The 72089-nt window shown below is 45.0% G+C and overlaps 1 long non-coding RNA gene across 1 annotated transcript; it reads right to left on the bottom strand.

Moving 5' to 3' along the window:
- Positions 1–4839: 4839 nt before the first annotated feature.
- Positions 4840–57372, bottom strand: LOC132393724 (uncharacterized). Its single transcript, XR_009512055.1, has 3 exons — positions 57302–57372; positions 6366–7077; positions 4840–4973 (listed from the first exon to the last, which is right to left on the bottom strand). It is a non-coding gene; the product is annotated as an uncharacterized LOC132393724 (long non-coding RNA).
- Between the last annotated feature and the right edge of the window lie 14717 nt (positions 57373–72089).

The following is a 72089-nucleotide window of genomic DNA, read 5'->3' on the forward strand; positions in this document are numbered from 1 at the left end:
ATTGCACTTTCTCTCTAGCTGTAACACTTTATTCTACATTCTGTTATTGTTTTTCCTTGTACTATCTGAATGCACTGTTGTAATGAAATGATCTGTATGGATAGCATAGAAACCAAAGTGTTTCTCTGAACCTCTTTTTATGTAACAATAATAAACCTTTCTGGATATTGCTTAGATAGAAGGAACTAGTTTAGTGAGACAATGAAGTATTTCAGAACAGCATTGTGGACCAAAGGGCTTGTTCATGCTCTGTACTTTTCTAAAATTTATATTAAATTTCTGCTTCACATGTGAAAATTGCTTATCGGATGTTTTGTGCCTGTGATGCTACTGTAAGCAAGGTTTTCGTTGGAGCTGTGTATACATAGATCTAGCGAAGACCATAAATTGACTTTGACCACCAAGGCAGTTAGAACGGGATATCCTAACTTGTGCACTCCAAACCCAGTGCCTCTCTTACTTCAGGAGAACAACACAGAAAGCTGGTCCCCAGGTGAGGTCTCTCCATTGTCCCTGAGGAAGGGATCACACCTGGAGTCATTCCAGGACATTCCCAAGTGGACCTTGCTCCAAATTATCCAGCTCTTTACTGGGATGTTCTTCCTGGTTGACAGATAAATAGAAGTTTGTCCCTGACCCTCATGACAGTCGGTGACAATAATAAAGCAATTTAATGAGTAGTTTGTCATTCCAGATTCCCTCCTCTGCTGTCACTTGAGTTTCTAGGATATTGATGAATTTGGGCATGAACAGCCGGAGGAGGGATGAACAGGAGGTGGGAATGATTGATAAGAAGATGAGAAGTGTGTGTGGCTGTCAAATCATAAACACAGGAGATTCTGTAGGTACTCGACATCTTGAGCAACACCAAGTGCTGGAAGAACTCAGCAGGTCAGGCAGCAGCTATGGAGAGGAATAAACTAACAACATTTCAGAGCAAAACCCTTTCCCGGGACTGGAAGGAAAGCAAGAATAATAAGATAGGTGGACTGGGTAGGGGGAGAGGAGTACAAGTTAACAGGTGATAAGTGAGACCCAGTGTGGGGGATGGTGGGTGGATGCCAATGCAATGTTAGCAATCATTTTGAGAGGACAAGAATATAAAAGCAAGGGTGTAATGCTGAGGCTTTACAAGGTATTGATGAGACTGCACTTGGAGTATCATGAATTTTGGACCCCTTATCTAAGAAAGGATGTGCTGGCATGGGAGAGGGTCCAGAGGAGGTTCATAAGAATGAGCCTGTGAATGAAAGGGGTAATGTACATGGAGTGTTTGATTGCTTGGAGCCTGTACTTGGAGTTTATAAGAATGGTGGTGGGGGGGAAGCATTTCATAACTCTATCAAATATTGAAAGGCCTTGATTGAGTAGGTGTGGAAAGTTTGTTTCCTATAGTGGGGAACTCTAGATCAGAGGGCACAACCTCAAAATAGAGGGATGTCACTTTAGAACAAAGATGAGGAGGAATTTCTTTAGCCAGAAGGTGATGAATCTGGAATTCATTGTGACAGACATCTATGGAGGCCAAGTCACTGGGGATATTTAAAGCAGAGGTTGAGAAGTTCTTGATCAGTAAAGACATCAAAGGTAAAGGAGGATTAGTAAGGGAGAAGGCAGGAGAATGAAGTGGAATAAATCAGTCATGATGGAATTCTGGAGCAGATTTGATGGGCCAAATAGCCTAATTCTGTTCCGATCTTATGGTCTTGTATGTCATAAAAATTTGTTCCTTGGGAGCAACGTTACAGTCCAAAACACAGAAATTGGTATATATTTACAAAAATAAAGTAATAAATAGTACATAAGTCGAATAATGAGGTAAGACCCATGGACTGTTCAGAAATCTGATAGCAAGGAGGAAAAAGCTGTTCTTAAAACACTGCACGTGTATCTTCTGCTCCTTCCCAATGGTACTAATGCAAACAGGGCACATCCCAGACACTTTAATGAGGAATAGTGTCTGTGATGCATGCAGGCAGAATGTTCTACAAAGGACCTATGAAGAAATTTGTAGAAGTTTTTTGACTCATCACAAATGCCTCCTGAAGCAGAGCAGCAGGCAGACCTTCTTTGTTAACACATCAATGTGACGTCACCAGGACAGATACTCTGTGATACTGGCATGCTCACCCTTTCCACTGTCAATCCCTCAGTGAGGACTGGACTTGCACTTCCTGAAGTCCACAATCAATTCCTTGGTCTGATTGACATTGGTGTGGCAGAAAATCTACCATACCTCACAGAAAGAAGGGGTATTTCTACATCAACAAATTGGGACAGCTGGTCAAGGTAATATACAGAGTTGCAACTGAGGAAAATTAACATAATAACTTTAAAGGGGATGAATACTTTCTCAGTGCACTGTATAGGATAAAAGAGACAAGAATAGATATTGGACTGCTGGAAGACGATGTTGGAGAGGTAGAGATGAAGGACAAAAATGGCAAATGAACTAAGTATTTTGCATCTGTCTTCATGTGGAAAACACTGGCAGCATGGCAGAAATTTGAGCGTATCGGGGGGGGCGGGGGGCAGAAGTGAGTACAAGTGCTCCTACAAGGGAGAAGATACCTGTGAAGCTGAAAAGTCTGAAAGTGGATAAGTCACCTGGATCAAGTGGACTACACCACAGGTTCTGAAGGAGATGGCTGGGGAGATAAAGGCATTGTCAGTGTTCTTTTAAGAATTACTAGATTCCGGCATGGCTCCAGCGGATTCAAAATTGCGAATGTCACTCCACTCTTCAAGAAGGGAGGGAGACAGAAGAAAGGAAATTTTAGTCCAGCTAGCCTAACCTAGAGGTTGGGATGGTGTTGAATTCGATTGTTAAGGGTAAAGTTACAAGGTACTTGGAGGTACATGATAAAATAGGCCAAAATCAGCATGATTTCCTCAAGGGAAAATCTTGCCAGAGAAACAGAAGAAATAACAAGCAGGATGGACAAAGGAGAATCAGTGGATTTTGTGTACTTGGATTTTCAGAAGGCTTTTGACAAGGTGCCGTACATGAGGCTGATTAAAAAGATGAGCCCTCAATATTACAGGAAAGATAAGAGCATGGATAAAGAACTGGCAGAAAGCAAAGAGTGGGAATAAAGGGAACCTTTTCAGGTTGGCTACCAGTGACTAGTAGTGTTCTGCAGAAGTTGGTGTTGGCACTGCTTCTTTTTATGTTATATTTGGATGACAGAATTGAGGCTTTGTGGCCAAGTTTGCAGATGATACAAGGAAAGATGTAAATAAGACTGAAGGAATACAGAGTATGTTGCCAGGAAGATTGAAGAGGTTAAAACATTATTCCCTGGCATGTAGGAGAATGGGGGGGGGGGGCAGAAGATTTGCTAGTGGAATACAAAATTATGAGAAGAATTTATAGGATAAATGCAAACAGGCTTTTTTCCACTGAGGTGACTAGAACTAGAGGTCATGGGTTAAGGGTGAAAGGTGAAATGTTGAAGGGGAACCTGAGGGGCATCTTCATTCAGAGGGTAGTAAGATTGTGGAATTAGTTGCCAGAAGTGGTGGATGTATGTTCAATTGGAACATTTAAGAGAATCTTGGATAAGTACGTGGTCTGGATTGTGGGACTAGGCAGAATAACAGTCAGCATGGATTAGATGGGTTGAAGGACCCGTTTCTGTGCTATGGTGCTCTATCCTGTAGTTTGCATTCAGCCTCATTCTGGAAGTGGAGGAGACAGAGGACTGACAGGTTAGTGAGAAAACAGGGAGGTGACTTAAAATAACTGAGAATGTAGAATATCTGTAGATGTCAGGCTGATAAATCTGTCTGCTGATCTTGTGCTGAAATCAATCTGATGAAATAACAACAGTGCCACTGGAATGAAAACAATCAAGTGGCTGCTGAGAGAGTATTAAAATATCCCCTTTAATTAAATTGTTTTAAATTAATTTAGTTGTGCTTGTGGATGTCTTAATGTTGGAACTTCTTTTAGTGTTACTTTAATTTGTTAAAACACATCAGCAGTCTTCAGGAGGGTGAACGCATGAAAAGCATCTATATGGGGTACCTGGGCAAGCACAAAAGACCTGTGCTGATCAGTTGGCAGGAATGTTCACCGAGATCTTTAACCTCTCTCTTCAACAGTCTTTGGTATGCACTTGCTTCAAGCAGGCTTCAATTATACTGACACCCAAGAAAAACAAGTTAATCTGCCTCAAAGGCTATTGCTTATAACTGAGCAAACACAAGGAAATCTGCAGATGCTGGAAATTCAAACAACAACACACGCAAAATGCTGGTGGAACACAGCAGGCCAGGCAGCATCTATAGGGTGAAGCGCTGTCGACGTTTTGGGCTGAGCAGTCCTGATGAAGGGTCTCGGCCCAAAACGTCAACATTGCTTCTTCCTATAGATGCTGCCGAGCCTGCTGTGTTCCACCAGCATTTTATGTGTCTTGTTGCTCATTTATGATGTATTTTGGGTGGTTTGGCGATTAACTATATCATCTCTTGCATGAGAAGTGACTTAGAGTAGGTCCACTCCAATTTGCCTACCGGAGCAACAGGTCATCATCAGATGCCACCTCACCGGTTTGTCAATCAACCCTGTAACATTTGGACAACAAAGATGCATGCATCAGAATGCTCTTTCATTTTCAATCTTTTTATTGATTTTCCAATAAAGAATATACAAATCAGAGAAGTTTAGCAAACAGATAACACAAAAGACATATAAACAGCAATAAAAAACAGAAAGAATATATTGTCAAAATCAGATAGGTAAAATGTTACACTGTTATATATACAATATAGTCGAAAAAACTACAAATCCTCATAACAATCATAAAAGAAGATTGAAAATTTTATTGGATAAAACCCCACTAACTAAACTAAAACAAAAAAAAGGAAAAGAATGATTGGCAGTCCATTTGAGGATAAAATTCGAAAAAAGAGAAAAAGGGAAAAAATCGTTCCAGTCATCTCCGAACCTTCATGGATAAGGATTTTCCCTAAAGAGAATAAAGAAAAATAAGTAAATAAATAAAACATTAAATTATGTGAAAATATTGAATAAAGGGTCACCAGACTTGTTCAAAATTAAAAGATGTGTCAAATGTCCGGCTTCTAAATTTCTCCAAGCTTAGACATGACATAATGGAGGAGAGCCAATAAAAGACAGTAGGCAGATCAGATTCTTTCCAGTATAGCAAGATAGCTCTCCTAGCCAGTAAAGTTGAAAAGGCTATCACATGTTGAGCGGAAGCAGAATGCTCTTTATCTACTACAGCACAGCATTCAATACTATCATCTCCTCAAGTAAGCTCCAAGACTTCAACCTCAATACTTCCTTGATCTCCACACTTGCAGATCCCAGTCATTTTGGATTGGCAACAACATCTCCTCCATGATCTCCATGTTCACAGGCAAGTGCTGTGTGGTTCCACCCTGCTCTATTTGCTTTACACTTATGACTGTGCAGCTAATTACAGCTCTGATGCCATATTCAAGTTTGCTGATGACATCACTGTCATTGGCTGAATCAAAAGGTAGTGACAAATCAACATATAGGAGGGAGATTGAAAATCTGTCTGAGCAGTGCCACAACAACCTTTCACTCAATGTCAGCAAGACCAGGGAGATGATTATTGACTTCAGAAGGAGGAAACCAGAGTTCCATGTGCCTGTCCTCAATGGAGGATCAGAGATGGAGAGAATCAGCAACTTTAAGTTCCTTAGTGTTATTTTCTAAGGCCTGTCCTGGGCCCAGCATGCAAGAACAATTATGAAGAGAGTACTGCAGTGCCTCTACTTCCTTAAGAGTTTGCAGAGATTCGGCATGTCATTTAAAACTTTGACAAACCTTAATAGATGTGTAGTGGAGAGCATATTGACTGGCTGCAACACAGCCTGGTAAGTCTCAGTAGTCACTTAAGATTCATGCCTTTATCATGTGTACTTCAAAACATATGGTGAAATGTCCATAAGGCATGGGTGCAGAATTAGGCCCCTCATCCCATCGAGTCTACTCTGCCATTTTGTCGTGGCTTATCCTGGATCCCACCCAACCCCATTCACCTGCCTCCTCACCATAATCTTGCACAATGACTCCTAAGTCCCTTTTCACCTAATGTGTGAATTTCCCCCCCCCCATTTAGATAATAGGTTAATTTCAATAGGTACATTTAGTATCAATGAAATATATACAACATACATCATGAAATTCTTTTTCTTTGCAAACATCCAGAAAAACAGAGGAGTACCTCAATAGTCTGCACTACTGCTCCCTTTAGTAAAATGCATTCATACATTTTGCAGCACTATTCCCTCTGCCACATTTTTACCCATTCTTCCAATTTGTCTATAACCTGCTGCAATCACATTGCTTCCTCAGTATTACCTACCTTCATTGGAGTTCTGATGCCCATACAGATGGCCCTGGAGTGAGGTTGGATCACTCTGAATGCTGAAAGGAGAAGTTCTGATGCTTGTTGAACTGGCCCAGCTGAGAGGTTAGAATGCTCTGGTCTCCAAGCTGATCTGAAGAGCCTGAGAGCAGCTTCAGGCTGGACACTGAAATCTAGGCTTGGAGCAAGTCACTGGGCAGAGTGGTCCAGGCATGTTGCCTTTTTGCAGCAGTGGTGTCTGGGTCCTAGTGAGAGGCGTGGTATGCTGTTCAGACAATTTAAACGCCAGCCCAGATTGGAGGAGAGAGCTGTTTTCACTCATTCTCTTCTCTCCAAGGCTCTGGAGGCTTTTGCTGTTCCTCACTGGGTCAATTTAAACGCTGGCCAGGGTAGATTGAAAGGACAGTGAGTTAGTCAGAATAACAGCCGATTTCAGTCTTTCTCTGCGATGGTCATCTCCATGGTGCTGAAGCTGTGTATACTTCTCCAGCTGCTGTACTCCATACCCCCCAGTACGATGAACTAATAAGCAAGGCTTTGGGCTGCTCCAGGCTTCGGATCTGAGGGCTCAATTTTGATTCAGAATCCTGTTGTTTGCTTCAATTGTTTGCACAGTTCGTTTTTTTTCTCTTGCACTCAAACGTTGGTCTTATTTTTATTTTTTTCCCCCTTTAGTTGGATTATTTTGGGCTTCTGGCTTTGTGGCTACCTGTGAGCAACAAATCACAAGGTTGTATAATTTGTATGTTCTTTGATAATAAATTAATCTTGAATCTCTTTTAGACTGCTTCCAATGTGAATGTGTTTTTTTTTTAAACAAGATGATGAAACCTGTGTGCAGTACTCTTGGCTTTAATTGTATCCTGTACAGTTGCAATCATCTCTCCATTGCCACACTGAAGAAATGTTTTATCAGAAGTGCTTTCTGAATAAGAGTGAAAACCACGGTTCTTTCCCCTCTGACAGACGGATGTGATTAATCCTTTGGCAATATTTCAAAGCAGAGAGGCAGAGTTTTCCCCAGTGACCTGACCAATACTTATCTTTTGATCAACTGCACAAAAGACACATTACCTCATCATTGTCACACTGTAGTGTGTAAGCTTGCTGATCTCAACTGACTGCTTTATGTCTTACCTTACAATTGTGATCAAGGTATTGCTCACTTTTGTCTTTACATACTTGAAAAAACTTTTACTATCCATAGTGTTGTTTCATCTCTTCCCTCCTATTGATTCTCCTCAGCTGAATCCACCCATCCCATACCAACCTCTCATTATTCTCACTCTCCCCTCCATCTGCCCATCACCACTCCTCACCTGGATCTGCCCATCACCTGCCAGCTCTTGCTGCAGCATTTTATAGTAGCCATTTCCCCAGAGGAAGGATCTTGACCCAAAATGTCAACTGTCCAGTTTCAGTCAGGTTTTAGAACAGGGTTTCCCAACCTTTGGTCAATGGCAGGGGACCATAGCATAAAAAAGGTTGGGCATCTATGTTTTAGAACAAGCCATAATTTACCAAAATTGTCAACAGCCTTCAGCTCAGTATTGATGCCAGTTCTAATTTTTCTAGATCTAAAGCTGGCTTTGACAGAATTGACCACAACATTTGCCTAGATATGCTTGAGACCAGGGTTGGCCCCTCTGGTAGTGCCCTTAATAAGTTTCCTTCATACATCTTTTCTGTCAATCATGGACACCAATTTCCTAAAAGAGACAATGTATGTTTTGGTACTGCTCAGGAAATTGTCTTGGTCTCCTTATACCTTCTACTCTTAGGATGCATTACTGGAGAGCATAAACTTGATTTCTAGTTATGAAGATGACACACAATTGTATATCTCAGTTGAGTCTGATGACAGTAACATCCTATCTTCTCTGACTTCTGGTCTGGCAGCAATAATCAAAATGGATGAGCAATAATTTCCTGAAACAAAAATACTTTTGATGGTCCCAAAGTTAAAAGAGATAAACTTACAGGTAAACTCAGGAACATAGCTCCCCTTATAAAATCAGAAGTAACAAGACTGGGTCTTCTCCTTGATTCAGACTTGAATTTTAAATCCCACATATAGTGACCAGAGCAGCATTTCTACACTTAAGAATCAAGTGTGTTTATTATTTATTTATTATTTCTACACTTAGACACTGTCATTTCATGAAGCTGAAAAAAAAAACTAATTCACACCTTTATATCAAATAGACAAAGATTACTGTAGTGTACTTTTTACTGGCCTTCCAAGCAATCCATAGACAAACCTCAACTCATTCAGGATACTGCTGCTAGTTGTTTTCCAAAACCAGGATGAGGGAACACATCACTCCCAGAATGATACCTACTCTTCAGTGGCTTCCTGTATCTTTTAGAATGGATTTAAAAGTTATCTTCCTTGTTTTTAGAGCTCACAATGGTCTGGAAACAGAGTACATCACAAAATCTTTTGTTTTATAAACCTGCTAGAGTTCTCAGGTCTTCTTTGGCCAGTCCCTTAAATTTAAACAATCTTACTTAAAAGATAATTGGTCAGTCAGCTTTTCTGAACTATGCTCCTAGCATGTGGAGTTCAATACCTCAAACTATAAGGGTTGTAGACTCAATTGACACTTTCAAACACCAGCTCAAACCTATTTATTTAACCTTGCTTTTAACTAACATCTTTTATTTGAATGTTTATTTTTTTATTTTATTTCCATGTTTGTACTTTTATCCCATTGTAAAGGACTTTGCACTACATTGTCTGCACATAAAGTGTGCTATAAATAAATATAAATGAGATTAGCTTCAATGGGCATTTTGGTCAGTATGGAGGAGTTGGGCTGAAGGGCTTGTCTCTGTGCTGTATTATTCTATGACTCTTGCTCTCCTTGTTCACAAGATGCACAACCGGAAGCAAGGTTTTATTATATCTTCCAACACTGCTGCTACCATCGGAACTACTCCATGTGTACATTAACATCACAGCCAGGCAACAGTGGCAATAATTGACATTGACCTTTGACACTGAAGCAGCTATTAAGTAACATGGCAGCCAGGAAACCAATTCTAAGATGTAGGAAGGTAGGAAATCTTATAAAACATTATTCAGAACTCTCAAGATATTCAGAGGCATTTTCTACTCAAGAAATACACATCAAATGTAATGACGGGTAAGCCCCAGTCAGTTGGTTTTATTTATTTATTTCTGCGACATGGATATTGTGCCCATTGTGGAGAAAACAGGCAAGACTTCAGATTAAAACATTAGCTGAGAGCAGACAGTGCAGCATTCCCACTCCCTCACTTTGGATCTTCTTCTTAAGTCCATCACCCTGCTGTGCTATAGGCCACTGACAGCAGCTTACCAGAGGCCAATGGTTGATCGGCCCAGTGGCTTCCACTTCCACCATATGACTTCACATGCCTTTGACGTGAAGATCCTTCCTCTCCCAGAGGAAGATCTCTTCCTCTCCAAAGCTCCTCTTTGGAGCTTCTGTTGGCATTCTTGATGCTCAGCATCAAGGCTTGGGACCGTCCATGGCAGAGGTCCTTAGTCTGGACATGGTTGCTTAATTGTCAGAGGTCTGATTAGACCTAGAAGTAGGGTTTATACCAGAAACATCAGTACTTCCTTTCTCTTCACAGATGCTACATGACCTACTGAGATACCACAGCAAGTTGCTTGTTGCTCCAAATTCTAGTACCTGCCCTCTCTTGGGGTGGCATAGTGGTTAGCGTCACACTTTACAGCACCAGCTGTAAGATTATGGTTCATTTCCCATTGCTGTCTGTAATGTGTTGGTATGTATTCACCGTGACTGCACGAGTTTCCTCCAGGTGCTCCAGTTTCCTCCCACATTCCAAATCCGTACAAGTTAGGGCTAGTAAATTATGGTCATGCTATGTTGGTGCCAGCGGCATGGAGATGCTTGCAGGCTGACCCCAGCACATCTCAAGCTGCGCTGGTCACTGATGCAAAATAAGTGAACTGGGGTAGCAATATACACAACGGAGTGACAAGAACAGGTCAGACAGTAGGAGCTGTGTGGCAAATAGCTCATCTCCCGACTCCCCAATTTACAAAGGCTCAAATCAAAAGTACGATGGAGTATCTGTACTTGGCTGGATGAGTGTAGCCTTAAAGATACTCAAGAAGCTCAAACCCATATGGGACATAGCAGGCCATCCATGGCTATTTACTCATTCATCCATCAGTGCACAATTGTAGAAATACCATCTACACAATGCACTGCAGCATCTCACTAAGACTCCTTAGACAGTACCTTATAAATTAATAGCCTCCACCAGCTTGAGTGACAAATGCACAAAAAGAATGGGAACACCACCACCTGGAAGGTTCCCTCAAATCCACATACTACCCTGAACTTGGATGTCCCCAAGTTAAAATCCTGGAACTTTTTCCCCAACAAATTTGTGGGTATATTTACATCTCCAGGACTACAGTGAAAGCAGCTTACCAACACCTTCTCAACTAGGCATAGGCAGTTGAAAATCTGTGCAGCCCACATCCTTTTACAATATCTGACATACAGAAAGACAATAGACAACCAAAACTGAATTATCTTCAAAAGATTTCAAAACTAGTTGTGAATCATCCAAACTGCTATGAGAAATCCAATGAGAAAATCTGAAATTTTAGCTAGGGTATTTTTTTGGGGGGTACAGGTGTACCTCAGTGCATAAATAAAGAAACTAGTTTCAATTTAGCTTTTTTAGTTGAACTTGTGAAAAGAAGCAGATTATTCCAAAGTGGTGTTCAGATGATATGCATTACTCATTCAAGTGTGATGTTAATTGATTTCATCATACTGCATGATTTCCTTTCCATATAACACAATTTTTTATAATCACCTTTATTGCAGAAAACAGCCTGATAATCATTACACGGGAGGTGAAGAAAGAGTGTGTGTGTGTGTGTGATAGAATAAAAATAAGTAGAAATATACCTTTGGCCCACTAATCTATGCTAACAGGCAAGCATCTACCTACACCAACTCAAAGCTCATTTTATTCTCTACATGCTCATCAGATCATTTTACTCACCAGCAATTTACCATGGCGTTTAATCTGTGTATCCCTGAGAAGTGGAAGAAAACGTAAGCTTCTGGAGGAATATAAAACAGTACAGCATGGGAACAGGTCCTTTGACTTATGATGCTCCACGGTCACAGGGAGACCAATGCAAGTTTGTACATCCTTCCCACGAGCATGTGGATTTCCTCTGGGTGTTTCAGTTTCCTCCCACAGTCCAAAGATGTATGGGTTAGTAAGTTAATTGTTTATTGTAAATTGTTCTGTAATTAGGCTACGACTAAATAGGTGGGTTCCTGGACAGTGCTGCTTGGTAGATGGGAGGGGCATATTCCACACTATATTTCTAAATAAATAATAAATGTTTACCAATATGGTACTTTAAGTTAGGGCACATTAAAAACTGTATGATATACTCCAGATGTGGTCCTGTATTGCTAGGTACAAAGGATAATGGCACACATTCACATTCTTAATAGCAAAAAGCAGCTTTACATTTGCAAAATTATTGTTCATACATTTCATGCACTCAGAAATAAACCTTTGCAGTTGTTGTATATTGAATACATAGAACATTAAAATGAATGAATTACCTCTGTCCTTGCCTGAACTACTGGAAATCAGAATGTTGTGTCTGCAATTGCAGTGACCTGAAGAAAGATTGCTCACCACTTTGTACTTGTAGGTCATGCAGACAAATTGCCATTAAATCACTTGTGAAACATTTTGTAGAATACATCCTTTTTGCCAAATGTCAATTAAAACCACTGGACTGTTCATAAATAGGGTGTTGTGTCTTAAAATGTCCTGAAATCCCATTGGTGGACTGTATATTGAAGGGCAATTAGTTTGATTTGCATTGCAGCAGCCAGATGCATTCAATGTCCTTTGCAACAAATACACTAGTTGCATATTTCAGAAAGTTAACCTTTTGTGATAGGTGGGTGTTCATTTATATTGGAAAGTAGCACCCATTTTTTGATGTAATATTCTATAGGGTAGAGCAGAAACTGGATAGTTTTTATAGTCAATTTTGAGTTCTAACAGGCAGTCTGAAGTCCACACAGAATTAGGCCTCCGGATCTATTTCAATAATTTCACCCTGTTTACATGAAGCTTATCCACTGATGTTAATGGGTTCTATTGATGTTTCGGGCTGAGACCCTTCTTCAGGACAGGATTTTGACTTAGAAACATAGAAAACCTACAGCACAATACAGGCCTTTTGGCCCACAAAGTTGTGCCGAACATGTCCCTAGCTTAGAAATTAATAGGCTTACCTATAGCCCTCTATTTTTGTAAGCTTCATGTACCTAACCAAGTCTCTTAAAAGACCCTATCATATCTGCCTCCACCACTGTTGCCAGCAGCCCATTCCACGCACTTACCACTTTCTAAGTAAAAAACTTACACCTGACTTCTCCTCTTCTCCAGCACCTTAAATCTGTGTCCTCCTGTGGCAACTATTTCAGCCCTGGGAAAAAGCCTCTGACTATCCACATGATCAATGCCTCTCATCATCTTATACACCTCTATCAGTTCATGTCTCATCCTCTAACGCTCCAAAGAGAAAAGGCCGAGTGCACTCAACCTATTCCTATTCCTATGTCGACTGTTTATTCTTCTCCATAGATGATGCCTGACCTGCCAAGTTCCACCAGTATTTTGTGTGTATTGCTTTGGATTTCCGGCATCTGCAGACTTACTCCTGTTTATGAAGTAAACATGGTTGAGTTTGACCATGGATGTAGCTATGATGCAGTGCCACCTAAGGCTGACAAGACCAATGCGAGAATGATAGGGTCTGTTGCAAAGGTTGCAGCTACAAGTGATCTCAGCTCTGCTGGAGATGCAGTGTTCCTTTTGTAGGCCTATTTGTCTTCTGCCATTTTCAAGAGTATTTCCTCACCTGACTTAATGTGTTGTTTCAGGGTGATTCTCCACCTGGCATGGTCAGCTGCAAGTTCCTCCTAGCACTCAGTGTTGATATCCAGTACCTCTTGCCCCTCTTGTCAGCATTCTTGTAGCTCTGCTGGGGTTGGCCAATGGTTCTCTTTCTGAAGCTAGCTGATCGTAAAGGATAAAAACACAAAATGCCGGCAGAACTCAGCAGGCCAGACAGCATCTATGAGAGGAGGTAGTGACGACGTTTCGGGCCGAAACCCTTCACCCTCCTGATGAAGGGTTTTGGCCCGAAACGTCATCACTACCTCCCTTTCATCGTAAAGGATTTCTGTTGGGATGCAGCCATTCTGCAGAAGACCATAAGACACAGGAGAAGAATTAGGTCATTTGGCCCATTGAGTCTTCTCCACCAATCAATCATGGCTGATCCTTATTTCCCCTCCTCAGCCCCACTGCCCAGCTTTCTCTCCATAACATTGATGCTGTGTCCAATCAAGAATCTACCAAGCTCTGCTCTAAATACACCTAACAACCTGGCCTCCATAGCTGCCTGTGGTAACAATTTCCACAAATTCACTGCCCTTTGGCTAAAGAAATTTTTCCACATCTCTGTTTTAAAAGAACACCCCTCTATCCTGAGGCTGTGCCCTCTTGTCCTAGACTCTCCCACCATGGGAAACATCCTTTCCACATCTACTCTGTCTAGTCCTTTCAACATTTGAGAAGTTTCAATGAGATCACCCCTCACCCTTCTAAATTCCAGTGAGTACAGACCCAGGGTAATCAAACATCTCTCATATGATAACCCTTTCATTCAAGGAATCATCCATGTGAACCACCTCTGAACCCTCTCCATTGCCAGCACATCTTTTCTTATGTACAATGTCCTGTGTATGTTACTCAAAATGGGTTTTTTGGTTTGTTAAGAGTAGGAATGCTTCTTTGATAAGTGTTTCTCTCGCAGTTGTTTTGCTTTATACTTGTTGATATGGTAATTGTATTCATTTGTTAGCCAATGGGGAATATTATTTTGTCTTGTGAGGCTGGGAACTTGGGGAAGGGGTTTTTCACGGGCTTTTGGGAGAGAGCGGGAGGAAGACGTCGAGGAAGGTGGACTTGCGCTGCACTGCTCGGAAGACCACCGGGCGTGGTCCTAGGTGCGAAGACGTGGAGGTCGGAGGCAAGCGACGAGGGATCGAATGGTTCGATGTTTGAGCTCCAACGATGTGCACTAAACTGACTGAACTTTGATAAGTTGGCGCCTTTTTGTTTTGTTTGTTTCCCTTGCATATATATTGTATTGCCTAATACTTTTTTCATTTTAGTAAACTCTTTAAAGTGTATTTCATAACGGTATTTGTTGCGGGTTTGATACTGTGGGCGGGCGCGAGGCATAAGCTCAATTCTCACAGCACCTGCGTGTACGGGAGGTGGGATTGGTATATGGCTGGATCTCCTTTTCCCCTAGACATATACCAGCCTGTTGGGTAAGTGTTACACTTAGATGAGAAGCGCTAAAATGTTCACAATACTCTAGGTGCAGCCTCAGCATCACACCCCTACTCTTGTATTCTAGACCTCTTGAAACGAATGCTAACGTTGCATTTATCTTCCTCACCACTGACTCTACCTGAAAGTTAACCTTTAGAGTGTTTTGCACAAGAACTCCCAAGTCCCTTTGCATCTCAGATTTTTGGATTTTCTCCCCCTTTAGAAAATAGTCTCCACATTTATTTCTACTACCAAAATGCATGACCATGCATTTTACAACATTGTATTTTAATTTCCACTTTCTTGCCCATTCTCCAGATCGGTCTAACTCCCTCTGCAGCCTACCTGTTTCCTCAACACTACCTGCCCCTCCACTAATGTGCGTATCATCTGCAAACTTGGCAACTAAGCCATCTATTCCATCATAAAAGTCATTGATATACAGCTTAAAAAGAAGCGGCCCCAACACCAACCCCTGCGGAACGCCACTACTCGCTGGCAGCCAATAAAAAAAAGGATTCTTTCATTCCTACTCGCTGCCTGAGATGAATCAGCAAATGGTCTAACCATACAAGTAACTTTACTGTAATACTGTGGGCTCTTAACTTGGTAAGCAGCTTCATGTGTGGCTCCTTGTAAAAGGCCTTCAGAAAGTTCAAATATACAACATCCATTGCATTTCCTTTATTTATCCTATTTGAAATCTATCCTATCTGAAACTTTTACTATCTACTTTGATATTGTTTGCTAGCTTGCTTTCATATTTTCCCTCCTAATGATTCCTTTTGTTGCTCTCTGTAGGTTTTTTAAAGCTTCCCAATCCTCTATCTTCCTATTAATGTTTGATTTGTTGTATGCCCTCTCTTTTGCTTTAACTCTAGCTTTAGCTTTCCTTATCAACCATGGTTGTACTAGTTTTCCATTTGAGTATTTCTTCATTTTTGGAATACATATATCCTGCACCTTCTTCATTTTTTCCAGAAACTCAAGCCTCTGCTATCTCTGCTCTGCTATCATCCCTGCCAGCATCTGCTTCCAATTTACTTTGGCCAACTCTTCTCTCATACCACTGTAGTTTCCTTTTCTCCATTGAAATGCTGCTACATCAGAGTTTTCTTTCGTCCTGTCAAATTTCAAGTTGAACTTGATCATATTGTGATCACTGCTTCCTCAGGGTTCTTTTACATAATACCCAATCCAGTATAGGTGATCCCCTTAATAGGCTCCACAACAAACTGCTCTAAAAAGCTATCTCATAGGCATTCAACAAACTCACACTCTTGAGATCCATTACTAACCTAACTTTTCCAATCAACCTGCAAGTTGAAATTTCCCATGACTATCATAATATTGCCATTTTGATATGCCTTTTCTATTTCCCATAGTAATCTGTGGTCCACATCCCATCTACTGTTGGGAGGCCTGTATATAGCTACCATCAGGGTCCTGTTACCTGTGCAGCTTCTGAACTCAACCCACAAGGATTCAACATCTTTTAATCCTATGTCATATCTTTCTACTGATTTGATGCCATTCTTTACCAGCTGAGAAATGTCACCTCCTTTGTCTACCTTCCTATCTCTCTGATACAACATGTAACCTTGGATATTCAGCTCCCAACTATAACCATCCTTCAGCCACGATTCAGTGATGGCCACAACATCATACTGACAATCTGTAATAGTGCAACAAGATCAACCACCTTATTTCTCAATCCATGCATTGAGATGTAACACTTTGAGTACTGTATTTGCTACCCTTTTCGATTCTGCATCCTTTATGCACTGATACTCACCCTGGGGGCTGCAATTTTGTCCTATCATCTCCCTGCCCTTCCTGACAGTCTGACCACATGATAATTTTGCTTTTTAACCATCTGTCCTAAGCTGAGTTCCTTTACTTCTGTTCCCACCCCCTCGCCAAATTAGTTTAAGCCCTCCTCAACAGCTCTAAAACACTATCCTCAGGAGTATTGGTATCCCTTGGGTTCAGGTTCCTTCATACTTCCTCCAGAAGAGATCCCAATGATCACAGAACCTGAAGACGTTCCCCCTCCACCAGCTTCTCAGCCACGCATTCATCTGCCAGATCATCCTGTTTCTACCCTCACTGCCACGCAGCACAGGTAGCAATCTAGAAATTACTACGCTGGTAGTCCTGCTTCTCAGTTTTCTGCCTAACTCTCTAAATTCTCTCTTTAGGACCTCATTGCTTTTCCTTCTTATATCATTGGTACTGATACATATCAAGACATCTGGCTGCTCTCACTCCTTCTCCAAAAGCATGTGGATGCAATTTGAGACATCCTTGACCATGGCAGCTGGGAGACAACATGTGCCATTCACGTCCACAGAACCCCCACGGATATCTCTGCATGTGGCGGACTACACTCCCTGAGCAGGGAGTACACAGTAGGGAGGCCAGCACAAGAGGGATCCTCAGCATTGGATATCCCGTCTCTGCAGGAGATGCCCAAGATGAAAAGAACAGACCTTAAATAAAATTAATTTAACTTAAATTCAAAGCATCATCATAGGCACAAAGGAAGGCATATATTAAACATAAATTATGAACAATTTTTATAAGTAAAATACAATTAAAGCAATAAAGGCAAAGTACATATTTGTACTATGTGGTCAAAGTGAGTAGAAGATAAGAGATATCAAATTGCATTAACAAATTTTCCTTTTTAAGAAAGACTAAACACTTATTTAAAAACTAGATTGTAGATTATAGGGCAATGGAATAGGCAATGGGAGGAACTGAGAACATGGACCTGACAGGGAAATTGTCAGTAGTTATGATCATTACCCTGAGTAAATGATAGCAACTTTGAGACACCAATGCCTACATAAGTGAACATGGAGATTTCATGGCTGCAGTCAATAATTCACCATCAGTCACCAGGTCCCACCCTGCTGACAGCTTGGAACATGTACGTTGGCTTAATACACTTCTCTCATACTGTGGAATTCTACAATAAGTCTGATGAAATATAAATGCATATTCTCCCCACATGGGGAGAAGGCTGGGGAATGGAAAAAGGATTAGTTCTGATTGAATGGCACAGCAGACTCAATAGGCCAAATGGCCTAGTTCTGCTGCTATGTCTCATGGTCAATGTAAATGGAACAGGAAGGTTACTTTGGGTGGTCTGTCTTCCTCCTACATTTCAAATATGTACAATTAGGGTCAGTCAGTGTGGCAACACTTCTGCACATAATCCCAGCGCCCAATCCACGATGATTTGATTTGATGCAAGCGACACATTTTACCATATATTTCAATATACATGTGACAAATAAAGCTAATACAGTATTTAATCTTTAGATGTGCCTCCTGGCTTAACCACTGCTGAAGTTGTTAACAATTTGAATTCAATGGAATGAACTTTGGAGGTAATGCAACTAAACAGTACATTTGATTCTGCAATAAGGGACTAAGTTTCCAGATAAATATGACTGCATTAAACTTCCTTTACATCTGCTCTATTTGCAAATGAAATCTTTCTCATTGTTGGGAATAATCTGTTTGAAAATCTACAGCCACCTTTTTAAACCTCAGTTTTACAGTGGCCTGAAGAACCCCAACCCATGACCTAAAATGATACGTCGTTCAAGTAAATTCAGTAATTGCTAATACTGTTGTAAGCACTTTATACTAAGAACAACTTCTACTATTAATCATGAGCAGCCTACTATTAGCAATGCATTCAAGCGTTATCTGGTTATGTGACATTTAATAATAGCAGAAGAATTATGTATGGTCATCTTAGTTTACATAACTCATCACTTATGTCAGAGTCAAGTTCATTGTCAGCAGCAGGGATGCAGAAATCCAATGTCATAAAGTGGTGCTGCAGAATAAAATGTTGTATTTGTATGCAACCTCTGAAGTTAAACTTGCAGAAGAAATTCATGCAAAATGCTCGAGGAACTCAGCAGGTCAGGCAAAGTCTATGGGAAAGAATAAACAGTCACCATTTCATGTTGAAACCCTTCATCAGGACTGGAAAAGAAGGGAGAAGACTCCAGTTTAAAAAAGGTGGGGGCAGGGGAAGGAGGACAAGCTAGAAGATGATAGGTGAAGCCTGCTCGGTGGGAAGGAAAAGGGCTGGAGAAGAAATAATCTGATAGGAGACGAGAGTGGACATGGGAGAAAGGGAAGACAGAGAGGCACCAGTGGAGTTGATAGGCAGCGAAGGAAGGGGAAATCGAAGTTCATGCCATCAGGTTGGAGGCTGCCTAGAAAGAAATGTTGTTCATCCACCGTGACAGTGGTCTCATCAATGGAGTAAGAGAAAACATATCGGAGTGGGAACGGAGAAAAACTGTCAATGTTTCAGACTAGGACATTAACTGATGAAGGGTCTCAGTTCAAATTTTGATTGTTTATTCCTTTCCATAGACACTGCCTGACCCGCTGAGCTCCTCCAGTATTTTGTGTGTGCTACTTGGATTTCCAGTATCATCTGCAGAAACCCTTGTGTTTTTGATGAAATAGGCATGACGGCACCATTGAGAAAATCTGCCTATTTCTGATCCCATTTTTCACAAGGAGTGAGCATAGACTTGATGAGTTGAATGGTTTACTTCAATTCTACGATTCTCTCTAGCTCTTCAGGAGAGCAGTAGGATGCCCCAGAGTGAGATAAATGGTACTGGATGTGCTTATTATCCGTGACAATGTGAGAGAGGCAGGATATTGGATGGAAGTTAATGTTAGCACTGGCTGGACAAATGGAACAGAAAGGGAAAGGAATAAGTTGGTGTGTGAAATAACATACTGAATTAAACATAAAAGGGCAAATTTAGTAATATACACAACAAGATGTAGAGCATGTTCTCACTACATTCTAAATTGATGGCATCACTGAACAGTTTGCAGCAACGACAGCCACTGTGTGATTCAATACTGAAACAGGTTCTAACTCTGTGACTGACAACCGTCAAGCAACAATTTACACTAACCTTATACTAATCTCATATTTTAAAAACATTGAAACCCTACAGTACAATACAGGCCCTTTGGCTCACAGAGCTGTTCCGAAAATGTCCCTACCTTAGAAATTAACTAGGGTTACCACTAGCACTGTTTTTCTAAGCTCCATGTACCTATCTAGGAGTCTCTTAAAAGACCCTATCGCATTTGCCTTCACCATCATTGCCGGCAGCCCATTCCACGCAATCACCACGCTTCTGCGTATAAAACTTACCCCTGACATCTCCTCTGTACCGGCTTCTGAGCACCTTAAAACTGTGCCGTCTCGTGCTAGCCATTTCAGCCTTGGGAAAAAGGCTCTGAATATCTACATGATCAATGCCTCTCATCGTCTTATCAGGTCACCTGTCATCCTCCATCGTTCCAAGGAGAAAAGACCAAGTTCACTCAACCTATTCTCACAAGGCATGCTCCCCAATCCAGACAACATCCTTGTAAATCTCCTCTGCACCCTTTCTATGGCTTCCACATCCTTCCAGTAGTGAGACGACCAGAACTGAGGACAGTACTCCAAGTGGGGTCTGACCAGGGTCCTATATAGCTGCAACATTACCTCTCGGCTCCCAAGCTCAATCCCACAATTGATGAAAACCAATGCACCATATGCCTTCTTAACCACACAGTCAACTTGTGCAGCAGCTTTGAGTGTCCTATGGACTCAGACCCCAAGAACCCTCTAATCCTCCATTGCCAAGAGTCTTACCATTAATACTATATTCTGCCATCATATTTAACCTATCAAAATGAACCACCTCACACTTATCTGGGTTGAACTCCATCTGCCACTTCTCAGCCCAGTTTTGCATCCTATCAATGTCCTGCTGTAACCTCTGACAGCCCTCCACACTATCCACAACACCTCCAACCTTGGTGTCATCAGCAAACTTACTAACCCATCCCTCAACTACCTCATCCAGGTCATTTATAAAACTGAGAAAGAGTAGGAGTCCCAGAACAGATCCCTGAGGCAAACCTCTGGTCACCAGCCTCCATGCAGAATCTGACCCATCTACAACCACTCTTTGCCTTCTGTGGGCAAGTCAGTTCTGGATCCACAAAGCAATGTCCCCTTGGATCCCATGCCTCCTTACTTTCTCAATAAGCCTTGCATGGGGTAGCTTAACAAATGCCTTGCTGAAATCCATATACACTACATCTACTGCTCTACCTTCACCAATGTGTTTAGTCACATCCTCAAAAATTCAATCAGTCTCGTAAGCCACAACCGGCCTTGACAAAACCATGCTGACTATTCCTAATCATATTATGCCTCTCCAAATGTTCATAAAACCTGCCTCTCAGGATCTTCTCCACCAACTTAACAACCACCGAAGTAAGACTCACTGGTCTATAACTTCCTGGGCTATCTCTACTCCCTTTCTTGAATAAGGGAACAACATCCACAACACTCCAATCCTCTGTAACCTTTCCCGTCCTGGCCAGATCATCACCAGAGTGTCAGCAATCTCCTCCCTTGGATGTGTTAACAAGACTGCAGCAATTTTCTCTGCACTCTCGGTCTCTCTCTCTCACACACACACACACACACCAGAAGACCGAGAGACCTGTATTTCCACGACAAACACCATACAGAGAACACTGGAGGTCAGTCCAGGTTGCAGGAAGAGCTTTATGTTGACACAAGAGTGTGCCCAAACTGCCTCAGCTTACTCTCCATTTCACCTCTGGTCAGGCAAGAAACACGATGTTCCTTATGCAAGATATACAATGCCGGACATAAATTGGGAGGGGGCGCTTTGTTAGGCACCTTCACTGCCTTCGCTAGGGGTAGAATTTCCCGGTGGCAAACCATTTTACCTCCGATCCCCATTCCCTTTCTGTCAAGTTGGTGTTATTGTCTCCTCTTCTGCCAAAATGAGGCAACTCTTAGGGTAGAAGGCAACACCTCATATTCCATCTAAGCAGTCTCCAGACTGGTGGGATTAATGTCAATTTGTTTTTCCGGTATTTCTTTTGTCCTTTCTTCATTTCCCCTTACCCATCCCTCTTCTATTCTGGCCTTATCCACTCTGCCCTTTTAGCTTTTCACTTCACCTGCCTATTACCTCCCACTGGTTCCCCTCCTTCTTCCTTTTTTCCCTATGGTCCACTCACCTCTCCTATCATATTTATTCTTCTAACTTTTTCCCTTCCTACCCAGCTGGCTTCACCTGTCACCTACTAGCTAGATTTCCTCCATTTCATTATGTGGTCTTCCCTTTTCCTTTCCAGTCCTGATGAAGGATCTTGACCCAAAATGTCGAGTGTTTATTCATTTACGTAGATGCTGCCTGACTTGCTGATGTCCTCCAGTGTTGTGTCTGTGTAACAGAATGTTCCCATTGGCTTTTAAAAAATCACACCATGATATCTATCAAGGACTTCCTGTATCTTTGGACAATCTTGCGACATGTACCAGCTAAAAATCTACCAAATTCCAAGGTTCCCATGTGCTTACTCTGATAAATAGATCTGAAGGAATCACGTGTCTCCTTTTTGCTCTGGTTCAATCTCAACTCTATCCCTTCCGATCCCTTCTCTGAACCTCAATCAATGAAATGTGAGCAATCCCTTCCATTCCATATCATTTTTTATCTTATTGCACTCCTGTGTAGAGTGTTCGGAAAACTTACTATATAAATGGAATGAGGGAAAATGCTTTCTTTTCCTGTTTAAACGAACAGTTTGCTTATTGCAAAAATTATGAGGAAAAATATGCAAATACTCCCCAATCATTTCAAAGCCGAACTCTGCCGGGGAGCCAACACACCTCCAATTTATAATGTTCAGGCCATATAGTTAACAAAGGACAGACGATTTTAATTAAAACAATTCATTCTATGATTCAGCTGATGTCTTAAATGACTGTACACAGACAATTTTAAATAGATAACAGTTTCTTTATGGAAGATAAATATTGCAGTGATCTTCTGAAAATGAGATTACATTAAAATATAAAATTAACAGTAGCATATGTCATTAACCTGACATTTTTAATTATGAATGGAAAAATTGTAAAAAAAATCAGTTATTACTCCTATAACTATTTCCTTGTCATTAATTTTTCCATTTAAACGCTGTCTGTACTGCAGAAAGGAACTAACACTTGGGTAAATGCAGTTTTGCATTATTATTATCTGGTTTTAATATTCACCATGTGCTTTAAGGCCTCATGTTTTATTCAAAACATGAAATCATTCAACAGCACAAGGTGTGGTTTATAGATAATTAATTCAGGCAGGGCTTTGTGCTCTTGCCCTGTACCTTTTTAAAGGTAAGCAAGGTAATGTTAGGAAGGAAATGTTAGGAGGAGGGAAATGTTAGGGCTAGGAAGATTGACACATTTTACTCTTGCTTTTTTTTAGGTTTACTGACTCCCAAATTAGTCCCTGGTGTAACTATTCCAAAATTCAATCGGAATTTGTAATCTTGAGGCATTTTGGAAAATGCTAATTGCACCCCTTGGGTTGTCAAACACTCTTCAACCAAAATGGGTTATAAATAGTGATTAAGTGCCTATTATTGAAGCACCTCCAGCTGTATAGTGATCTGTATGAGTGGAACTGTAAGTGAATGAATTTGAGATTTGCCCTTATAACCTGTGCACTACTAGCAACTCTTGTAATTATTACAATTATAATAAGTTAGATGAATTAATAAACTGCCTCATTGGTTATCTATGCTTGCTTTTGCTACAACCACTTTTCCTCTGCATTACTGATGTATACAAGTAAATGCAAAAACACCAAATCTTAAAATAGAAACATGAGAAAGTATTTGCCTAAGGAATCAGAATTATGTCAATGGAGAGACAGAAATAAATGTATGTGTCCTCTAGACTGATCACTCTATATTGTCATGGGAAAAATACCAGGCAAGAAAGAGGAAAGATTTTAATAAACACACAATATTATGCAGATGCTGGAAATCCAGAGCAACACACACACACAATGCTGGAGAAACTCAGTAGGTCAGGCAACATCTATGGAGAAGAATAAAGGTTGAAGATTTAGGCCCAAACCCTTTTGATGATGTATTCACAGGATCTTTGAGAAAATTATACATCCACATTACTTTTGGGAATCCCTGGCTCATGATTGCCTGAAGTGGAGAAGAAGCATTTTGGGATGGTATTAAAAACCTCGAGGATCACAGCATTTCACAAACATATCACTCACCCAACATATCAAGCACCATTCTGCCCCATCAGTGGAAGAACTTACTGTTTCTATACTGATCTCACCTGCTATCTCAGAGCTACAAAACTGCAGTGGAAACAACTGATCCTCTTCCAAGAGAGCAGCAATTAAACAAAAAGTTTCTTAAATATAATTGTGGGTAGGCTGGACTAACTTGAAGTGATGCCTAAAATAATTACATCATTTAACACGTTTTATTTTAACTCTTCATCATCTCTGACACTTGATTAATAGACTGCATAATATAGTGTTACAGCTCCAGTTACAGAGAAAGTGCAAGACAATAATGAAGTAGATTGTGAGGTCAAAATTCCATCTTACAAGAATTCTGTACAATAATCTTGTAAAGGTGGGATAGAAGCTGTCCTTCGGCTTGGTGTTAGGTGGCTTTAGGCTTAGGTATCGTTGCATTATTGGGGGCGGCGGTGAAGAAAGAATTTCCAAGGTGGAAGGGGTCTTTGTTAATGTTGGGTGATTATCTGAGATAGCAAGAAGAGTAGGCAGAGTCCGTGGATGTCAAACATGAATGTTCGGGGCAGAATTAAATTTGCCTCAGGTGTGCTAATGGAAACTATTTGTTGAACCCAGACTTGCCTGAGTCCCTAGGTCTATGGTCAGGAATCACCTCTCATTCTAAACTGGACATAGGGTCAGATTGGACTAGATGCTTGACTCTATTGATTCCAATCATGGATGAAGGACCTGTGGATTCCAAGGTAACAGGTAAGTAGATTACTTAATATTAATTATTTAATTATTTCAGATTCGTTCAGTGTGTCTAATTGTGTATAGGGTTTTAAATATGTTTTATTTATTTAATATCCTTATATTTTTATTCCTTCTGATTATGATCATCAACTTAAACAAAGTTTGAATAATCAAAGACCTTCCCACCCCTGACATTCTCTTTTCTTTCTCCTTCCCATTGGTCAGGAGAGGGTAGAAGACCGTGGAAGAAAGGAAAGAGTGGAGCACCAGAGGAAGGTTAGGAAATAAGGTGAGAAATCTTGAAAGTGTGTACCTTCTATCCTGTTGTTATAAGATTTCTGAATGGACATTTTGTACAAAACAACAGGTTTGTGACCTCTCAGCCTAATGTCATTAACTTTGCAACACACACACAATGCTGGAGGAACTCAGCAGGCCAGGCCTCAACTATGGAAAAGAGTAAACAGTCAAGGTTTCAGGCCAAGACCCTTCATCAGGACTGGAAAAGAAGAGAAGGGTGTGGGAGGGGAGGAAGAATTACAGGGTGGTAGGTGATACATGACCCGGTTGGTGGTGACATGGCATCAGCTCTGGACTTCAAGGCAGATGGCCCTGAATTCAAACCCAGCCTGATCCCAACCAATGGGAAGGAGAAAGAAAAAGAGAATGTCTCAGAGTTGGAAGGTCTTTGATTATTATAGCTTTGTTTAAGTTGAAGTTCATAGTCGGAAGGAATAAAAATATAAGGATATTAAATAAATAGAACATTTTTAAAACCTTATAAACAATTAGACACTGAACTAATCTGAAATAATTAAAATTAAGTAAACTACCTTCCCATTACATCAGAATCCATAGGTCCTTCATCCACGATCCAGCAGTATCTGCGTGGAAGAAAGGCCCGGCAATCTGCTTATGTAGCTTGCCATGAAAACCCTGTGGACACTATGCTTTATGAGGTCATGAAGAGTCAGAATCGACTAAACGACTGAACAACAGGTGCAAAGTGAAACTGAGAGAGGGGAAGGAGTGAAGTAAAGAGCTGGGAAGTTGATATGTTTAAGAGATAAAGGTTGGAGAAGGGTCATTCTGATAGGAGAGGGTAGAAGACCATGGAAGAAAGGAAATGGGTGGAGCACCGGAGGGAGGTGATGGTGTGTTGGGAGATGAGATGAGAGAGGGAAATTGGAATGAGAATGGTGAAGGGGAGCATTTACCAGAAGTTTAAGAAATCAATGTTCATGCCATCAGGAGAGCAGCTACACAGATGGAATATAAGGTGTTGTATTCTGGCCCTCCCTTATATTCCATCTGGGAAACCTCCAACCTGATGGCATGAACATCAATTTCTTGAACCTCCAGTAATTGCCCCCCCACCCCTTCACCTTTCCCATTCCCATTTCCCTCTCTCACCTTATCTCCTTACCTGGTCCTCACCCTTCCCTTTTGTTTTCTACCCTCTCCTATCAGATTTCCATTTACCCAGGCCTTTATCATTTTTATCTATCAACTTCTCATTTTTTTTCCAGTTTTGATGAAGTCTCGTGGTCCAAAATGTCGACTGTTTACTCCTTTCTATAGATGCTGCCTGGCCTGCTGAGTTCCTCCAGTATTTTGTGTGTGTTGCTTTGGATTTCCAGCATCTCTTGTTTGTCATTAACTTTATTGTCTGCTGGCACTGCACCTTCTTGGTAATTGTCACTAAATTCTGCATTTTTCTAGTACATTTCCTCTTGCTACCTTGACGTTCTTCTGCTTTGAAATGATCTGTATGGATGACTTGCAAAATTGAGTTTTTCACTGTACCTTGGAGAATGCGACAATAGTAATTACCAATGACCAACTATTTTCTGATTTTCTTTTGAATGTCTATTAGGTATCTCCTTAGTGTTGGTATGTGGCCTCGTGGATAAGGCATCAGTCTAGTGATTTGAAGGTCACTGGTTCGAGCCTCAGCTGAGGCAGTGTGTTGTGTCCTTGAGCACGTAACAACACATTGCTCTGCGACACCACCGGTGCCAAGCTGCTTGGGTCCTAGTGCCCTTCCCTTGGACAACATCGGTGGAGTGGAGAGGGGAAGGCTTGCAGCTTGTCAACTGACGGTCTCCCATACAACCCTGCTCAGGCCTGCGCCCTGGAAATCTCCCAAGGTGCAAATCCGTGGTCTCACGCGACTAACAGATGCCTATTAAATATCTCTTGTTACTTTTCAAGCAAGTACGCTAAAGATGGAGCTTTACTAGATCAGGAATGTTAGAGGGGTGCCAAGTGTTTTGCTGTCACTGAGCCCATACCATGACAACCCAGGATGAATTGAGCCTATAATTTTGGCCCTCTTCATACGGACCAATTGAGTATTGCTATGACAGGACTGCAGGTGTTGATTCAATAGGGGTACTAAATGTGCATATTTTGAAACAATACTAAGTATCCAAATTTACCTGACCCCCATTCATTGTCTCATAATGGTTCTCAAGAATTTTATATTACATAGTCCACAGCACAATAATGTCCATTTAGCCCGAGGTCTCTACAATATGTCTGTTCATCTAAACACATTCCACCACTTATAGTCCCACAATGATAAACTGGCCTGTCCTCAATCGATTGCTTCTAGGCGTCCAACTGCCTTGGGCAAGAACTCCTGTCACACTGCTTAGTCTCTTTTCTCCCTCTCCTATCAAGCAGAAGATAAAAAAAATCTTGAGAGCACATACCACCAGACTGAAGGACAGTTTCTATTCCACTTTTGTCAGGATTTTGAACAGACCTCTCATTGGCTGAATGATGAACTCTCGAACTCTCAATCCACCTCATCATGGACCTTACATGGACCTTATTTATCTACCTACACTTTCTCTGCAACTGCAACACTATATTATGCTGTTTTCTTTTCATTACCTCAATATAATTATGTTCTTTATGGCACAATCTATCTGGATGGCAGTCAAAACAAAAGCTTTACACTGTCTTACTGATGCTGCTGTAGGTTAGGGTCAACCACGGATGTTGCATCCTATCTACCTGTACGTAAGCCGGGGTAATATGAGATGGAGAGCAAGATGTTGTCCAAGCAGCAGGTTCCTTCTCTCTGCAAAGGAATGGCAATACCTATAAAGTTTGGCAGCAGCAGTGTCACATAAGTTGCTGGTAAGTGCCTCAACATAGGACTCTGCCTTATGGCCTCCAGCTCCAGATTTTTCCTCCTGAGACCTTCCCCATGAATGAGTATATCCTCAAGGCAGTGAAGACAATAGACAATAGGAGCAGAAGTAGACCATTTGGCCCTTCGAACCTGCACCGCCATTCTGAGATCATGTCTGATCATCTACTATCAATACCCGGTTCCTGCCTTGTCCCCATATCCCTTGATTCCCCTATCCATAAGATACCTATCTAGCTCCTTCTTGAAAGCATCCAGAGAATTGGCCTCCACTGCCTTCCAAGGCAGTGCATTCCACACCCCCACAACTCTCTGGGAGAAGTTTTTCCTTAACTCTGTCCTAAATGACCTACCCCTTATTCTCAAACCATGCCCTCTGGTACTGGACTCTCCCAGCACTTGGAACATATTTCCTGCCTCTATCTTGTCCAATCCCTTAATAATCTTATATGTTGCAATCAGACCCCCTCTCAATCTCCTTAATTCCAGCGTGTACAAGCCCAGTCTCTCTAACCTCTCTGCGTAAGACAGTCCGGACATCCCAGGAATTAACCTCGTGAATCTACACCACACTTCCTCTACAGCCAGGATGTCCTTCCTTAACCCTGGAGACTGTACACAATACTCCAGGTGTGGTCTCACCAGGGCACTGTACAAATGCAAAAGGATTTCCTTGCTCTTGTACTCAATTCCCTTTGTAATAAAGGCCAACATTCCATTAGCCTTCTTCACTGCCTGCTGCACTTGCTCATTCACCTTCAGTGACTGACAGGTTTGAGATCAGAGTTTTCCTTCTACATGAGCTGCCAACCATGGCTGACAAGCCTCATCTGCCTGAAATGAATTGTTTTAAGGCACCAGTAACCTGGCTTTGACCCTTCTGTGAGCGAAAATGGTTCCACTAGGCTTGGTAGCTAAGCCACATGTGAAGGACAGAAGTTGGTCTTGGTTTTCAGAGGCTATTTGAGATGTATACATTTGGGAGCTGATCCCACTACCCCACCTGGCTGTGACAACCTTAAGGAACCAGTGTCTTGCTACATCTAATAATAATATGTGATTAGCATCACAGCGTCAAGTAGCACAGAAGCTGCTGTTTAACCCATCAAGTCCATGCTGATAATCAAGTACCCATTTACACTGATCCTTCATGATCTCTTCTTTTTTAATTCTCCCTATATATTCCATCAAATTTCCCCAGATTCTGCCATTCATGAACACAAGAGTCTAACTTACAGTGGACAGAATCAGTATATCACTAAAGACACCAGCAAATTTCTCTAAATGTACCATGGAGAGCATTCTAACTAGTTGCATCACCATCTGGTATGGAGGGGCCACTGCACAGAACTGAAAGAAACAGCAGAAAATTGTAAACTCAAGGACAGTTGCCTCCCCAGCATCCAGGACATCATTGAAAGGCGATGCCTTGAAAAAGCAGCATTCACCATTAAGGAGACCCATCACCCAGGACGTGCCCTTGTCTCATTGCTGCCATTGAGGAGAAGATAGGTACAGGAGCCTGAAGACACACACTCAACACACAAGGAACAGATTCTTTTCCTAACACCATTTGATATCTGAATGGGCAATGAATCCTTAAACACTATCTCCTATTTTTCTCTCGGATTACCCATTTAATTTAACTGTCTATATACTTATTGTAATTTATATTTTTATGTTATGTATTGCAATGCGCTGCTGTGCAAAACAATAAAATTTGCAACAAATGTTGATGATATTAAATCCTGATTCTGAGAAATTGTAGACATCACACGGGCAAGGTCAGAGGTCAGGCTTGAACTTGGACTGCTGGAGCTAAGAAGCAGCAAGTCTCTATGCCAATGTACCATCTTATTTTCCAACTTCCTTTCAAATGAATCTGCTTACTTCAGTGCACATGGTTGAAAATTCCACTTTTTGTGAAAGAGGGTTTGCCAGAATTTCCATTTTTTGACCACAATCATAAGATTATTTAGTACAAATAAAAAACACAGATTTTGGAAATCCTAAATTTAAAAAAGGAACAAAAATCACTGTAAAATCTCTCAAAACTAAGCAAAATCTATGGGAACCTGCAGCCAACCTAAGATATCCTTTCCCCAAGTAGGAGCAAGCACAAGCCGTTCTAAAAGGTCATTTCATAGGCATTCAAAATGTTCCCTCTCTTACAATCCGACAGCAACCTGATTTTCCAAATCATTACCCTTGTTACGTTCTGTTTCCATCTCCCTTCACAATCTCAACCCCATATCTTGGCTACTATTTGGAGGCCAGTATATGATTCCCATAATGGTTTTTATTACCCTTGCTGTTTCTTAACTCCACCCACAGAATTTCAACATTTTCTGACTCTCTGTCAACTCTTTCTAAAGATGCAATTCCATCTCTTACCAACAGAGCCTCAACACCACTTACGCCTTCCTGCCTGCCCTTCCAATACACAGTATATCCTTTGATGTTAAGCTCCCAACTATGGCCTTTTTTCAGCCACGACTCAGTGCTGCTCACAACGTCATACCAACACAATCTCTAATTGTGCCATGAGTCATCAACCTTATTCCGAATGCTACATGCATTTAATTACACCTTCAATCCTGCATTCTTTGCCTTTTTTGAATTTTGCATCTGTAGCACAACTCTTTGCTTTTCAACATTTATACCCAGTCATTGGCTTGTCCTTCCTTACATTCCTATTACATCCATCATCTACTTGTAAACTTGCTGGCTTATCCTCAACTCTATCATACTGGTTCCCATCTGCTTGCCATGTTATTTTAAATCACTCCCAACAGCTCTAGTAAACCTGCAAGAATATTGGTCTCCCTCAGATTCAAGTGCAACCCGTCCATTTTCAGAATCAGGATCAGGTTTATTATCACCGGTATGTGACGTGAAATTTGTTAATTTAGCAGCAACAGTTCAATGCAATACATAATCTAGCAGAGACAGAAAAAATTAATAATAATAAATAAAATAAAACATAATAATAAATAAACAAGTAAATTACACATATCAAATAGATTATTAAAGAATCTGAGGTACTGTCGAAAGCTTCAAAGTCCATTCAGGAATCAAATGCAGATAGTAAGAAGTTGCTCTTGAATCGCTGAGTGTGTGCCTTCAGGCTTCTGTATCTCCTACCTGATGCCCTGGGTGCTGGAGGTCCTTAATAATTGACGCTGCTTTCCAGAGTTTATATCTCGTCAAATTCCTAATAAAGTATAGCCGTTGTCTTTCCTTCTTTATAACTACATCAATATGTTGGAACCAGTTTAGATCCTCCGAGATCTTGACACCCAGGAACTTAAAACTGCTCACTCTCTCCACTTCTGATCCCTCGATGAGGATTGGTATGTCTTCCTTCATCTTACCCTTCCTTTAGTCCACAACCAACTCTTTCGTCTTACTGGCATTGAGTGCCAGGTTGTTGCTGTGGCACCATTCCATTAGTTGGCATCTCTCACTCCTGTTGCCCTCTTGTATAGATCCCATCTGCCTCAGAAGAGGTCCCAATGATCCAGAAATCTGAATTCCTACCCCCTGCTCCAATTCTTCAGCCACGCATTTATCTGCCACCTCATTCTGTTCCTATCCTCACTGTCACCTGGAACATGAAGCAATCACCTTTGAGATCCTGCTTCTCAGCTTCCTTCCTAACTCCCTGTATTCATTTTTCAGGAACTTCTCCCTTTTTCTACCTATGTCATTTGTACCAATATGTACCACAACTTCTAGCTGCTCACCCTCCCCTTTAAGGATATTGTGGACATTCTCAGAAACTTTGCGGACCCTGGTACCTGGGAAGCCAACGACCATCTGTGTTTCCTTTTTGCAGCCATAGAATCTGTCACCCTGACTATAGAGTTCCCTATCACTGCTGCCATCCTTTTCAGTTCCCTACCCTTCTCAGCTGCTGGGCCAGACTTAGTGCCAGAGGCACGGCTGCTTTGCTTCCCCAGGTAGGTTCTTCCACCCCCCCCCCCCCTCACAACAGTACTCAAAATGGAATACTTATGGTTGAGAGGGACAGACACAGAGGTACCCTCCACTATAGGACATTCTCCTTCCTTTTCCTGACCGTCACTGTTTTATCTGTTTCCCATAGCCTTGGGGTGACTCCTGTAACTCCTGCCTATCACTGCCTCACTTTCCCAAACAAGCCGAAGACCATCGAGCTGCAGCTCCAGTTCCCTAACACGGTCTCTAAGGAGCTGCATCTCGATGCATCTGGTTCTAATGTGGCCACCGGGGAGGCTGCAAGACTCCTGGAAAACCTACATCTACTCTGAGATCAAGCTAACACTTCCCACCTCCAGAACCTTCCAATTCCCATTCATCCATGTGTCTATCTAAGAGCTTCTTAAATGCCCTTGATGTATAGTATCTGCCTTCCAGTCATGGACTGTAAGGCTGATACTTATCAACCCTTACGTCCTCTGGGTGCTCAAGATTCCTCCCATATTCCAGAGATGTAAGTGTTGATAAGTCAGTCATATGGAGTAATTAGGCCGCGTGGGCTCATTACTCTAGGAAGGCTTGTTATCATGCTGCATCTCTGAACTAAAATTATAAGAAAATTAACTATACTGCAGAGTATTGTAATTGGGGAAAACATACATAACCACCAACATTGAGTTAAGGTTTGGATGAAGAAGCTAGTCTGATGTGATAATGTAATTCCATAAAGAACTTTTACCGTGCTTTTGTGTTAAGTGTTTGGAGTCATTGTAGCGGTGTGCTACATGCAGTGCTAAAATTACGACACGGAGTCGGTAACTGCAGTCGAAGAAAAACTTTATTCGAAATACCCAGCCTTGCTTTTAAGCCTCCCTCAACCTGCCCCCCCCACCCCCCGTGGCGCAGAGGCTCCTAAGCTCTGTGCTCACAAACCCCCGTAGGCTATCTCCCTTAGCCGGAACGCTGGATAACTGTGAGCCGGTTCGGATGGGCCAGGAAATGGGTCACCACATAACACCCCCCCCCCCCCAGAACCGGCGATACACCCCCCAATGTCCACAGTCTGGGCCGGAACCTGTTTGGGAGGTCGGCCTCTGCGCCGCGGTGCCGGAAACTCGGCCAGTTGTGCCAGGTCCACATGGGCCGGTCTGAGGCGGTCCACCGTGAAAACCTCCTCTCTCCCCCCAACGTCCAGCACGAACGTGGACCCGTTGTTCCGGAGCACCATAAACGGCCCCTCATAGGGCTGCTGTAGCGGTGGCTGATGCCCGCCCCGTCATACAAACACAAACTTACAGTGCTGCAGGTCTTTGGGTACGCAGGTCAGGTTCTGTCCATGCTGCGAAGAGGGTATGGGGGCCAGGTCACCGAGCTTCTCGTGTAGTCTGCCCAGGGCTGCTGCAGGATCTTCCTCTTGCCCCCTTGGGGCTGGTAGGAACTCCCCGGGGACGACCAGGGGTGCGCCGTACACCAACTTGGCCGACGAGGCATGCAGATCGTCTTTGGGCGCTGTGCGGATGCCGAGTAGGACCCAGGGAAGCTCATCCGCCCAGTTGGCTCCTCGCAGGCGGGCCATGAGGGCCGACTTCAGGTGACGGTGGAAACGCTCCACTAGCCCGTTCGACTGTGGGTGGTAGGCAGTGGTGTGGTGCAGCTGAGTCCCCAAAAGCCTGGCCATAGCTGACCACAGGCTGGAGGTGAACTGGGCGCCTCTGTCGGAGGTAATGTGGGCTGGTACACCAAAGCGAGATATCCAGGTGGCGATCAGTGCCCAGGTGCAAAATTCAGAGGTGGTGTTGGTGAGCAGGATCGCCTCCGGCCATCTTGTGAACCGGTCCATGATAGTCAGGAGGTGCCGCGCTCCGCGCGACACTGGCAGGGGGCCCACGATATCCACATGAATGTGGTCGAAACGCCGGTGGGTGGGGTGGAACTGCTGCGGTGGGGCTTTGGTGTGCCGCTGCACCTTGGTCGTCTGGCAGTGCATGCACGTTTTGGCCCATTCACTGACCTGCTTGCGGAGTCCGTTCCAAAAAAACCTGCTGGAAACCATCCGGATAGTTGTCTGGATGGAGGGATGCGCCAAGTTATGAATGGAGTCGAAAACGCATTGCCGCCAAGGAGCCGGGACGACGGGACGGGGCTGGCCGGTGGTAACGTCACAGAGTAGGGTCCTCTCACCTGGGCCTATGGGGAGGTCCTGGAGCTGCAAACCGGAGACTGCGGTTCTGTAACTCGGAATCTCCTCATCTGCCTGCTGTGCCTCTGCCAGTGCCTCAAAGTCTACTCCTTGGGAAAAGGCATGAACGGTAGGGCGAGAGAGCGCATCCGCCACGACATTGTCCTTACCCGAGACGTGCCGGACATCCGTCGTGAATTCAGAGATGTAGGACAGGTGGCGTTGCTGGCGGGACGACCAGGGGTCGGACGCTTTCGTAAACGCAAAGGTAAGCGGTTTGTGGTCCGTCAACGCGGTGAAGGGCCGACCTTCTAGGAAGTACCTGAAATGCCGGATTGCCAGGTAGAGCGCCAACAGTTCCCGGTCGAAAGCACTGTACTTAAGCTCGGGTGGTCGCAGGTGTTTGCTGAAAAACGCCAGGGGTTGCCAGCGACCTGCGATGAGTTGCTCCAGTACCCCACCGACTGCCGTGTTAGATGCGTCCACTGTGAGGGCGGTAGGGGCGTCCATTCTGGGATGTACTAGCATTGCGGCGTTCGCCAAAGCTTCCTTTGTTTGAACGAAAGCGGCGGCGGACTCCTCGTCCCAGGTAATGTCCTCGCCCAGACCGGACAGCAGGGCGAACAGGTGGCGCATGATCCGGGCAGCTGAAGGGAGGAAGCGGTGGTAGAAATTGACCATACCTACGAATTCCTGAAGGCCTTTGATCATGGTGGGGCGGGGGAAGTGGCGGACCGCATCTACCTTAGTGGGCAGAGGGGTTGCCCCGTCTTTAGTAATCTTGTGGCCCAGGAAGTCAATGGCATCGAGTCTGAACTGACATTTGGTGGGGTTGATTGTTAGACCGTACTCGCTCAGTCGGGCGCAGAGTTGACGGAGGTGGGACAGATGTTCCTGACGACTGCTGGTGGCTATGAGGATGTCGTCCAAATAGATGAACGCGAAGTCCAGGTCCCGTCCCACTGCGTCCATTAACCGCCAGAACGTCTGTGCGGTATTCTTCAGGCCGAACGGCATGCGGAGGAACTCGAAAATGCCAAACGGGGTGATGAGAGCCGTTTTGGGGATGTCGTCAGGATGCATCGGGATTTGATGGTACCCCTGGACGAGGTCTACCTTGGAGAAGATCCATGCACCGTGCAGGTTTGCTGCAAAGTCCTGAATGTGCGGCACAGGGTAGCGGTCCGGTGTGGTAGCCTGGTTCAGCCTGCGGTAGTCACCACACGGCCTCCAGCCTCCCGTCGCTTTGGGCACCATGTGCAGGGGGGAGGCCCATGGGCTGTCGGACCGCTGGATGATCCCCAATTCCTCCATCCTCTTGAACTCCTCCTTCGCCAGTCGGAGCTTCTCCGGGGGAAGCCGCCGAGCGCGGGCGTGGAGGGGTGGTCCCTGGGTCGGGATGTAGTGCTGTACGCTGTGTCGGGGCATGGCCGCTGTGAACTGCGGTGCCAGAGCCGATGGGAAATCCGCCAGGACCCTGGTGAAGTCGTTGTCGGACAGCGTGATGGAGCCGAGGTGAGGGGCTGGCAACTGAGCTGCACCCAGGGAGAACGTCTGAAAGGTCTCGGCGTGTACCAGTCTCTTCCTGGGCAGGTCAACCAGTAGGCTGTGAGCCCGCAAAAAATCCGCACCCAGAAGCGGTTGGGCTACGGTGGCCAATGTGAAGTCCCATGTGAACTGGCTGGAGCCGAACTGTAGCTGCACCTGACGGGTGCCATAGGTCCTTACTGTGCTGCCGTTCATGGCCTTCAGGGGGGGACCCGATGTCCTTCTGTGGGTGTCGTAACTCGTCGGAGGTAAAACGCTGATTTTGGCACCGGTGTCGACCAAAAACCGGCGTCCCGACCTTCTGTCCCACACATACAGGAGGCTATCCCGACGGCCAGCTGCTGTAGCCATCAGCAGCTGCTGGCCCTGGCGTTTCCCGGGAACTTGCAGGGCGGGCGACAACGGCGGGCTTCTGCGCCCCACCTCTGGTGGTAGAAGCACCAGTGTTCGTCGGGCCCCCCACCCCTGCCGCTAGGGTTGGCGGGCTCTGCGGCCGGGCCTGGACTGGTTTGCTGCTGGGAGCGTGGCTGGGTGATCTGTGCGATGGACGCCCTGCTCACCTTTTTGGCGTTCCACAGCAAGTCCACCCGGGCTGCCACCTTCCGGGGGTCACTGAAATCCGCATCGGACAGCAGCAGGCGTATATCCTCGGGCAGCTACTCCAGGAATGCCTGCTCAAACATGAGGCAGGGTGTGTGTCCGTCCACCAGAGACAACGTCTCATTCATTAAAGCCGATGGAGGTCTGCCTCCCAAGCCATCCAGGTGCAGTAAACGGGCAGCCCGCTCGTGCCGTGAGAGTCTGAAAGTCCTGAGGAGCAGGGCTTTGAATTCCGTGTACTTGCCATCTGCCGGGGGCGACTGTATGAACTCCGCGACCTGGGCCGCTGTGTCCTGGTCAAGGTTGCTCACCACGTAATAGTAGCGGGTGGCTTCTGAGGTGATCTGCCGAACATGGAATTGGGCTTCAGCTTGCTGGAACCATAGGTTCGGTCGCTGTGTCCAGAAACCCAGCAGTTTCAACGAAACCGCATGAACAGAGGCAGTGTCGGTCATTTCTGGTCCAGAAATCGTTTGGACCATCGGGGTCACCAATTGTAGCGGTGTGCTACACGCAGCGCTAAAATTACGACACGGAGTCGGTAACTGCAGTCGAAGAAAAACTTTATTCGAATTACCCAGCCTTGCTTTTAAGCCTCCCTCAACCTGCTCCCCGTGGTGCAGAGGCTCCAAACCTCTGTGCTCGCAAACCCCCGTAGGCTATCTCCCTTAGCCGGAACGCTGGCTAATTGTGAGCCGGTTTGGATGTGCCTGGAAATGGGTCGCCACATCATTACAATTTTTCTTAAATGCCTCACATCATTTCATTTGTGAAAACCTCAATTCCACCACTCTACGTGCTCAGCACTCTCTGGGTGAAGACCCTACCTTTGACTTCTCCCAATCACCTTAAAATTATGGATGCTGTCTGAGCAGCTGGGGTTTTCCACCATTTTATGTATACTGCTTTAGATTTCCAGCTCTGCAGAATTTCTTGTGCTTACCTTAAAATTATGGCTCCCATATTTGTTTTTTCCACCCTTTGAAAAGTCTCTGGCCATCCATTTATCATCTTGCACACCTCCGTCAAGTCACCTCTCATCCTCCTACACTCTAGACAGAAAAACCCTAGTTCATTTAAACTACTTTCAGGTGACATGCCCTGTAGCCCCCTGGTAAATCTCCTGTGCACCCTCTTGAAAGCAGAAAATACTGGGAACCCTCAGCAGGTCAGGTTACATCAGTGGAAAGAGAAACAATTAACATTTCTGGTCAGGAGAGAAGATTGCTAGTTTAGGTTGCAGGGAAGGGAGAAAGGGTTAGTAAGAGCCAAGTGATGGTGTGAGACAAAACTACCTAAAGTGATAGTTAATGGACAATTAAGATTAACTTCTTCATCCATGTAACCTCATTACCATTTGCAACACATTTTGTTTCCTCCTTTTCCCACTTCTGATGAAGGGTCCCAGATCAATTTTCTTTTCTTTCTCGCCACAGGTGACCCAGGTGCCAGGGTCCGAGATACTTCACTGGGTATCACTGAGTTGTGGCTGAAAGAAGGCCATAGTTGGGAGTGTAACATCAAAGGATGTACTTTGTATCGAAAGGACAGGCAGGAAGGCATAGTTGGTAGAGTGGCTCTATTGGTAAGAGATGGAATTATATCTTTAGGAAGAGGTTACATAGGGTCAGAGAATGTTGAATCGTTGTGGATGGAGTTAAGAAACTGCAAGGGTTAAAAAACCATTATAGGGATCATACATAGGCCTCCAATTAGTAGCCAAGATGTGGGGTTGAGGTTGCAAAGGGTGCTAGAAGAAGCATGTAATAAGGGTAATGACACAATTGTAATAGGAGACTTAATATGCAAGGGGATTGGGAAAGATGGTCTGCATCCGAGGGTTCTAAAAGAGGTGGCTCAGGAAATTGCGGATGCATTGGTAATCATTTTCCAATGTTCCTTAGATTCAGGATCAGTTCCTGAAGATTGGAGAGTGGCTAATGTTATCCCACTTTTCAAGAAGGGAGGGAAGGAGAAAACGGAGAACTATCGCCCTGTTAGCCTAATGTCAGTCATGGGGAAGATGCTTGAGTCCATTATTAAGGACGAAATAGTGGCACATCTTGATGGCAGAAATAGGATTAGGCTGAGCCAGCATGGATTTACCAAGGGCAAATCATGCTTGACTAATCTGTTGGAGTTTTTTGAGGGTGTAACAAGGAAGTTAGACGAGGGTAAGCCAGTGGATGTTGTGTACCTAGATTTTCAGAAGGCATTCGATAAGGTGCCACATAGGAGATTGGTGAGTAAAATCAGAGCTCATGGCATTGGGGGCAGGGTTTCAACATGGATAGAAAACTGGTTGGCAGATAGAAAGCAAAGGGTAGCAGTGAATGGGTGTTTCTCGGACTGGCTGGAGGTGACTAGTGGGGTACCACAGGGCTCTGTATTGGGACCACAGCTCTTTACGATTTATGTCAATGATTTAGATGAGGGCATTGAAAACTATATCAGCAAGTTTGCTGACGATACTAAACTGGGTGGCAGTGTGACATGCGAAGAGGACGTTAGGAGAATACAGGGAGATTTGGATAGGCTGGGTGAGTGGGCAGATACTTGGCAGATGTCATTCAATGTGAATAAATGTGAAGTTATCCACTTTGGAAGCAGGAACAAGAGGGCAGAGTATTGTCTGAACGGTGTAGAGTTAGGTAAGGGAGAAATGCAAAGAGATCTAGGAGTCCTAGTTCACCAGTCAATGAAGGTGAATGAGCAAGTGCAACAGGCAGTGAAGAGGGCAAATGGAATGTTGGCTTTGTTACAAGGGGAATTGAGTACAAGAGCAAGGCTGTCCTTTTGTATTTGTACAGGGCCCTGGTGAGACCACACCTGGAATATTGTGTACAGTTTTGGTCTCCAGGTTTAAGGAAGGACATTCCAGCAATTGAGGAAGGGCAGCGTAGATTCACTAGGTTGATTCCTGGGATGGCGGGGCTGTCTTACGCAGAGAGATTGGAGAGATTGGGCTTGTACACGTTGGAATTGAGGAGATTGAGAGGGGATCTGATTGAAACGTTTAAGATAATTAAAGGATTTGATAGGATTGAGGCAGGAAATATGTTCCAGATGTTGGGAGAGTCCAGTACCAGAGGGCATGGATTGAGAATAAGAGGTCAGTTATCTAAAACAGAGTTGAGGAAGAGCTTCTTCTCCCAGAGAGTTGTGGAGGTGTGGAATGCACTGCCTCGGAAGACGGTGGAGGCCAATTCTCTGGATGCTTTCAAGAAGGAGCTAGATAGATATCTGATGGATAGGGGAATCAAGGGATATGGGGACAAGGCAGGGACTGGGTATTGATAATGAATGATCAGCCATGATCTCAGAATGGCGGAGCAGACTCGAGGGGCCGAATGGTCTACTTCTGCACCTATTGTCTATTGTCTATTGTTGAATGCCTACGAGATGGCTTAAGCTTGAGCTGAAAAAGGCCATGTTAGATTGGGTGTTGTATAATAACCCAGATATTATGAGGGAGCTGATGTAAAGGAACCCTTAGGAAGCAGTGATCATAATATGATTGAGTCCATACTGCAATTTGAGATGGAGAGGTATAGGTCCCATGTGTCAGTATCACAATGGAGTAAAGGGAATTACAGAGACATGAGAGAGGAGCTTGCCCAGGTGGATTGGAGGAGGTTGCTGGCAGGGATGCTGGCAGAACAGAGATGGGTAAAGTTTCTGGGAATAGTTCTCAAGGCGCAGGATAGATATGCCCCACAGAAGTTCACAAATGGCAGGGGTAGGCAACCATGGCTGACAAGGGAAGTTTAGGACTGCATAAAAGCCAAGGAAAGAGCATATAATACAGCAAAAGTTAGTGGGAAGTTGGATTGGGAAACTTTTAAAATCCAACAAAAGGCAACTAAAAGAGCTCTAAGAAGGGAAAAGATGAAATGAGGGCAAACTAGCAAATAATATAAAGCAGGATCTCAAAATCATTTTCAGTTATATAAAGAGTAAAAGAGTAAGAGAGTTGATTTTGGACCACTGGAAAGTGATGCTGGTGAGGTAGTAACGGGGGACAAAGAAATAGTAGATGAACTTTATGGGTACTTTGCATCTGTCTTCACATTAGCAGTGTGCAGAGGTCTGTAACTGTCAGGGAGCAGGAGTGAGTACTATCACTATTAGAAAGGAAGTGGATGTTACTTGGACAAGATGGACTACATCCCAGAGTCCTGAGAGAGTTTGCTGAAGAGGTCATGATCTTTCAATGATCACTTGATCCTGGCATGGCCCCAGAGGACAGCAAATGTCACTCCACTCTTTAAGGGAGGAAAGCAAAAGAAATAAATTATAGGCCAGTTAGACTAATATCAGTGGCTGAGAAAATGTTTGAATCTGTTATCAAGGATGAAGCTATGGGGTACTTGGAGACTAATGATAAAATAAGTCAAAGTCAGCATGGTTTCTAAAAAGGGCAATCTAGCCTGACAAGTCTTTGAGGAAGTAACAAGCAGGGTGGAGAAAGGAGATGGCAGTGGATTTTCAGAAGGCATTTGATAAGGCGCCACACATGAGTCTGCTTAACAAGATAAAATAGTATGGCATTACAGGGAAGATAGTGGCATGGATAGAGGAATGGCTGAAGAGCAGGAAGCACAGATTAGGAATAAAAGGGGCCTTTTCTGGTTGGCTGCTGGTGACTAGTGGCGTTCCTCAGAGGTCAGTGTTAGAACTACTGCTTCTCACATTGTTTGTCAATGATTTGGATAGTGGAATTGATGGCTTTGTGGCAAAGTTTGCAGATGATAAGAAGATAGGTAGAGGGGTAGGTAGTACTGAGGAAGCAATGTAATTGCAACAGGGCTTAGACAAATTGGAAGAATGGGCAAAAAAGTGACAGATGGAATAGAGTGTTGGGAAATGTAGGATACTGCATTTTGGAACAATAGTGCAGACTGTTATTCAAATGGGGATAAGGCTCAAACCTCAGAGGTGCAGAAGGACTTAGGTATCCTTGTGCAAGACTCCCAGAGATTAATTTACAGGTTGAGTCTGTGGTAAAGAAGGCAACTGCAATGTTGACAGTTATTTCAAGGGGAGTAGAATATCAAGGAGATAATGCTGAAACTTTATAAACCACTAGTCAGGCCGGACTTGGAGTATTGTCAAGAGTTTTGGTCTCCATATCTCAGAAAGGATATGTTGTCATTGGACAGAGTCCAGAGGAGGTTCACGAGGATAATTCTAGGAATGAAGGGGTTAACATATGAGAAGCATTTGGCAGCTTTGGGCCTGTACTCACTAGAATTTAGAAGAATGCTTGGGAATCTCACTGAAAACTACCAAATGTTGAAAGTACTAGGTAGGGTGGATGTAGAGAGGATGTTTCCTATGGTGGGGGTATCCAGAATTAGAAAGTACAGCATCAAAATTGAGGGGTGACCTTTTAGAACAGAGGTAAGGAGGATTTTTTTTCAGCCAGAGAGTAGTGAATCTGTGGAGTGCTCTGCCACAGAGTGCAGTGGAGGTCAAGTCTATGGGTATATTTAAGGTGGAAGTTGATTGTTGCCTGATCAGTCAGGGCACCAGATGATATGGCAAGGAGGCAGGTGTATGAGTTTTTATTGGGTCCAGGATCAGCCACGATGGAATGGTGAAGCAGGCTTGAAAGGCCTAATTCTGGTCCTGTGTCTTATGGGGGTCTTTTAGTCTAAAAGATTGACACAATATCATGGGCTTATATTGTGCTATAATGTTCCATTTTCTATATTATTTGTTCTAAATAATACCTCTTAATATTTGTCTTCACCACACTTAGCATTTCCATGTCTACATTATTCAAATCTTACATATTTGTTCTAACTTCAGTTAGCTCATTCCTTAGTCTTTCCTCCACTTAAGATAAGAGACAAAACCTGCTCTTTCTTAATCAGAATCAGGTTTAATATCACTGGTGCACAGTATGTCTTGAAATTTGTTGTTTTGAGGCAGCGGTACATTGCAATTCATAATAATAAAATTATAAATTACTGTAAGAGACGTGTATATATCTGTTTAATAAGTTGTGCAAAAATTGAGGAAAAAATACTGAGGTAATGTTCATTGGTACATTGTCTATACAGAGGTCTAATAGCAGAGGGAAAGAAGCTGTTTCTGAAACATTTTATTGCTTGTCTTCAGGCTCCTGTACCTCCTCCGTGACGGTAGCAATGAGAAGGGGGCATGTCCGGGAGATGGAGTTCCTCAATGATGGATGCTGTATCCTTCCCGCTAGTGTAACCGTTGTGATTTTATTTTGCAGTTATTTCACTGTCTCTGTTTATGTTTTAGACTATAAAAGCCAAAGAATCTCATTTCAGGTTTCATCCGCTAGGCTGTTGTATCCAATTATCCAAATTCCCTTTTGTATTCAGTGCTTTAAGGTTGCAGAGACCAAACAGATAAAGCATCATATTATGCATATACAGGCTAATATTTGTTTATCCTTAATAGAATTTGCTGCTGGCAAAAAACAAATATGTACTTGAAAAGCTGTAACCTACAGGTCTACAGAGCAAGTGTTAGAAGGGGGAATTCAGCCGAGTACCAGATTTTCAGTTACCACAGATATGATGGGCCAAATAGCTGCCTTCAGAGTTATATATTATTAGTACTTTCTGAAAATAATTCTGGATGTAAGACAACCAGACATTGATTTGTTTTTATGTCACAGCAGCCTTTGATAAAAATAGTCTTTAGCAGAGAGAAGACTTTCATGTCAGAGTCTATTAAAATAGGAACAGCGTTTAAGATGGCTTTACTGAAGATGTATGACAGTTTACTGGTAAATCATAAAACAAGAGAAACAACTAAAACATTGTTTGTAACATCTTTCATGAAGCAAATTGCAGTGAACAATCACTGCATATAGTGAGGAGGCAGGCAGAGGCAGAAGACGAACTTTGCTGGGACAACTGTGAGGCGCAATGTGTTCACGCCGTTGTGGTTGTGGATGGAGAAGGTGATTTGTAGAGGAGACAATGGGAAGGAGTTCTGGTGCTCACCCACCTAACACAGGTGCGAGGTTGGATCGATCCGGGTGCGATCAAGAACAGCTTCAGCGGAGTGACCCCGGGGTAACAGGGCACAGGGATCCAGGTCCTAGGACATGGCACTACACAAGAGTTTGGATAATATAAATGCCAGCAAAGTTAGACTGTAAAGCCTGGCTGTCAGGTATGGAGGCAAGAATCCGGCTGATTTGCTCGCTCTCCTGCAAATGTTCATTCCTTTCCCCACGGCACCGAGGCTGTGAACTGAGCTGGCTTCTGTGCATTTTTGCCCCACTGGTGTAAAACCTAGGGACTGATGCTTGTCTTGGGCCTTCTCTGGCTGCCCTGGGAGCAGATCTGGTACTCATTCCAGTTTAGGATGCTGTTGGCTTGCTTCTATTGTTTGCACAATGTGTTTTTTTTTCTCTTTTGCTTTCTGTACACCCTGATTTTTGGTCTTATTTTTAATTGGGTTATTCATGTTTCTTGCTTTGTGGCTGCCTATAGACAGACAAATTCCAAGATGTATAATTTATACATTCTTTGATAATAAATATGCTTTGGATCTTTGAGTAGGGTTATACAGTGATTAGAAACTCAAATCTAATCAACAAGCTTCAGAATCTGGGCCTCTGTACCTCCCTCTGCAATTGGATCCTCGATACCCTCTCTGGAAGATCACAGTTTGTGTAGATCAGAAATTGTATAGACCCTCTTGCAGACAATAAACAGTGGCGCATCTGAAGGATGCATGCTTAGTCCACTGATCTACTCTCTCTACATGCACGGTTGTGTAGCTAACACAACACAAATACTATCAGATTTGCAGATGACACAACTGTTGTTGGCAGAATTTCAGATGGTGGCAAGGTAACAGCAAGAGTGAGTTCTATCAGCTGGTCAAGTGAGATCAATCAGCAACAACCTTGCACTCAATGTCGGCAAACCAAGGAATTGATTGTGAACTTCAGAAAGGGGAAGTCAAAGGAACACACAAGGGTCCCAGTCGAGGGATCATTAGTGGGATGGGTGAGCAGTTTCAAATTTTTGGGTGCCAATATCTCTAGGATCTATCCTGGGCCCAAAACATTGAAGTAATAACAAAGGAGGCATGACTGTGACTATATTTCATTAGGTGTTTGAGGAGAATTGGTATGTCATCAAAGACATTTGTAAATTTGTACTGATGTACTGTGGAGAGTATTCTAACTGGTTGTATCACTGTCCAGAATGGAGGGCCACTGCACAGTACTGAAAGAAGCTGCAGAAAGATGTAAACTCAGCCAGCTCCATCATGGATAATAGCTGCCCCAGAATCCAGGAGCGCTTCAAAATGAGATGCTGTAGCGGTGTGCTACACGCAGCCCTAAAATTACGACACGGAGTCGGTAACTGCAGTCGAAGGAAAAAACTTTATTCGAAAACTTCAGCCTCACTTTTAAGCCTCCCTCAACCGGCCCCCCATGGCGCAGAGGCTCCAAAGCTCTGTGCTCGCAAACCCCCGTAGGCTATCTAATTGTGAGTCGGTTCGGATGTGCCAGGAAATGGGTCGCCACATAACACCCCCCCAGAACCGGCGATACACCCCCCAATGTCCACAGTCTGGGCCAGAACCTGCTTGGGAGGTCGGCCTCTGCGCCGAGGTGCCAGAAACTCGGCCAGTTGCGCCAGGTCCACATGGGCCGGTTTGAGGCGGTCCACCGTGAAAATCTCCTCTTTCCCCCCAACGTCCAGCACGAACATGGACCCGTTGTTCCGGAGCACCATAAACGGCCCCACGTATGGCCGCTGCAGCGGCGGCCGATGCCCGCCCCTTCGTACAAACACAAACTTACAGTTCTGTAGGTCTTTGGGTACGCAGGTCGGGTGCCACCCGTGCTGTGAAGTGGGTATGGGGGCCAGGTTACCGAGCTTCTCGCGTAGTCTGCCCAGGACTGCTGCGGGTTCTTCCTCTTGCCCCCTTGGGGCTGGTAGGAACTCCCCGGGGACGACCAGGGGCGCGCCATATACCAACTCGGCCGACGAGGTGTGCAGGTCGTCCTTGGGCGCTGTGCGGATGCCGAGTAGGACCCAGGGAAGCTCGTCCGCCCAGTTGGCTCCTCGCAGGCGGGCCATGAGGGCTGACTTCAGGTGACGGTGGAAACGCTCCACTAGCCCGTTCGACTGTGGGTGGTAGGCAGTGGTGTGGTGCAGCTGAGTCCCCAAAAGGCTGGCCATAGCTGACCACAGGCTGGAGGTGAACTGGGCGCCTCTGTCGGAGGTAATGTGGGATGGTACACCAAAGCGAGATATCCAGGTGGCGATCAGGGCTCGGGCGCAAGATTCGGAGGTGGTGTCGGTGAGCGGGACCGCCTCTGGCCATCTTGTGAACCGGTCCACGATAGTCAGGAGGTGCCGCGCTCCGCGCAACACTGGCAGGGGGCCCACGATATCCACATGAATGTGGTCGAAACGCCGGTGGGCGGGATGGAACTGCTGCGGTGGGGCTTTGGTGTGCCGCTGCACCTTGGCCATCTGGCAGTGCATGCACGTTCTGGCCCATTCACTGACCTGCTCGCGGAGTCCGTGCCAAACGAACCTGCTGGAAACCATCCGGACAGTTGTCCGGATGGAGGGATGCGCCAAGTTATGAATGGAGTCGAAAACGCGGCGCCGCCAGGCTGTCGGGACGACTGGACGGGGCTGGCTGGTGGCGACGTCACAGAGTAGGGTCCTCTCACCCGGGCCCACGGGGAGGTCCTGGAGCTGCAAACTGGAGACTGCGGTTCTGTAACTCGGAATCTCCTCATCCGCCTGCTGCGCCTCTGCCAGTGCCTCAAAGTCTACCCCTTGGGAAAGGGCATGAACGGTAGGGCGAGAGAGCGCATCCGCCACGACATTGTCCTTACCTGAGACGTGCCGGACATCCGTTGTGTATTCAGAGATGTAGGACAGGTGGCGTTGCTGGTGGGACGACCAGGGGTCGGACGCTTTCGTAAACGCAAAGGTAAGCGGTTTGTGGTCCGTGAACGCAGTGAAGGGCTGACCTTCTAGGAAGTACCTGAAATGCCGGATTGCCAGGTAGAGCGCCAACAGTTCCCGGTCGAAAGCACTGTACTTAAGCTCGGGTGGTCGCAGGTGTTTGCTGAAAAACGCCAGGGGTTGCCAGCGACCTGCGATGAGTTGCTCCAGCACCCCACCGACTGCCGTGTTTGATGCATCCACTGTGAAGGCGGTAGGGGCGACCATTCTGGGATGTACTAGCATTGCGACATCCGCCAAAGCTTCCTTCATTTGAACGAAAGCGGCAGCGGACTCCTCATCCCAGGTAATGTCCTTGCTCGGACCCGACATCAGGGCGAACAGGGGACGCATGATCCGGGCAGCTGAAGGGAGGAAGCGGTGGTAGAAATTGACCATACCTACGAATTCCTGAAGGCCTTTGATCGTGGTGGGTCGGGGAAAGAGGCGGACCGCATCTACCTTAGCGGGCAGAGGGGTTGCCCCGTCTTTAGTAATCCTGTGGCCCAGGAAGTCAATGGTATCGAGTCCGAACTGGCATTTGGCGGGGTTGATAGTAAGACCGTACTCACTCAGTCGGGCGCAGAGTTGACGGAGTTGGGACAGATGCTCCTGACGACTGCTGCTGGCTATGAGGATGTCATCCAAATAGATGAACGCGAAGTCCAGGTCCCGTGCCACTGCGTCCATTAACTGCCGGAACGTCTGTGCGGCATTCTTCAGGCCGAACGGCATGCGGAGGAACTCGAAAAGGCCGAAAGGGGTGATGAGAGCCGTTTTGGGGATGTCGTCAGGATGCATCGGGATTTGATGGTACCCCTGGACGAGGTCTACCTTGGAGAAGATCCGTGCGCCGTGCAGGTTTGCTGCAAAGTCCAGAATGTGCGGCACAAGGTAGCGGTCCGGTGTGGTAGCCTCGTTCAGCCTGCGGTAGTCGCCACACGGTCTCCAGCCCCCCGTCACTTTGGGCACCATGTGCAGGGGGGAGGCCCATGGGCTGTCGGACCGCCGGATGATCCCCAATTCCTCCATCCTCTGGAACTCCTCCTTCGCCAGTCGGAGCTTGTCCGGGGGAAGCCGCCGAGCACGGGCGTGGAGGGGTGGTCCCTGGGTCGGTATGTTGTGCTGTACGCCGTGCGTGGGCATGGCCGCTGTGAACTGCGGTGCCAGAACCGATGGGAACTCCGCCAGGACCCTGGTGAAGTCGTTGTCGGACAGCGTGATGGAGCCGAGGTGAGGGGCTGGCAACTGGGCTGCACCCAGGGAGAATGTCTGAAAGGTCTCGGCGTGTACCAGTCTCTTCCTGGGCAGGTCGACCAGTAGGCTGTGAGCCCGCAAAAAATCCACACCCAGAAGCGGTTGGGCTACGGCGGCCAGTGTGAAGTCCCACGTGAACTGGCTGGAGCCGAACTGTAGCTGCACCGGACGGGTGCCATAGGTCCTTACTGTGCTGCCATTCACGGCCCTCAGGGGGGGACCCGGTGCCCTGCTGCGGGTGTCGTAACTCATCGGAGGTAAAACGCTGATCTCAGCCCCAGTATCGACCAAAAACTGGCGTCCCGACCTTCTATCCCACACATAAAGGAGGCTATCCCGATGGCCAGCCGCCGTAGCCATCAGCGGCGGCTGGCCCTGGCGTTTCCCGGGAACTGGCAGGGCGGGCGACAACGGCGGGCTTCTGCGCCCCACCGCTGGTGGTAGAAGCACCAGTGTTCATTGGGCCGGGGGTTGGCGGGCTCTGCGGCCGGGCCTGGACTGGTTTGCTGCCGGGAGCGTGGCTGGGAGATCTGTGCTATGGACGCCCCGCTCACCTTTTTGGCGTTCCACAGCAAGTCTGCCCGGGCTGCCACCTTCCGGGGGTCACTGAAATCCGCGTCGGATAGCAGCAGGCGTATGTCCTCGGGCAGCTGCTCCAGGAATGCCTGCTCAAACATGAGGCAGGGTGTGTGTCCGTCGGCCAGGGACAACGTCTCATTCATTAAAGCCGATGGAGGTCTGTCACCCAAGCCATCCAGGTGCAGTAAACGGGCAGCCCGCTCTCGCCGTTAGAGTCCGAAAGTCCTGAGGAGCAGGGCTTTGAATTCCGTGTACTTGCCGTCTGCCGGGGGCGACTGTACGAACTCCGCGACCTGGGCCGCTGTGTCCTGGTCGAGGGAGCTCACCACGTAGTATTAGCGGGTGTCTTCTGAGGTGATCTGGCGAACGTGGAATTGGGCTTCGGCTTGCTGGAACCGTAGGTCCGGGCGCTGTGTCCAGAAACCCAGCAGTTTCAACGAAACCGCATGAACAGAGGCGGCATCGGTCATTTTTGGTTCAAAAATCTTTTGGACCGTCGGGGTCACCAATTGTAGCGGTGTGCTACACGCAGCACTAAAATTACGACACGGAGTCGGTAACTGCAGTCGAAGAAAAAAACTTTATTTGAAAACTTCAGCCTCACTTTTAAGCCTCCCTCAACCGGCCCCCCCATGCTCGCAAACCCCCGTAGGCTATCTAATTGTGAGTCGGTTCAGATGCGCCAGAAAATGGGTCGCCACAATGCTTTGAAAAGGTGGCATCCATCATTAAAGACCCCCATCACTCAGGACACACACTTAAAATTTCAGGAACAACTTCTTCCCCTCTGCCAGCAGATTTCTGGGTAGACAATGAGCCCATGAACTCACTATGTTTTTTCCTCTCTTTTTCCACTACTTGTATAATTTTAAACTGTAAATAAATATGTAAATATATGAATGTGTTTATGTGTTTTTATTATATATATATATATATATATATATATACACACACACACAGATTTTATTATGTATTGCAATGTACTGCTGCTACAAAACAACAAATTTCATAATATATACCAATGATATTAAACCTGATTCTAATTCTGATGTGGTGCTTTACAGTGCTAGCATCTTGGATTTGATTCTAAGCTTTTCCAGACCTAATGAAGGGTCACAGCCCAAAATGTTTCTCTCCATTGATGCTGCATGAGCTCCTGAGTTCCTCCATCATTTTTGTGTGGGTTTGATTCTGACTCCGTATAAAATTTGTACATTCTCCCCATCTTACCCCTTCTATTCGCCTCACCTGCTGATCACCTCCCTCTCATGCCCTTCCTATGATTCCCTTTCTATGATGATCCAGAATCAGAATCAGGTTTAGTATCATTGGCTATGGCATGAAATTCATTGTGTTGCAACAGCAGTAAAGTATAATTTAAAAATTATGCATTACAATAAGAAATATTAAATTAGTAGTTCAAAAAGAGCAAAAAATAGTGAGGTAGTGCACATGGATTCATTGTCCATTCCGAAATCTGATGGCAGAGGGGAAGAAGCTGTTCCTGAAACATTGTGAGTGTGTGTCTTCAGGTTCCTTTACCTCCTCCCAGATGGTATCTATGAGAAGAGGGCATGTCATGGGTGACGATATCCTTAATGCTGGATCACACCTTTCTGAGGCACCACCTTATGAAGGTATTCTCTATGTTGGGGAGGCTAAGGCACATGACAGAGCTGGCTGAGTCTGTAGTCTTTCTGATCCTGTGTAGTGGTCCCTCCATATCAGATGGAAATACAACCAGTTAGAATGCTCTCCACAGCACATCTGTAGAAATTTCAAGTCTCTTTGGTGACACACCACATTTTCTCAAACATAAGAAAGGTGAGGAGGAGAAATTACTGGAAGTTGCAGAAATTTGATGTTCATGCCATTAAGTTGCAGGCTGCCCAGATAAAATATGAGGTGTTGCTCCTCCAACCTGACAGTGGCTTCATCATAGCAGTAGAGAAGGCCTTGGGGACCAATAAGTTGTAATGAAAAATGGGGAGTCAAATTAAAATGTTTGGACACTAGGAAATCCTCCCTGTCTTAGGCAGAATGAAAGTACGCAACAAGCAGCCAGCCGGTCTGTGTCCGCTCTCACCAATGTAGAGGAGGCCATACTGGAACAGTAGATGGCCCAGGCGGACTTGCAGGTGAACTGCTGCCTCAACTGGAAGAACTGCACGGAGCCATAAATGGTGATGAGGGAAGAGGCGAATTCTATATTAATACTAGTTTTTATTTCCCATGTTGTCATGAACTCCCAGCCTTTATCACACATTTGCTTGCTTTGGGTATTTCACAGAGGAGACCAGAGCACCAGGTGGCTTACTCGTGCTACTATTTCATATGATCTCACCTGGAGGAAACCCATTCAACCATAGGGAGAACGTGCAAACTCCACACAGGACCAGAGGGCAAGACTGAACCCAGGTCTCTTCAGCCGTTACAGCCGTATGACTGTAGCTCTACAAATCGTGTCACTTACAGGCAAGTAACAAAGGATTAAATGTGAGCTGTAGGGAGTATGTGCAGGATGCAGGGATACAAGGAAATAGGGTGGGAGGGGTAGGGACTAATGAAATTTCTCTACTAACAGCTGTATCAGGTCATTGAGCCACATATCATAATATGCACATTTCAGAACACTGACTTATATTTATACAACACTAATTACCCTGCTATCTCCTTTGATTCATTTTCCTTATTAGGGTACCGGCATTTACACAAGAACAAGATACACAACTCAACTCAACCTCAAACTTTCCTTCATAAGACAGGTTCTCATATCCAGGCAGGAAGTGATCAATGTGGTGAAGAGTGAAGTGTTTACTTTGGAAGGTCGAACTTGAATACAGGGTTAATCCCATGATAAACCCCTTGGCACTGTGGAAGAATAGAGGAATCATCAATAGATCTCTCAAGTTGAAAGGATTGTTAAGAAGGTGTATGTTGTGTGTTGGCATTCGTTAGTTGGGGATTGCGCTCAAGAGCTCAATGTTGCAACTCCACAAAACCCTGGTTAGACCACGTTTGGAGCATTGTGTTTAGTGTTGGTTACCTAATTATAGGAAGGATGTAGAAGCTTTAGAGGAAGTGCAGAGGAAATTTACCAGGATCCTGCCTGCATATGAGAACCTGTCTTATGGAGGAAAGTTTGAGGGAGATATGGTTTTTCTCTTTGGAGTGAAGGAGGATACAGGTGATTTGATAGAGGCGAATAAGATGATAAGATAGATAGAATGGAGAGCCAGTGCCTTTTTTCAGATTGAAAATAGCTAATTCAACAGGTCAAAATTAAAAGGTGACATGGGATTGGAAGGTGTGGGCTGAGCTAAGAAACTGCAAGGTTAAAAAGATTCTGATGGGAGTTATATACAGACCTCCAAACAGTTGCAAAGATGTGGCTTAACAATTTCAACCAGAGGTAGAAAATGTATGTCAAAAGGGCAATGTTGTGACAGTCATGGGGGATTTCAATACCCAGGCAGATTAGAAAAATCAGGATGATGCTGGATCCCAAAGAGGGGGAATTGGTAAAATGCCTATGTGACAGCTTTTGAGAGCAGCTCATGCTTGAATCCACAGGGAGATCAGGTATTCTGGATTGTGTGTTGTGAAACTAACCAAAATTGATAAGAGAGTTCAAGGTAAAGGGACCCTTAGGAAGCAGTGATCATAATATGATTGAATTATCCCTACAATTTGAGAAGGAGAAGATAAAGTATTACATTGGAGTAAAGAGAATTACAAAGGCATGAGAGAGGAGCTGGCTAGAGTTGATTGGAATGGGATACAAGCAGGGATGATGGAGAGTAGCAATGGCTGGAGTTCCCAGGAGCAATTAGAAGGCACAAGATGGATACAGCACAAAGAAGAAGTATTTTAACGATAGGATGACAAAACCATGGCTAACGAGAGGTCTTGATGAGAATTCTGGTCGCCTCACTATAGGTAGGACGTGGAAACCATAGAAAGGGTACAGAGAAGGTTTACAAGGATGTTGCCTGGATTGGGGAGCATGCCTTATGAGAATAGGTTGAGTGAACTCAGCCTTTTCGTCTTGGAGTGATGGAGGATGAGAGGTAGCCTGATAGAGGTGCACAAGATAATGAGAGGAAATGATCATGTAGATAGTGAAAGGCTTTTTCCCCAAGGCTGAAATGGCTAGCATGAGAGGGCATAGTTTTAAAGTGCTTGGAAGTAGGTAATGTCAAGGGAAAGTTCCTTATGCAGAGAGTGGTTAGTGAGTGGAATGGGCAGCTGGTGGTGGTGGTGGAGGCGGAAATGATAGGGTATTTTAAGAGACTCCTGGATAGGTATATGGACCTTAAAAAAAGAGAGGGCTACGGGTAAAGCCTAGGTAGTTCCAAGGACATGTTCCGCACAGCTTTGTGGGCCGAAGGGCCTGTATTGTGCTGTATGTTTTCTAGGTTTCTAGAATGGCTTGGACCATGATGCTGAAATATCCATGGAAAGAACCAAAGTATGGTTTCAAACTGGATTGTGAATCTGAGCACAAAGCAAGCACTAGGCAAAGTCATGTGTAGGCTTACAACTGAGTACTGAACCTCATTTCAGTTGTTCCTCAAATGCTCAATCCCTGGAACCCAAAGTACAATTGCCAATAAGCGGCCTTCCTGAATCTTTAAAGCAGCCACACCAGCTATCTATACTATGGGGAGTTAGAGTGTTTAAACCTTGTAAGCTGGCGTGGATGGGCGCCTGTTATTACAGGATCCCCTCCCTGACAGCTGAGTCTTGATGGTGCTGGCTGCTCGGAGAATGATGGAGAAGAGTCAGATCCAAGATGTCTCTTTCAGGCACCCTGCACCTCTCCTCTGGTCCGAATCCTTCCCAGTCCACGAGATATTACTGAACACCTTGAAGAGAATGTGAGTCCAAAATTCTTCTCAAGGTGAAAACCTGCTTTCCCATCAACATAGGTGGGACTAATTAGTGGGACTAATGGGTTGGTGTTCACAGGTTTTAACTTTGAAACATGGAAAATGGTATTGCTCTGAGGGTCTTGTGGAGCTGCAAGGTGTAGGTTTACTTTCCTGAGAATCCTGAAGTGTCCAATGAACTTGGACACCCATTTCTTGGACTCCATTTGGACAGGCAAATCTTGAGTTGACAGTCAGTTCTGTTGCCTAGGCTGAAAAGCTGGTCCCTGTCTTCTCTTGCAGTTAGCCTTTATTTCAACCTTCTGGGTAGAAGTTAACAAAATCTCCCTTGCCGTGGTCCATTTCTCCTTGCAGTGTTGGATGAGATCTTTAGCCCCAGGAACACCAACCTTTGTCTCCTGCTCAGGGAAGAGTGGCGGAGAACACACAAATTTGCCTTCAAAAGGAGACATTCTATGTGTAAAATGCCGTAAAGTGTGGTGGGTGGGCTCTGCCCACATCAAATGGTCGCTCCACTTGTTTGGTCTTTCAGAGGCCAGGCATCTTAGAAGACGTTCCATATCTTGATTCACCCTCCCTGTTTGGCTGTTGAACTGTAGATGGAACCCAGAGGAATGAGTCACTAATGCCCCAATCAGTTTGTCAAATGCCCTCCCGAAAAGTGAATTGCAGATTGCGATCTGGCACAATGTCCACTGGAAAACTGGATTCCGAAGACCTACTGCAGGATCATTTCAGGTGTCTTTGCCACATATGGAAGTCTGTCCAAGGTGATTAATTTGAAAAGCAATCCACAATTACCATGATAAGGTTCTTCCCTTTGGAAAGAGAAAGATATGTGACAAAGTCCATGGAGATCTGCCCCCTTGGACTTTATGGAACAAACAATGGTTTAAGGAGCCCCTGAGGTTGGGGTGGAGCTTCTTGCTCAGGGCCCACACCTCGCATACCAGCACGTATTGATGGATCTCCCTTGCCATTCCAGGCCACCAAAATCATCTATTAATGAACTTGAGAGTCCTGTCAATCTCAATGCATGTCCCCATTGAAGAACCTGAGACCAGACAGGACTAGGAACGAACTTCTGACCCGGAGAGCCATTCTGAGGAATCTCCCCTTGTGCCTGAGCTTTGTGAACAAGTGTGTCGGTCCCCCAACGATTTGACGCTACCACCTTAGCTTGTTCGGATTCATCAAACTGACGGGGCAAACATCTGGCTTCTGCTTCTTGGATCCCAGTGAATAGGACAGGATGAAATAAAACGGTTAAAGAAATTAGATCACTGGGCCTGCTTGCAATTCAGTCTCTTGGCTTCCTGAATATAAGCCAGGTTCTTGTTGTCCATCCAAATGATAAAAGGGTTCTTGGACTCCTCAAGCCAGTGACACCATTCATCCAGACCCATCTTGACCATGAGCAGCTGTCTATTCCCAATGTTATAATTCACCTCTGTCAGGGACTGTTGCCTGGAAGAGAACACACACAGGTGCAGATTATTGACTGAAAGTGTCCGACAACGCTGCACCCACTCCGACATCTGAGGTGTCTATTTCCATGATGAAGGTAAGGTCTGGATTAGGTGCGACCAAAACGGGAGCCTTCATGAACCACTATTTAAGCTCTACAAAAGCAGCCTCCACCTCGGTAGTCCGAACAAAAGGGCTCTTGGATCTCTCAGTTAGTGCTGTCAGCGGAGCTGCCACAGAGCTGAAGTTTCTGACAAACTTTCAGGAAAAGTTCGCAAATCCCAGGAATCATTGGACCTGCTTCGCATTGGATGCGATCTCCAACTGACTGCATCTTATTAGGGTCCATCTTAAGATTGCCATCGGAGATGATGAAGCCCAAAAAAAATGGTGCTACATGAAATTCAGACTTCTCCAGATTGAAGTAAAGTCCAGATCAAGAAGCCTCTATTGGATATCTCTAATGAAAGGGTTACGTTCCTCCACGGACTTTGAGAAAATTGGGATCCAAGAAGTCAAAGATGTACTTACGAAGAGTATCTTGGAGAACATCTTTTAAAAAGTCCTGGAAATATTCCAGGCCAAAGGGCATGACGCATAGTGCCCTTTCGGTGTGTTGAATGCAGTCTTCCACTTGTCAGCCTCCTGTATGCGAACCAGGCTGAATGCACTCCACAAGTCCACCTCTGAGAATACTCTTACTCCCTGGGAGAATCTCAAAAGCCGTGTTCATGAGTGGAAGAGGTAATGATTCTTGACCATTATGTGATTCAGCCCTCTATAATCAATGCAAGGCTACAGACTCCCACCCTTCTTCTGTATGAAGAAAAAACCATCACCGGCTGGAAAAGTGGAGGGCCAAATGAATGCTAGGGCAAAAGCCTCTTTAATATACTTCTCCATAGTGCTTATCTCTGGGTCTGTGAGCACGTATACCCCGCGGAGGACACTTGGGTCAGTGTGGTGGAAGAGTCGAGGTCTTTCCCTTACTGAAGGCCTCTTCCAAATCCTTATAATCAGGAGGGATTTCTACCAGCCTGGGTGCTGCAATTACCCCTGAAGCTCCCTCCAAGGATGATTTCTGAGACTTCATTGGTAGCAAGGCTGTTTCAGCAAACCCCAGGGTCTCCCCTATAGGTTCAAAGAGTCTTTAGTGAAAACAGAAGCCAGATCACAGCTCAGATTCTCATCTGTCTCCTCAGACATCAGCAGTGAAGTGAGACAATGGTTCCTGGAACTAGGTTCCAAGAATCTCTGTCATAGAGCCTTCCCCTTAGTCAGGACCTGGAAACTGGAGCCCCTTGGCTTAGCCTCTAGAATTCCATACTACTTGGCTTACCTCCTTGGTTTGCTTCTAAACTAGAGATCTCATTGCAGTGCACTCCTGACTGAACTGGGTCAGGACTTAAACAGGCCAACTGGCTGTAGCCAGCTTGTCTTCCCTTGAAGGCAAGACTGGGTTTCCTGAAGGTTCAGGGTTACACTGAGCAGAAATTTGTCCTCTCATTCTCGAGAGAATCTGGGGGTCAGAACACTAAGATGAAAACAAACCCATTTACAATGTCTGAACCAAGAGGGCATTCTCTCCTCTTCCCTGTCCATGGATAGGTTATGTTAAGACACCCAAGTGTTAGGGATATGAGTCAATAATTTAGAAACTAATGTCTTCCACATGATCCTCTGTCCTCATTTGCAGAACTGTTGCTGGATCTGCCCGGAACACAGCGGGCAGTTGTCCAAGAGAGTTCTGGGCAAGGATTGACTCAACTCTTGCAGTGGTGCATCAAGCTGACGAGTGGTTCCACGATCCAGTAAATTACCCGTTGCCCGAGTCCACAAAAGCCTTCACCTGCCTCAGGTTCTTATCACAGGTAAACTCCACCTTCAGCACAAAACTAGTCTGTGTGAGGTTGAGCATGGTGGCTGCTACCATCACAGTCCTCCTGACACTGGACAGCCTTAGCAGCTCTGCAGGTGGCTGCAGCTTTGCATATTCAGTGCACAGGTAACCTGCATCTCCACAGAAAAGGTTAACAACCTTGACTCTACCACTGGGGCTTCTCATGGGCGGAGAATCTAGTGCAACCAATCTGCACAGGTTCAGCTGGATCTTGAGCAGGTGATAGATGGGCTGGTTATGGTCTGAGGTTGGAGAGTGGAACAACAATGTGCTGAGTCTGGGCTCAGGCTAACCCCCCTCAACCTCATGATGTAGTATTACTTTCGTTCTGTCAGACGATCATTCAGATGGACGGACTGGTCGATGAGAACCTTCAAGTTCTTTGCTGGCTCTCCCAAGGCTAGGGCATCCTTCAGTTTATCTCAGAGTCCAAGCATGGTATAGCATGACCAAGACTTCTCTGTTCCAAATCTGAAAGTTGATCGCGTCATTGGCTGCTAACCATTCCCCCTGTTGAACCTTCATTAGTGAGCTTCCAGCTTCCCTTGCAGTTTCCTGCAGGTTACACATCTGTGAAGTACGTCCCTTTTGCCAATCACCTTTCCAGCTCTTAGCTTCACTCCACCCCCTCTGGTCTTCTCCTATCATTTCGCTTTCCCCCCTCCCCCTCCTACTTTCAAATCTCTTACTATCTTTCCTTTCAGTTAGTCCCGACAAAGGATCTCGGCCCGAAACATCGACAGCGCTTCTCCCTATAGATGCTGCCTGGCCTGCTGTGTTCTACCAACATTTTGTGTGTGTTGTTGTTTTAAATATATACAGTATTTGTTTCCTTTTTGGCATCGCATTTACATCAGAAATACTTGCAAAAGTAAAACTACAACAAACTATATTACATTAAAATACGACATATAGTCAGAATCTACCTACGCCATCGACTGGCTTTAAATACACCACAGAAGTATCCAGCAACTCTTTAAATAACAAAGAACATAAACTTTATCAATCGTCATTAATTTTAACAAAATCAGCATTAACATTTCTATTTCAACATATCGATTATCTTATGAACTTACAGCGTTGCTTCTATGATGCTTCTTAGTGCATAGAATGAAAACTTATCTCGCGCTGATCCTGCACACACAAGCCCCCTCCTTCCCATTTCTCCAAACCAGTATTTACCCACAAGACGTGGCGAAACCAGGTGTGACGTCATCGCATGCCGCGATACACCACAGACAACAAACTTACTTTCAACAACCTTAACTTTAACTAGAAAATAATTACAAATGAATAACTGAAGCGAAAGTACAATAAAGCTAAACAAATCCCTTAAGGCAACACACTCCCCGCTTGACCTTCGTAAGGTCACAATGAACATAATACAAATTTCAGTCTCTAAATCAGTCCTTAGGTAGGAGTAGAACAACTTCTGCAACTGGCCTTTGGTAAGTTCTCACATCACCTTGGTCGGAAGTTTTCATCTCAACCTTCCTGACATGTCCATCCCTACCAGGGAATGTGGCAGTGATTCTGGCCATTGGCCAGCAGTTGCGGGCGATCTGCTTGTCCCTGAGCAGGACTAAATCTCCAACTTGAAGATTCCTGTGAGGTTCTGTCCACTTTGGTCTGTGTTGCAACAAAGGTAGATATTCTTGTCTCCAATGAGACCAGAACCGATTTGCAAGAGCCTGAACCTGTCTCCATTGCTTTGTGTACAAATCCTTATCAGAGAAGTCCCCTGGTGGAGGGGGAGCTCCTGCCTTCTGCATAAGGAGCATTGATGGAGAGAGTATAAAGGGGCTTTCCGGGTCAGAAGAGACTGGTAGGAGTGGTCGTGCATTTATAATGGCTGTGACCTCTGCCATTAGTGTGCACAGTACTTCGTGGGTCAGTCGGGTGCGGTGCTGCAGAAACATTGAATCAAGGATCCTTCTGGTGATACCAATCATCTGCTCCCATGAGCCTCCCGAGTGAGAGGCATATGGTGTGTTGAACTCCCAGTTGCATCCCTGCTGACTGACGTACCTTTTCACCGCTTTGTCCATCCCGAGCTCCTTGGACGCTCCAACAAAGTTCGTGCTGCAATCTGACCTTAACTGTTTTGCAGGGCCTCTTAGTGCAAAGAAGCGCTTGAGAGCGTTAATGCAGCTGGATGTATCCAGATATTCAATGACCTCAATGCGTACCGCTCTTGAACTCATGCAGCTGAACATGATGGCCCACTGTTCACTTTCTGCTTGTCCTCCTCTAGTGCATCTAGTGGTGAAAGTCCAGGGACCAAATACATCGAGCCCCACATACATGAAAGGAGGGCAGGCTTCAAGGTGTTCTGGTGGGAGGTCCGCCATACGTTGAGCTTCCAGCTTCCCTCGCAGTTTCCTGCAGGTTACACATCTGTGAAGTACTGAATTGATCAGTGTTTTGCCTCCCAAGATCCACAGTCCCGCTGCCCTGATTGCTCCCTCTGTCAGATGACGGCCCTGATGCCTTACCTGTTCATGGTGATGGCGAGTGAGCAGTAAGGACACGTGGCTGTCTTTGGGCAGCATTACTGGGCTCTTTTCTGCAGCTGAAAGGTGAGAGTGTATTAACCAGCCTCTAATGCAAATGAGATCGTTCTTCAGGATCGGGTTGAGTTTCCTCAAAGGGCTGTCCTTTGGTATTGGTTTCTTAGCTTGGAGGGCTGAAAACTCCCTTGCAAAGGCTGCTCTTTGAGTTGCTTTAAGGATGACGTCCTTTGCCCGGGCCAATTCGTCCACAGTGCGAGGTAAGTTACATTTGTGCCATCCCTTGCATTTACCATTTTGGGATGAGTGTTTGTGTGATCTGGCCATGTGAATGAGGAACTCAAGTCCTCTCACTAAGGAATTCAAAGTGGAGAACCGCTGAAAGCATTTGGTGATACACATTGATTCTTCGAGGTAGGTGGCTCCTGTTCGCATTTGCGGCCGAATTTCCGAGTCTCTTTCGGGTTCGATCAGCTCAAATGTCTCGCTCATTTGAGTTTTTTCCTGATACAGGAAGGGGGGTCTGGTGAACCAGGAAGTCTACGCTAGACAGGATGCAGGTAAGGATTTCGATGCATGGTCTACAGGGTTATCCTCGGTACGTGCATAACGCCATTGTTCAGGCTTTGATGACAGGCGGATGCGTTGTACTCTATTATGAACCTACACATAGAAATGTTTTGATTTGTTATAAATATAACCAAGCACTACTTTGCTATCCGTGTAGAACTTGGTGTCATCCAGCTCTAGGTCTAGCTCGTCCTGGAGAAGATCCGCCATTTCCACGGCCAGGACAGCTGCACACAGTTCAAGCCTTGGAATTGTCGGCTCGGACTGAGGTACGAGCTTCGCCTTACCAGTTACACATCCTACTTCAACATGACCATCCTTCCCAACTACTTTCAAATAAGCCACCGCACTGATGGCCTTGGTTGACGCATCCAAAAACACGCACAATTCTCTGTGCGCTGCCTCGGTGAGTGAGGTCACAGTGTACCTACAAGGGATATGAAGCTGTTTTAGATCTTGAAGTGAATCTCTCCAAGCCTCCCATCTGCTTAGCTTGTCTTCTGGTAGGGGAGTATCCCAGTCAGAGAGCTCAGAGGTAAGTTCCCTGAGAAGGGCTCTTCCCTGGATCGTAACTGGCGCCAGTAGACCCAAGGGATCGAAAACACTGTTGACAGTGGAGAGAACTCCATGGCGGGTGAATGGCTTGTTCACGGTCGGCACGGAGAACATGAATGTGTCAGTCGTAATCTCCCAAAGGAGGCCCAAACTCCTTTGCGTGGGTATGGTTTCTCCATCTAGATCTAGGTCCTTGATTGCTGGAGAACAGTCATCATGTGGAAAGGCATCAATGACTGCCTGACAGTTTGAGTGAAGACTGACTGTCCCAGTGTCTTGTTGGTTACCTTACATTTGTTGAAGCCTTGTCGTGCTTCCTTGATACAAATAAAGCTTGTGCAGGGTTGAAAAATTGAATGGCGGCCAGTCTCTAGCACATTGATCTTGAGTGTGTTAACTGTCGGTTTGTGTACATTGCCAAGGCACACCTCTCCTATCACCACCCAGCCCAGATCCAGGCATTGGGCAAAGGGGGCGTCATGTGATCCATTGACCTGCTGCCTGACCTTGTGCACCTGGAGAACATCTCTTCTTAGTAGCATGAGTATTTCAGCTTTTGGGTCCAGTTCTGGGATGTGCTTGGCAATGTGGCGGAGATGTGGCTGGTGTAGCACTGCACTTGGCGTGGGGTCTCGGTGCGGTTATTCAAAATTTCATTGCACTCTAAGAGCGGAGGGAGACAGATGACAACTTTACCATCCAGCGACTCGAGCTGGAAGCCTTCTGCCCTCCTGCTGTATGTTTCCATGCTGCCTGAGCAAATTCTAAGGTAGTATGGGAACTGCTCACTCTCAATGTTGAACAAGTCAAAGAACTCTGGTCTGCCTAGTGAGCGATTGCTCTGATCGTCCAGAATTACGTAGGGTTTGATGGCCTTGTCTTTGGCTCCCTTAGGGTGCACCTTAGTGAGGCAGATCTTTGAGCAAGAACGGCTTGACTGACCTTGACCACAAACTTCTGCGCAGCTCGAGCTGACAACAGTTGTCCTGGAGTGATACTCTCCCTCCCCGCCGTCCTGTTGTGAGGGTGAAGGAGCTTTGTCGGTTTGTGGTAACAGGCCGGGGTGCATGGCCCCCTCGTGATTAGTGCTGTTACATTCCGAGCACTTCACAGGGATCGTACACTCTCTAGCGAGGTGAGAGGTAGAGGAACAGCATTTAAAACATTTTTTTTCTCCTTGAGAAGGCCCATTCTCTTGTCAAAGGGTTTTATTCTAAACGTTCTGCATTTTTGAGGGGGTGGGGTTTGTTGTGCAATAGTCAGTTCTTGCTAGGGTCATTGTTAGTTGCAGAGACCTCAGTTTTACGCACCGAGACAAGTTTATTGATGTTAAAGTTATTCAAAGTGGATTTGACTGGCTTGGTGTGAGTTGTACTGCTACCTTGACTCATGAGGCTAGAGTCGTTTCGCTTCTTCGCCTCCTTGCACACAAACCTAGTGAAATACTTAAAGGGAGGAAATAGACCACTATTCTCTTCCTTATACTCTGAGCCAACAGACACCCATCTCTCCTGCAGCCCAAATGGAAGTTTGTCCATGATTGGTCTAATCCCGTATGAAGTATCTAAATATGACAGGCCAGTTAAATAGCCATCTTTATTAGCGCCTTCAATCTCCATGAGTAGATCTCCGAGCTCTCTTAACTTAGTGTGGTCCTTGGCTGACACCTTAGGAAAATTTTCCAGATGTCGAAATGGTGCCGTTTCAATTATTTCAGGGGCCACATAGCACTCCCGAAGTCTCTCCCATGCTTTGCGTAGGCTAGCTTGGGGTTGTTGATGTACACTGAACGTATGCGTTTCACCTGTTCACATGATTCTTTTCCCAGCCATTTTGTTATAAGATCCAACTCTTGGGTTGCTTCGAGTTGGACTCCACCGATAGTGTTGGCGAATGAGGAGTACTATGCACGGTAATTTTCAGGCTTATCAAACTGGTAGTCCTGAAGTGACGAGATCACGTCATGCTAAATACTGTGCCATGGGTTCAACTGCAAGAGGCACGCTGGCTGGAGGAATATGTCGGCGGGCCAATGACTGAGGGTGTAGGTTAGTTATGGAATTTGCTGATCTGAATTCAGCCTTTGCCTCTTCTCTTGCCTAATCTGGTCAGTTTGGTGTCGAGAAGTATTTGTCGTCAGCCCTTTCTTTCTTGAGTTCGTCGCAAAGTTGCAAGGGTAAATTATTTTCCTCAGATGGATGTGATGCAATTGGACTTCTCTTTGACTCCTCATGAAATGGGACATTAACAAATAAGTATGGAGAGGAAGAACGACTCTTTAAGTCCTTTTGAGATCGGACGTAGTCGCTAATGCGTTCCACTCTGGTCTTTTCTGAAGTAGATTTTACTTCATCTAGAACGTGCATTTCTTCAGTGCTTTCTAATATTTCTGCTTCCACTTTGGTAGCTTTGGCTTCTCAGCGTAGCATCAGCACTTCTAACTCTGCTTCTATCCTTACCCTTTCCATTTTCAGTTTTGCTTCCTGTTCAGCACATGATGCTCACAGCTTGGCCATTTCTGCTTTAGCTCTTGCGTGGGCAGTCTTATTTGTTGATGCCCTCCTGCTCCTGATGCTGGATGGCAACGACTTGACATTGGATCGCGATGCCATCATACCACTTGTTGAAACATCTGATAATGCCGCCTTTTCACTGTAGTGTTCTCATTCAGGTGTAAAAACTCTGAACCAAACACTGAGGTAAACCGTAGTTAATGAAGCAGGATCCCAGTAAGATTAACCGTATACTGTTCACTCTTCCACATTAACGTATAGTGAAAACTGTTGATAAAACAATACAAAATATATACAGTATTTGTTTCCTTCTTGGCATCACATTTACATCATAAATACTTGCAAAAGTAAAACTACAACAAACTATATTACATTAAAATATGACATACAGTCAGAATCTACCTATGCCATTGACTGGCTTTAAGTACACCACACAACTATCAGCATTAACATATCAATTATCTTATGAACATGACATTGCTTCTATGATGCTTCTTAGTGCGTAGAATGAAAACTTTTCTCGCGCTGATCCTGCACACACAAGCCCCCTCCTTCCCATTTCCCCAAACCGGTATTTTCCCACAAGACGCAGCGAAACCGGGTGTGACATCATCGCATGCCGCGATACACCACATACAACAAATTTACTTTCAACAACCTTAACTTTAACTAGAAATTAATTACAAATGAATTACTAAAGCAAAAATGTAATAAAGCTAAAGAAGTGCTTTAGGGCAACACAAAAGGCATAGGCTATTTTCTAAAGTTGAAAACCCTGAGGGGTAAAAGGACTTGGAAGACCTCATGCAGGAGGTTAATTTGCGTGATGAGTTGGTGGTGTGGGGTGCAAATACAATGTTAGCATTCATTTCAAGCAATTTAGAATATGAAGGGAAGGATGTAATGTTAAGGTTTTATGAGGTGCTAGTGAGGCCTCACTTAGAGTACTGTGAACAGTTTTGGCCCTTATCTAAGACAGGATGTGCTAACAGTGGCAAGAGTTCAAAATGATTCTGAAATTGAAAGTCTTATCTAATAAGGAGTGGTTGATGCCTCTGAGCCTGTACTCAATGGAATTCAGGAGAATGGGAGGGGGAAGCTCATCATAACCTACTGTTGTGTCCGTACGCAACTACATATCAAGCAAGTAAAAGCACAGATGTAGGAGATGGTTTTAACTGGTATATTCACATTGCAGCAAGAGAGAGCAATGTGTTTGCTGTGGGACACACTTTTTTGACTGTGTAGGTCTTTAGCATCATTGAGATTTTCTCTAATGGTATCTTAGATAACAGTCCGTTGTGGCCAGCCTCTGGAATTATGAACAAACCTGACCCTGTATCCAGCTCCATTTTCAGTTTTAAACCAGACACATCTATTGTGATCCAGATGATTTTGTGATCTGCTTCAGTTATTCTATGCAGTTCTAAGCATGACAGCTCACCTTTGTCAAACACGATGCTGTCTGATTCTGTTTTACATTCAGTAACTTTATGCATTTGCTTAGTTTTGTGCTTGAGACTTTTCACTCGATAGTGTTTTTGTCTGCCTTGCTCACTCTCTCTCTGTGACCTTGTCTGACACTTTCTAGAGGCTTTTTCTTCGAACCAATGGTCATTTGCATCAAGGGGAAATTTGCCACATCGATAACATTTTTAGCTTTTTGCACCATTCAGGGACATTGTGCATTTCACAATCTAACCTCCTTTTCTATACCTGGGGGTGCAAGCGGGGGTTGCTCCTTTTCTGTAGTTCTGCTGCATCCTTTGCTGCAGTCTCTGATGATATTGCAATAGTCACTGCCCATTATAAGGTTAGTTCTCTTTCTGTCTCATTTGAGTGCTTTGACTATGCACGCCACATACAAGCCTAACCCAGCAGCAGAAAATCCATCTTTAAAGTCACAGCACTGGGAAAGCTTTCGTCTTTTGACTGGTTCCTTTTGTAACACCTAAAGCTCTCAGCTATTACCAGCTGTTTAGGGCCCAAGTGACTTTGTAAAATTGTAACAATTTCATCAAACATCTTGTTTGCTGGCTTTTCAGGGTTACTAAGTTGTGTAAGCACTTGTACGTTCTTGGACCCATTATGTCAAGAGGTGTAGGGGCTTTCTTTTGCCCCTCCATGTTGTTTGCCTTACAATACAGTTCTGTCCTCTTGATATATGACTCCCAGCATTTATTAGCACTATCAACTTTCCCAACTAAAGCCATCGTCATGTTATTTTCAATTTAAATTCAGTGCGGTTTTCACTGTTACTCACAGGTCCTTTGGCTTTCTCATGCTGTGTCACTGTTTCATCCCACAACTGTCGGTGCAGTTAGTGGTATTTTCTGACATTCATGTTCGTACCCATCATCAATTTGTTGTCTCTGTGCACAACACAACTATATATCAATTAAATAGAAGCACACATGGAGTCATGGCTTTAATTGGTGAACTCACGGGGAGGGGAGGGAGAGACGAATGTACATGCACAGACAATACATAGTACTAAGGGTTCTTTGCTCTAAAAGAACTAGTTTCATACATTACACCTATAAAATGTTGAAATGTGGATGTGGAGAGGATGTTTCCTGGGGTCGGGGAGTCTAAGCCCAGAGGACACAGCCTTAGAGTAGAGGGACATACATTTAGAATGGAAATGAAGGAGAATTTATTTAACCAGAGTGGTGAATCTGTGGAATTGATTGGCACAGGTGCTGTAGAGGTGACATCATTGGGTATATTTAAGGCTGAGTTTGATGGTCTTGATTGTCAGGGCATGAAGGGATATGGGGAGAACCTAGGAGACTAGAGTTGAGAGTCAAATGGATCATACATGAAAAACTGGCAGAGCAGGCTCAATGGTGTCTGTTCTTGGCGTCCATTATTATAGACTCCTATCACTCAGGACATGCCTTCTTCTCGTTGTTACCGCTGGAAGTGCATAAGCCAGAAGGCACATGTTCAGTGATTAGAGTAACAGCTTCTTCCCCTCTGCCATCCAATTTCTAAATTGACATTGAACCAAAAAAATTCTACTTCACTCTATATAATTTCTATTTTGTGTTGTTTTTAATCTATGTACTTGTATCTATCTATATTGTGGTGAGCATTTGGTCCATAATGACAGACCCTTTAACTCAACAAAGGCTTTATTGTGATAAACGCAAAACAGACCAGGCACCATGACCCAGAGAGTGAACCCAACCAGTATCTTACAGACAGAGGAGGTGACCATCACCCCGGTTACATTCAGGGTGACCCACAAATACACAAGTGAATAACTGGAACTCTGCGCCCCCCCCCCCCCATAATCCCACAAAAGCATCTTAACACAAGAACAATAAACAGTGCCAGTCAGAAGAAATGCAGGGGCGAGCTGTAGACCAGGACCCCAACCCCAACCCCACCCCCAGAGCATCACACTGCCCGCACCCAAGGGGTCACCCATCCCCAGCAACCCCAGAGTCCATAACTAAGTCCAGAAGCCCTGGTGGGCATCAACACTGCCGCCTGTTTGTGTGAGACAAAAGGCAGGGCACCCGAAGTGTCACTTCCTTCTTTCAGTCTCGCTGGGTCAGTTGCGGCCAAGTGCCAGCACGCAAACATAAGGAAATCTGCAGATGCTAGAAATTCAAACAACAAACACAAAATGCCGGTGGAATGTAGCAGGCCAGGCAGCATCTATAGGATGAAGTACAGTCGACGTTTCGAACTGAGACCCTTCATCAGGACTAACTGAAAGAAGACATAGTAAGAGGTTTGAAAGTGGGAGGGGGAGGGGGTGATCCAAAATGATTGGAGAAGACAGGAGGGAGAAGGATGAAGCTAAGAGCTGGAAAGTTGATTGGCAAAAGGGATACACAGCTGGAGAAGGGATTAGGATCATGGGAGAAAGAAAGAGGGAGGGGAGCACCAGATGGAGACGGATTGATTGTGAGAGGGGCAGAGAGAAAAAGAAAGAGAAAAAAAGGGGGAGGGAAATAATAAATAGATAAATAAATAAGGGTAAGAAAGGGAGGAAGGGCAGTAATGGAAGTTAGAGAAATCAATGTTCACGCTATCAAGATGGAGGCTACCAAATGGAATATAAGGTGTTGTTCCTCCAACCTGAGTGTGGCTTCATCTTGACAGTAGAGGAGGCCATGGATAGACATATCAGAATGGGAATGGGAGGTGGAATTAATATGTGTGGCTACTGGGAGATCCTGCTTTCTCTGGCAGACAGAGTGTAGGAACACTCCCAGTAGATCTCCCAGTGGCCACACATTTCAATTCCATGACCCATTCTCGTGTGTGTGTGTGCGCGTATATAAACAGTTTCAATATGTGATCAAACAAATTGTTGTGTTCTTTCATAATCAAATGTCCTGTATACATACACCCTTGGAAGTCGACAGTAGAGGGTGGAGGGGGCATATGGGGTTGTGGGGGTGGTGCTACCTCCCTGAAATGAGTTTTTGCAGGGTGGGATGCCTACAACTGCCACAGCTCGAACAGCAACCCGTAGCCACCTCCAGCGTTCCCCACTGCGAGTACAGGGCTTTGGTCTCTGGGTCCAGGGCGGAGACCTCTGCCCACTCCGGCCGTCGTCCCACACTCAGCCATTCCCTCTCCCGGGCCAACACGGGATCGCTCACCTGTTCTCTGCTCAGCTGCTGCTCCATGGTGGGGAGGTGGTCTCAGGCTGACACCCGAAGGGCCGTCATCGTCGCTTGCCCGTGGTTCAGCTGTGTTGTGCTGGGCCGCTGCCGGGTGTGCTGCACTGCCCCGGGCCGCTGTGAAACCGGTGGCGCTGGCTGCCCCCGCCGGGACCACTTCCTGGAGCTGCCCTGCCGGAGATCCACGGCTTCGGCGCCGAGGTAGAGTGTTGCCCCCGACACATCCACATGGGCCCTCCGGCGGGGCAGCGGGTCCAGGCCGAGGATGCAGTACTCTCGGATGTCGGCCAGACACACCTCCTGCTCCACCGTGTTTCCCCACTGCGATGCGCAGCCTCCTCTTCCCCCGCATCGCCACACAGTCACCGGTGACCGTCACCAGCTGGACCGCAGTCGTTGTCCACCCAGGCGGGGATGCTGGTCCGTGTTGGGGAGGTCACCGGGACGGATGATAGTGATGGTTGACCCCGTGTCCACCAACGCCCGGCATCTGATGCCCCCCACCACGCAGACCACGTGTAAGCCTCGCTTTTCCCCCAAACTGCCCACTTTAGGAGTGACACCAGAAGGATGTCGGTTTCGACGCGGTGCTGGTCAGACCCGTCTCATGGGTCAGTTTACTCCTCGCCCTAGGTGACACAGGCCTGGACTCGCGGCATGCGGGGCGACGCTGGAGCACCTTGAGGGGCTAAAATTGCTTCTGCCCTCTCTGCCTCAGCCAGCAATGATGTTGATGTCAGGTGGACATGCTGCTAAAGACACTCTGGCACTAGTGCTTTTACAAAGGCGCGGAGGGCAAGCTCTTCCTGGGCCGCGGGAGGGAACTCGGGGTGGCCATGCTGAGCACAGTGGCGGAGATCCGCTGCTAATGTTTCCAGGATTTCTCCTGTATGGCGCAGTCTGCTGCACAGTTCTTCCCTCACTGCTTCCGCCAACAGCCTCTGCTCGAAACACCACCACGAGGACACTATAGTCACGCTGCTTCACCGGCGTTAGGTCGAGGAGGGCCCAAGGGGCATTTCCCTCCAGTGCTGGGGCAATGTGCCCCGTTATCTCAGTGGAGCTCCACCCCTTGTCCCATGGGACAAGTTTGACGCGCCAGGTAAGGCTCCAGGCGACTGGTATCGTTGTATCTGGGAAGCTTCAGAGTAGACCTTTGGTCTTCCTGTTGCTCCTGCGGCGTCTGCCATGGTGCCCATCCTCATAACTATGGCCTCTTGGCCTCTTGGATGTTCCAATGTAGGTCACGATGGAGGCAAGTGATGCACTCCTCTCTGTCCCCCAGGTTGGGGAGCCTGGGTGCGCTCGCTCAGTTGGGGCTCCCTGGGAAATCACAATGCTCGGTTTCCAGGGTCTCGTCATCTTGAGCCTTGCCTGTGGGTGCGGGGGAGCGTGCAGCTTGGTCTCTCATTTATTCCGCGGGTCTTAAGGCACTCTGTCTGCCGTCGTAGCTCTTCAATCTCGTCGTCGATATCGCATCCCACTCCTGACACCAAAGTGTCACCAAAATGGCGAGCATTTATTTGGTCAGTAATGACAGACAAGGAAGCTCATTGAACTCGATAGACACAAAACAGACTGCACAGCATGTCCCAGTGTGTGAACTCAACCAATCTCACACAGATGGGGGAGGTGACCATCACACATCCCGGTTATAATTAAGGTGACCCACAATACACAAGCAAATAACTGTTCAACCCAAGTCAAATTGTAACAATAAATGAACTGCAACTTCCCACCAATATCCCACAAAAGCACAAGAACAATGCAGGGGCAGGCCGCCGACCATGCACCTGCCCCCTCACCAGCAGCGTCATGATATACTGTATACAGTTAGATGTACATACTTACCTTAATTGATCTACTTATTTATTCCCTTCTATTTTGTCAAATATTGCATTGTACTGCTGCTGCTAGGTTAACAAATTTCACAACTCATGGTGGTGATAAAAACCTGATTCTGATTCTGTTCTCTGCAGGGAAATAACTAGTCGACATTTCAGGCCATGGCTGTTGAACACTGGAAAGGAAGGTGACAGAAGCCAGAATAAAAGATGAATGGTGGAGTACAGGCCAGCAGGTAAGTCCAGTTGAGGGGAAAAGCAGCATGGTAGGAATGATGTGAGAGTATAGTAAATGATAAGTGAGATGGAGAGTCTAGTCAGGTGGAAGAAGGCAGCATACATAAGGTTTAGGAAGCAAGGATCAGATGGGTCTATTGAGGAATATAGGGTAACAAGAAAGGAGCTTAAGAAGGGGCTGAGGAGAGCAAGAAGGGGGCATGAGAAGGCTTTGGCGAGTAGGGTAAAGGAAAACTCCAAGGCATTCTTCAATTATATGAAGAACAAAAAGTTGACAAGATAGTTGACAAGATAGGACCAATTAGAGATAAAGGTGGAAAGATGTGCCTGGAAGCTGTAGAAGTGAGCGAGGTCCTCAATGAATACTTCTCTTTGGTATTCACCAATGAGAGGGAACTTGATGACGATGAGAACAATATTAGTGAGGTTGATGTTCTGCAGTATGTTGATATTAAGGGAGAAGAGGTGTTGGAGTTGTTAAATACATTAGGGCGGATAAGTCCCTGGGGCTTGATAGAATATTCCCCAGGCTGCTCCATGAGGTGAGGGAAGAGATTGCTGAGCCTCTGGCTAGGATCTTTATATCCTCGTTGTCCACAGGAAGGGTACCAGAGGATTGGAGGGAGGTGAATGTTGTCCCCTTGTTCAAAAAAGGTAGTAGGGATAGTCCGGGTAATTATAGACCAGTGAGCCTTACGTCTGTGGTGGGAAAGCTGTTGGAAAAAGTTCTTAGAGATAGGATCTATGGGCATTTAGAGAATCATGGTCTGATCAGGGACAGTCAGCATGGCTTTGTGAAGGGCAGATCGTGTCTAACAAGCCTCATAGAGTTCTTTGAGGAGATGACCAGGCATACAGATGAGGGTAGTGCAGTGGATGTGATCTACATGGATTTTAGTAAGGCATTTGACAAGGTACCACATGGTAGGCTTATTCAGAAAGTCAGGAGTGTTACAGATTCAGCAACAATAAACATATAAGTGAGGCAGGGTTTTTCTATAACAAATAAAACATTTATTAAACACTGAAAATCAAACCCCAAAGTAAACAAACGAATAACGCAACCAGAAATCAGCTGCTGTGCGGCAGCTTAAACAGTTCTTAAAGGGTGTGCTGTCTTTACGACAGTTATTTAGTTTATAATATTTTCGCTTAGTAATTCATTCGATAGTATTTTCTAGTTAGAATTAGAAGTGTTTAAAGTATATTCATTGCATGTAAAATATATCGGCATGCGATGACGTCACATCCGGTTTCGCCGCGTCTTGTGGGAAAATACCGGTTTGAAATTAGCGCGAGGGTGGGGGCTTACCACGAGGCAGACCCGAGCAGAAGTTGTTTTGCAGGCATGAGAAATCACAGTGAGAGCAACGCTGTAAGTTAATAGATAATCGATATATTGAACTAAGATGTTAATGCTGATCCTGTTAGAAGTAATGACGGTAGATAATGTTTATGCTTTCGTTAGTTAAAGAGTCGCGGATAGTTTGCATGGAAGTGTATTTAAAGTAGTCAATGGAGCAGGTAAACTCTCCCTGTATACTGCACCTTAGTGTAATGTAGTTATAGTCACCTTTGCAAGTATTTACACTTGAAATGTGATATTAAGGAAGGAACAAATACTGTATCAATCTTGTATTGTTTTATCAACAGTTTTCACCATATGTTAATGTGAAGAGTGAACAGTAAATGGTTAATCTTACTGCGATCTGGTTCTTATTAACTGTGGTTTATCTCGACGTTAAATTCGGCGTTTGTGACACGCGAAGGAGAACGTTATAAGCAACAATAAACATATAAGTGAGGCAGGGTTTTTCTATAACAAATAAAACATTTATTAAACACTGAAAATCAAACCCCAAAAGTAAACAAACGAATAACGCAACCAGAAATCAGCTGCTGTGCGGCAGCTTAAACAGTTCTTAAAGCGATAAAGCGAAAACAGTTCTTAAAGCAATGTTGCAAAAACAGTTCTTCAAAGTAGTACTGTGAAAGTTCAAAATGCTTACAGTCCATTAAAGGAGAGACTTATTTAGATGATTTAAATTCTCTTTCACGTTGTGTTGCTGCAGTTCCCAGTCGAACTATACTTTTTCTGGAGAATTTACGTAGATGAAAATGAAACGGCTTAAAAGCACTGACCTTTCCTTGGCAAAACTGCACCAAACCCTTTCTGCTCTTATTGCAGGGGCTAATAAGGGCACAGTCAACGAATTTCTTCCGAATGAGGATCAAACAAGGTCAAACCTGTTTCACCGTCAAAATCGACTTTCCTCCATCTTTTAGCTCCCGAACTCCGATCTTCATTCTCCACTGATTTTTAACTGGCAGTATTATAAAGAAACTGCCAGCAATGACCTTTTTAAAATTTAGGCATTAAATAAAACTCCACATTTCAACAGAACTGCATCATAATATTGGACCACGCAGTAGCATGGAGTCAAAATGGCAAATCCAGCCACGAACTGCCCCTCCTCACAGGGAGGGGTCCTCCTTTTATACCCTGTAAAAAAAATCGTCACATGACCTCTACTGGTGGGAAAATGATGTCACTCCACCATCACAAGACCATTACCTTAGGTCCAGTAGAGCTTCAACACCACTGTCACATGACAAGTACAAGATACCCACGTGTACATAACAGGAGGCATGTGAACCAGGGAAGTTTGGCCAGGTGGATTCAAAATTGGCTTGCCTGTAGAAAGCAGAGGGTCATGGTGGAGGGAGTACATTCAGATTGGAGGGTTGTGATTAGGGGTGTCCCACGAGGATTGGTTCTGGGACCTCTACTTTCGTCATTTTTTTTGATGACCTGGATGCGGGGGTAGAAGGGTGAGTTGGCAAATTTGCAGATGACACAAAAGTTGGTGGTGTTGTGGATAGTGTTGAGGATTGTTGAAGATTGCAGAGAGACATTGATAGGATTCAGAAGTGGGCTGAGAAGTGGCAAATGGAGTTCAACCCAGAGAAGTGTGAGGTGGTACACTTT

This window comes from Hypanus sabinus, chromosome 5 (assembly GCF_030144855.1).
Source record: "Hypanus sabinus isolate sHypSab1 chromosome 5, sHypSab1.hap1, whole genome shotgun sequence".
NCBI lineage: Eukaryota > Metazoa > Chordata > Chondrichthyes > Myliobatiformes > Dasyatidae > Hypanus > Hypanus sabinus.